The sequence below is a fragment of the Centruroides vittatus genome, unplaced genomic scaffold (assembly GCF_030686945.1).
Source record: "Centruroides vittatus isolate TY-2023 unplaced genomic scaffold, ASM3068694v2 contig_549, whole genome shotgun sequence".
NCBI lineage: Eukaryota > Metazoa > Arthropoda > Arachnida > Scorpiones > Buthidae > Centruroides > Centruroides vittatus.
This window is the reverse complement of record NW_027122325.1, coordinates 6482257-6554345: the sequence shown is the minus strand read 5'-3', so window position 1 is coordinate 6554345 and position 72089 is coordinate 6482257. Positions and strand designations below refer to the sequence as shown.

The following is a 72089-nucleotide window of genomic DNA, read 5'->3' as shown; positions in this document are numbered from 1 at the left end:
TTCAAATATTTAATTTAAAAATGATTTTTAAATTTATGTATTTATTTTTTTTACAGATTGGATAGCTCTTTTGAATTGTGTCAGAAGAGAAAAGCACAGATTCCAACAAACTGGATCAAAATGGATAAGAAAGATGATAATTTGAAGCCTCCTTCAAGATTTAAAGTAGCTAAAGTGGACTTTGATGTCGAGAATCAAGATCAGTCAGTAGCAGACGATCGTAACGTGAAGGGGACAGATCAGCTCACAATTCCAATTACTCCAATTCGTATGACACTTTCAATCTTAAAAGTTTAAGTCAATATATGAGAGAAGCTCATTTATCATTAGATCATTACAGAAATATCCTTTCTCTACATGCTCATATCAGCCGGCCCACTTTAGACGAATTACATTTGGGAGATGGCTCCATCTTCGGAGATCACAACTGGCAGAAGCCTGTGGAAAAGTTGCCAAAGCAAACTGAACAAATAACTAAAACAGCTGTTAAGTTCAGATGGATTCAGGGTGTATTGGTAAGATGCCTGCTAAGTATATGGGGTGTTATGTTCTTTCTAAGATTGTCTTGGGTTGTTGACCAAGCAGGCATCTTACAGGATGTGTAGTAGTTTTGCTTGCTACAGTTGTTACATCTCTTTCAATGTCAGCCATCTGTACAAATGGAGAAGTAAAAGGTACATATTATATGATTTCACGTAGTCTTGGTCCTGAGTTTGGTGGATCAATTGGCTTGATATTTGCATTAGCAAATGTAGTTGCTGTTGCTATGTGTGTAGTGGGATTTGCTGAAACTGTTACAGACATCATGTTAGAAAATAAAGCCCAAATTTTTGAAACAAAAATGAATGATATGCAAATATCATTGCTACTTACTGTCTGATAAATTTTTCCCGTTTTCATGCTTCATTTTCAAGATCTCCAGGATTCCATCCATTAAAATACGCCTGGGAAAGTTTTCAAACTTTTACATTGGCGCCATCTGGATTTCATAATACTATCTACATACACAAATAATATTTTATATTTAATATACTGTATTACAAAAATAAAACATTTAACTTATTAAATATTACACAATAATGATTAGAAAGTATTATCTATATTTTTTATGACGATAACTATGATGAATTTTATAATAATAATAGTAATAATAATTTCATTATTTTAATATATTTAAATTTAATTAATGGTAAATACCTAAACAATGAGAAATTAATTTATTTACTGAAATAATGCTTTTAAATAATGGAAAACATTTAATATTTTAAATTATTTTAATTTCTTAGCAGTGGCGTAGCGTGGGTGTCAGCCGCCCGGGGCAGACGAAAATTTCGCCCCCCTCATAAATAAAATACGGGGAATCCCTACAAGTCAGTACAGGCGGTGTTGTCAGTCGCTACAATGAGCAAGATGTCGTTATTATACATTCATTTAAAGAAAGCGGATTCCCCAGTTTCGTCACAGAATAAGTAATGAAAAATTTCGTGCTCATTTCAATCGGTCCGAATCAGTGCGATAAAAATATGAAATGAAATGGTTCAAATTTTTACAAGATATTATTATTATTTATTGTGAAAAAATGCCGCCCCCTAAAAGTGCTGCCCGGGGCGGGCCGTCCCTGCCGCCCCCACTACGCTTCGCCACTGTTTCTTCGATAGCTTCTACGTTATAGGAACGTCACAGGAAATAGAATGGCGTCACCTTACCTGTTGCAGGTGTTTCTGCGGTCACATGACCTGTCACGTGACCTCAGAAACGCGTTTTTGTTTACAATATTACATTTTGTAAATTAATTAATAGAATTGAATAAAAATGTGTAAAATTACAGAAAGCGGTGTATAACAAATATATAAGAGCATAAATTAGTACAAAAACTAACAAAATAATAATAAAATTTACAAAAGTGACTTCTATACATTGCATATACGATTAAAAGAAAAATTAATCAGAAATCATGAAAACTATAATGGAAATATGTAATGAACTAAATAAATTTGTGATATCACAAAAACTAGCAAAAAAATTAAAGAAACAGAGAAAAATGATCATTTACCTCAGTACTATCATGACCTTGAATAAACTAAGCCGTGGGTTTATTTAAAAAATCGAAAATGACAAATTTATTTAAAAATAAAATCCAATATATATATTACTATGTAAAATAAAAACAGAAGAAAATAATCGGGAAAACTGCATACGTCTAAGATGTATAGTTCAAATAAAAATTGTTGTTATTGCTTTCGTTCTCAGCCGGCAGAAAATTCTGCCGGGGTACCATAAAAGGGTTAACTTATTTGACCTTATCTGCTTTGGATGTGATGTTCAAGGAGAACACTCGAAAGATGTGTAAAGCTTGAAACAGAGTTAAAGCTTCCATGGAACCAGGCTCAACCCTAATTTAAGTTATTTTCATTGATACCAATCTATTGGGTATCAATTGCCAACATACCAATTCCAATTGATATTGGTATGACCATCTCATCTATCTTTTGGGATTTGGGCTAGACCGTGTGATAATTTTCTATTAGTGCTTTTTGTTTTCACAAGTGTATTCTTTTTATATACAGATATGTGCTAAGTAAACTTCAATCATCCCAACACATATTAAGATCAAAAATAAACTTTTTCATATGTAACAAACACCGTTTATCTACACTGAAATGTTATGGCAATATATCTTATAATTACTATATAGGAAGTTTTTCTGCCTCAAATTATTCGAATACCACACACAAATTTCATTAATTTTTTAAAATTTTCCAATACATGAAAAGCATCGAAATTATATATAATTTCGAGAGTAAAATAGAAACATTATTCCCTGTAATATAAGTACTGTATTTTTTTTTTAGTAAATATGATTTTGTATTGGTACTGATATAGTTTTATATAGTTATAATATATTATCTATATCAATTAAGAAAGATGATCTGATTGTTGCATTTAAACAATAACAATATATAATTAAAGGAGTTAAGAAATTTATTACGAATTTAATAATGGTGGCTAGAAATATTATTTCGAGTACATTGGTGAGAGCAAGTAATGGCAGTTTCTTAACGTTATGTATTTTGATTTTATATATATCAACTTCATCTGGAAGACATGATTTAAGTGAGCGTTCTGTTGTTCACACTATAGTTAAACATTTAGACTGCGATATAACGGAAAACAGGCTTCCTGACAATCAATTCAATATTGCCTTTTCGCCTGACAGGTTCTTGCAGGTTTATTCATTGATCAAGCGAGTCTATATTAAATTCGATTGTAAGTTTCGTAGAATCGATTTTTCGAACTATAACATTAATGATATATCGACATGGGCATTTTGCATCGGCGGAGAATGTAATAACGGTACGTGTAACTGTATGGAAAATATAGAAGGTGATCATTGTCAGAGATTTGTTGGCAAATGTTGGTTAATATTTTGTAAACTTATAAACTGCGACAGACATAATTATAAATTAGAATGCTCTTGCAATCACAAATATTATGGGTCAGAAACAAAGCTATATTGGTACGATGATGGAAGAGATACTCGATTTAAGCCGCCTCCAAAAGATTGGAAAGATATAGAATTTTCTTTTGAAATATTTTGGGCAAATGTTCTTACTATTTTAAAAGCGGCGGAAAAACGCTACACGGAAATAGAAAAGAAAATTTTTGATATTGAGTATGAATCATCAACAAAACAGGAAATGAAGACAAAGGAAGTAAATAGTAAAACCGGAGCAGTGACAAAAAATTTAAATCCTAAAATTGAAGCAAGCAAACATGATAATGTAGAGAAAGACTTTCCTGTCAAGCAGCCTTCTGAATACTACGAAGAAAAAACCGACCACGTTCCTAAACACCAGAAAAATGATTTTTATTATTTTAAAGATATTCCCAGAAAAAATGTAAATATTATTTCCTCAAAAAATTCCGCTAAAAGTATATCCAAGTTCAAAAATCAGATTTTTTTTTACTTTTATTTTTTAAAATATATATTATTCCATAACATTATGAAAGAAAATTTTATATAATATTAAAAATTCAAAATATTGAAAGTATTTGAAGTAATTATATACAAATACATTTTAACAGAAATAGTAATAACAATATAAAATGTAAATAATAAACAAGATTAATTAGATCATGCATTAAAATATATATATATATATATATTTAAGTAGAATAATTCTTTCTAGAGTTTGACTGTTCCATAGTCTTTTCCAGAATAAGAATAGAATCGAAGTACGGAACATAAGTCTACACATATTAAGGAAATTAGTTCCGTGTTCATTACAAAGTAAAACATAATATATATATAAAATATATTAGAAAATTATATTTTATGTTTAAACCGTTATAATCTATTTTACTTCGAAAATTCAAACATCACGTTTCGAAGAATTTTCGTTGCTTAGCTACGACGGCGATATGATACACATTCAAGATCCAGCACATCCACTCCATTCTTATTCTGGGAAATACTAAAGATGATTAACAGATGAAAAATGTCTGAAAATATGAAAGTTCGTTTATTTAATTACTGTATGTTTTAAAAATTATTTCTACCCTTTGGGCACTAACAAGGAGAGGCTCAAAAATATATTTCAAGGATATCTATAAACTTTCGCGCGGTTATTTTGCGGCACTGAAAAGTATCCGCTGCAATGCCTTAGGTTACACTTTCGTGCTTTATTCGAAAAAAAAATCGCGATTTTAGATCACAACGGACGCCAAAAACTGATAGTTTTTACGAAAATTAGGGCGGATCAAGCATGTGGTGAGTTCCAACAGCAACATATCTTTGAGGACCCTTGGTCTAAATACTAAGTAATGCTGCTAAATCATTTTATAACTCAGTAAAAATATCCAGCAATAAGTTGCGTAACTTTTCCCGGCAAAAAACTTAAAATTGTATTGATATGTAGAGCCATCTGTTATGATATTTTAATTTAAAAAACTTTTTATATTATTGATTATTAAAAAACGGCTAAAAGCTTAATTTTGAGGGTAGAGAAAAGTTTTATTAAAAAAAATTGTAAATGCTAATAACGAGTAAAATTAAGATCGACCCACTCGAGGCATGACACATGACTCCCACCCTCTCAGCCTTTAACCACCAAAATTTAATAGCACAAATGTCCCTTATATTCAACCTATGTGTGCTATTTTCGCGCAATTTCTGTAAAAATAAATAAATAAATAAATAAATCAAATGTTTCTGTTTCTGACTTGCAGAATATTTTTTCCTAGCTTATGTTTACTGTAGCCTCGAAATCTTAAAGTTAGTGGACGATTTTTGTTTCCTGTATATAATACTATAGAAGCTTGAGTAATGAGTCTAAATTGTAATCGATCAAAAATAACAGAGTAGACTCTGGTAGAGGGCTTATCAATATGTATACTGTTCACCAACTAACCCACACCTCTAAGGATGAGATGGTAAATTAGCATAAAATTATATTTGGTTTCTCGAATCAGTTTTTCGGAAAACACTATTATTTTGCTTGTTTGGTATGATAATATTGTTAATAATGTATTGTTGTTTGGTATGATAAGTGGTTAAAACACTGGTTCAGTCTGGTTTCAGTCCGTTTTTTAAAATAAAATTTATTTTTACAATTACAGCTTCCGGAACTTTTTTCACCACTCACATTCATTTATCCTATCCAAATACGTACCGAAACTTCTGTTCAAGAGTCTGTTTTCTGTTCAAATATACGAACAGTAAGCTTTATTTTCCTTTACAAATTGAAATAATTGAATATAAAAGAACATTATTATAATTTTAATGCATTACTGTAGTCTATAAACTGTAGATTGAGTCATTTTATCTCATTCAACTTCATCTTCAACATATACATGTAGATATTCAACAGATAAATAAGTCTATCGTTAATATAGAACACTATACCTATATAAAATAAAGTACAACTTAACGAACGTAAAGATACTAAATCTTGTTTAGTCTCATTGATAATACGAGAACTGACATTACGCGTTGTAAATAAAAAATGAGCTACATCATAAATTGTAAATATAAGTCATAAATTATATAAAAAGTGCAATACATAATTGTTAGATTTTTATAAACGTAATATAAAACAAATTCTACTGTTTAACATTCGTCTAGTTTATCGACGAATCAATTAATCCGACAATATTCCATATTCAAAAATTAATTTCATACAACTTTTTATACGAATTCAACAAGGCTGTATGATTTAGATCCAAATCCGAGTTAAAGTTTAATTAATAAAATTCACAAAAACCGATGAAATGCTTACAGTTATAACTTTATAATATAATAATTAGAAATTTGAAGGAAATAAATAATGTAATAAAACTTATAGACTTACACATTGTATTGAAAATTTCAGATTGATAAATTATTGTTCTAAAATAATATTACTAATAAACAAATGATACTAACAAGATAAAAATCCTATTGTGTGAACCATGTGTCTACTCGAAGTAATCAATACATAGACATAAAAGAAAGATTGGTCTTGTTTTTTCACTCGCAGCTTTTGATCGTATAAATAAATCACATTCATCAGAATTATTGAAATTCACATATTTATCTCTTAATGACACTTTATAATAGAATTAATTATAACGTAATTAAAATTAGTTTCTTCATAAAAAGTTAAAAATTTTATTAACTTATAATATGAACAGTTTATAAATTTAGGCATTTTTGGCATATTTTCACAAGACATATTTAGGCCTCATAAAATTATTTTTTTAAAAACTTTTATTTAAATTTTTATTTATATTTATTTTTTATATAGATTAGTAGTTTAAGCACGAGAATTATCAGTTTGAGTATCGTTTATTAATTAATTAATTCTAGACTAATATGAGAATATATAAAGAAATTAGTTTTTACGGAAAAGTCGCATTGCTCTAAATCCATTTTTTATTTTATTTTTTTGTTTTTTAAATTTTGAATCTTGGAAAAACATTTTTGCCGTTAAAAACTTTGATGGATTTTCACTTGGTTCCAAAAGATTAACTAAACTACCGATAACAGATTGAGTATCTTCCAGTTCAAAAGTGATGCCATGTTCTACAAAATCCGAACCAGCTAATTCCTCTTCTTTGGACATTCTTATTGGCACAAATTTATTTATTACCTAATTTATAAGAAAATTTTTAGTTACTATAATGCAGTTACTAACGTTTTAATGCATTTAGAAGAAAAATATTATAAATTCACTCTATAAAAACTATTAAAAAAATAAAAATAAACTCTAATTAAATTAGTTTTATTACTTTTCTATTATATATTTATATATACTAAATGAAAACTTAGTAATTAATATTACAAAATTAAGATTTAAAGTTATCACTTACAAAAAGTAACAGAAAAGTTGTTACTGCACTCCAAATTCCTATAACAACAATAGCAAGCACTTGAACTCCTAACAGTCGAAATCCTCCACCACGAAAAAGTCCAGACTGTCCTTGACTCAGTTTCAGTAACAAATCTTCTTCGACAAATAATCCAATAGAAATCATTCCCCAGATAGAACCAATAACATGGACACTGATTGCTCCAACAGGATCATCGATGCGGAAACGATCGAGAAGAGGCATACTAATATTCGTCATTAGAGAACTAATAGCTCCAATAATTAACGCTTCAAAAGGATGATAAATAGCACAGCCAGCTGAAATGTAAATAATGTTTGTAATATTATATGGGTGACTGATATTGCGATTTATAAATTAAAAAGAAAATTTTTGAATTTATAAATATTTGAAAAAATGTTACATTTGGAAAATGCTTACCTGTAATGGAAACAAGAGATGATAAAATCCCATTAATAATATTGATGATTACGAATTTTCGTTTTTTGAACGCATAGCTATAAAATGTTTTATAGAATTGTTTTATTTTATTTTAGTATTGAAATAAGTTTAACTGTAATTCTTTATAAACATATTTTACCTGAAGATAAGTGAAGTTATTCCACCGCCAATGGAAGAAATGATTGTTATTATCGCAGATCTTTGCAAAAGAAAAATATATCAGCTTAATTATGATTTTTAAATTTATGCGAGAAATTATAGTAACTAATTGATTATGTTAGCAATAATTCTAAAAAATGAATATATAATACGATTTTTGTCTGTAAATTATTAGCACACTCGGAATATATGTGTTAGAAAATATTGAACGTATTAAAATAATTTTATTTCTAGCAAATTTTAATTTTATCATCATAAAACAAAACAGTTCCTGACATTAAACTATATAAATCTAAAGTGGTTGTATAAATATTCAAACTTAAATCAAACTTATTCGATATCTTTATAAAATTTATAGCTTTTGTCGTATAGAGAATAACATAATCGAATGGTTTGCATTTCCAAATAATTTGATTGAAATTGAAAATAAAATTCTTAAAGTAGTTAATTTTGATACCTTTAAATATATAAAATTTACTTACCTTGCTGTATACTTCCACTTATTTCCTGAAATTCCAAAACTGCTTCCACAATTAAAACCCAGCCAACCCCACCTAATCAAATTAAAATAATATATTTAGCTCATAAATTAATTTTTTGAAGTCATTATCTAAAATATCACGTCGTTACCATAACATAAACATTCCAACAATAGCATTGGTAGGACAATTCATAGCCACTGTTTCATCTTCAACTTCGTATCTTCCTAATCGAGGCTTTAACATCAATGTAGCTACCAAACCCGATATTCCTCCTACTAAATGGACTGCCGAACATCCAGCAATATCTACAACTTTCATTTGACTGAGGAATCCTATACGGCTCCAGATCCAATGAGCCGGAAGACAAAAGATTACAATGTTAAAAAAACTAAATATACAATAAGAGGTAAGATTACATCTTTCCGCCATGGCTCCAGAACAAATAGTTGTTGCTGTTGTAGCGAAAGATAATTGAAAAAGAAATTCGGCAAATACGTAACCCATTTGGAATTCACTGGCTTCGACGAAATAAAATCCAACGCCAAACAAAGGATTAGCTCCCCTTTCTTCTCCAAAACTTAAACCGTAACCAAACATCCAGTATGCAATTCCTCCGAAGAGTACGTCTACAACGTTTTTCATCATAATGTTTACTTCGTTTTTTCTTGATACACATCCTGATTCTAAAAGTGAAAATCCTGAAAAAGAAAACTTAATTATTTAATATTAATAAAAGATCTAGTAAACAAGTTCCTCTCAAAATCGACTTGTATTAAAAAAATAACAATAATCTAAAACATAAACTTACTGATATTTTATATTATACTGTAAAAACATCAGTAAAGCCTTTAGCCTAAAGCCTTTAGCCCTATTTAGCCTTTATTTTTAAATTTTAAGACAGAAAATTAATAAAAATTTTCGAGACAATTATAATTATAAGAAGTTTTCAATATGTTTAGTATTCAAAAAAACTATTGTCATAGTATAAAGAAGTTCTAATAAGTTCTTATATAAAACTTATAGTTATTATATATCTTAAACTTTTCAAAAAATAAAAATTAAATGTATATATATATATATAACCTATATAGTAAAAACCTATCTATAACGAACACTTGAAAGTCCAAAAAGATTGAGGCGTTCATTAATAATGAAATAAAAGAAATAAAATAAAATAACATATATAAGATATTTAGTTAAAGAGGTATTATTTAAAAGTATTAATTATTTTTGTAGCAGAAATATATTCTAAGCGCTAAAAAATTAAATATTTTTATAAATGCTTAAATCGATATTTGTATTGTCATGTGTTTTTAGATACATTAAGCATTAGATACATTAAAATCTTGGTTTGTAAACATTCGAGTAAGAAAAAAAATTTTTTAAATGTGTAACAAAAAATCGAAATATTTTGAAATTCATACTATTATTTTCTATAAAAGATTATTTTTTTAAAATTAAAATTAAAGCCTGCATTTTAATTATGAGAATATTTTTATTAAATTATACTAACATAAAAACAAACGCCGATAAAATTAGTCCAGATTGATTAAATTACATGCTTAAAAGTATTTTAATTGATTAAATGCAATTTTTATTATAAATAAAACTGATAATTAATACTTATTCATTAAATCTTTATTCATTAATATTCATTTATCAATTAAATTCATTAATACTTATTCATTAATTAATACTCATTCATTACATTTTAATGAATAAGTATTAATTATTAATTAATAAAAATTTATTTAATTTGCATCTCTGGTATCATCAGAATTTTAATAGACTCAAATTTATAATACACGTTTTATTAAATACTATACACACAATTATTATGATTAACTTCAATTACAATTGGATTAAATTTTGACACTACAATAGATATCATTGGTACATTACTAGCTTATGGTCAATTTCAATAAATTCTCTTACGAGACTATTTAAACTACAATGAGCTAAGAATTCGAGAAAATATCAAGAATTTTTCTCACCTGATTGCATAGTAAGTATAATAAAAGAACTAGTCAGAATCCATGTAGCATCGTCCCATGATATTCTGCTCTTTCCTATGGAAGCAACTACTCCGTCGGTGCTGTCGGACATATTTATTTAGCATAGAAGATAATCAAAGATTCGTCGAGAAGAATGACAATTCAAATCGACCAGTTGTCATTTATTGGTTCATTCAATAGACAATTCTATAGTAGCCTAGAAAACATCTGGACGGTCCTTGAAGAAGACGAGTATTTAATCTACGATCTGATAATAAAATCGAAAAATCGCGTGATGTTAATCGGTTGAAACAATATTGACAGAAGCATGGTTTTGCCCATTTTGATTTTGTAGTTACTGTTGTTATTATTTTATAACGCATAGTTACTGTCGAAACGTGTCAAAAATTTTTATTATTTTAATTCATTCGTTTTTATATTAATTATTTATTTAATCAATTATTTCTAATTTGTATAATTTAATTATTATGATTTATTAAAACAAAAATAAACATTCTGTGATTCTTTTGACTAATTTGTTGTAATCTTTACACAATAATAAATTTTTATATGAGAAATTAAAATAAAAGGATAAATATTATTTAAATAATTTTTATTATATAAATCTATAATGTATTTACTATACACGATTAATTTGTTTTAAAACAATTATCCATATACAAAATCAGAACTTATTGCATATTTTTCATTTTATAAAATATTAATCTGTTTAAGAAATAATACAAGATACTCCTCTTCTATTTCCATTAAGTAAGAATCTATCTGAAGCTTTGGAAGAAGGTCTATCAATCCATGCTATATATTTTAACTTCAATTTTTTTGGTCCATTTGGAAGATACCGATCAATTAAATAAGTATCCCACTGCGATCGAGAAAGTCTGTGCTCAAAAGTTACTTCCTGGAACTGGCCTTTTAGTTTCAATTGATTTATTATTAATTCGTAATCGTAGCCATCGTGGCGAATGTCATGTTCCACAAAATCTGCACCAAGTATTTCTTCTCCAGGTTCCATTCTTATGGGGATAATTTTATTAATAATCTGAATAAAAAGGTTTTGATTATTCTAAATATTATTAATTAACTTATTTTTAGAATATAATACTGATTAAATAATAATCTAATAATTAAAATTTAATTACCAAAATTAAATTTAGAAGCAACTTGTATAATACGAACAAGGCACTCGAGAGCCTTGTTTGGAGCTTGCGGGCGAAGAAGGAAACTATTGACCCTTAGAGGATCTTTTTTTCCGGTTTTTTTTTTTTAACAAATGAAATACATATATTTTTGGATTTGAAATAAATAAAATATTTTATTTTTTGTTATTAAAACATGACATAATTTATAGGAATAGGATACATTATGAGCACGTAAGTTTTTCCAGGCTGCAGGGAAAAATCCCCAACTCTCTCTCTTTGACGGCCCTCAATACGAATATATTAGATTACCATTCATTTTTGTAATTTATTATTTCTAGCTATTTTTAATTGAAATACATCGATATTCTAGTTTAATATCTCACACATACTTACAGTCAAAAATATGTAGGTAGTACTCATACTCCATATAATAACACATAAACAAGTTAATAATTGAACTCCAAGCAAATAAAATCCTCCACCTTGGAAAAGTCCTTTTCGTCCATTTGATAACTTTAATATGGGATCATCTTCTATGAATAAACCTACTGCAGCCATACCCCAAATTCCACCAACTCCATGCACAGCGATTGCACTTACAGGATCGTCTATATTAAATTTTTCAAATATTGGAGTTGTGTAACAAGATAAAATTGCTCCAACTGCTCCTACTAATACTGAAGAAGCAGATCCCAAAAAAGCCGATCCAGCTAAAAATATAATGTTTTAATACATAAATAATTTATTATAAATTATTAATTTCTATTCAGAGATTTACAAAATAACTACCTGTTACTCCCACGAGAGCAGCAAGAATACCGTTCAAGATATCACTGACGTTATATTGCTTATTTTTCCAATATCTAAAAATATAATAAATATTCTACAAAAAGTTTAAATATGATAAAAAGAATGTGCCGTTTACCAAATACGCCATGGTTTTTTCGTTTCCAAACGAAATATAGATTAAGTTACTTACGTATAGAATATGGCAGCGATTCCTCCTCCTAATGATGCATTCATAGTATTAATAGCAGCTCTTAAATTAACAAAAAAAACATTTCATTTAAATTTATTTAAATGTTTTTTAATATTGCAAACATTAATCATTTTTTTACCTTCCTGCATAATGCCATTTATTATTTGAAATTCCAAAAGTACTTCCGCAGTTAAACATTAACCAACCCCACCTTAATTAGAAACGATGTATTTTATTTTTAATTTATATAAATAAGTATCGAATTGTTACTACTTACCATAAAGTGAAAGTTCCTACAACTGCGTTACCAGAATTTCCCATCGGTAAAGACGCTCCCATAGCTTCAATCTTTCGTAATCGGGGTTTTAAGAGTAAACACCCGACTAAAGCAGAAGCACCACCAACTAAATGCACTGCTGAAGAACCCGCAAAGTCTAATGCACCCAAATATTTTAAATACCCATGATCTCCCCAAATCCAACCAGCTGGTACGCAGTAGACAACGGTGTTGACAAAAGAAAATATACAATAAGCGTTGAAATTTGCTCTTTCGGCCATTGCACCCGATACTATAGTAGTAGCTGTGGTTGCAAAAGATAACTGGAAAATAAAAGTTGCAAAAATAATACCCATTTCATCTGGCGATGAATCTAGTAAAAAGTAGCCGATACCACAGAAAATCGTTGTGCCAGGTTCTTTACCATATTGCAAACCATAACCAAAAACCCAATAAGACAACCCTCCAAGAATAACGTCTACTGCATTTTTTGATAAAATATTCACTTCGTTCTTTTTTGAGACAGCTCCAGATTCCAATAAACCAAAACCTGTAAAAAATAAAGATTATTTAACATTTTTATAATAAATAAACGTTTATAATGCGATTAAACTGTAAAATCGTCCCGAATTTAAATTAAAAACTAAGCAAAATAAGAACATTATAAAATTCTATTGAAAAAATTAATAAAAATTATAAATAAAACTTTTATATACTTTTATTTTTGAAAATCAGAATATTAAAACAATTTATAATTAAAAATACGTCGAGAAGTATTAATTAATCTTATTTTAATATCTACAAAAAATTAATTTTTTTACGTTAATTTATATTAATTTTTACACGAAAAAAATTAATTATTTATAACTAAATTATAAATAAAACTTACACATACTTTTATTATTTTTGGTGTTATTTATTTTTAATATGTTATCTTATATTGACGTTAAAATTAATACAAGATCAAACTTACCAGTTTGCATTGTAAAAATAACAAATGCTGCTGTTAAAATCCAAGTTGCATCATCTGAAGTTACAGCCCCGACGTCTTCTGTGACATTACTGGACATCACTGTCAAGGTTTAACAGCTGAATTGAACACAGAGAAAATCATGCACGTGTAGTAGGAAATTTTTTTTGTTTTGTTAACTATGTTCGATAAAACACAGTAACCGACTGTACAGATTATGAATCGTACTATTGATTGTATAGTAAATATAATTTGAAAGGCTTTTAATTGAACACATCCACAAACATACACACATCTATATAAATAATATTAATCAATATAATCTGTATGTGCGTTTGTTTGTTTATTGTATATAAATTTATACATACGAATGAGATAGTATTTTGCAAATATTTATTAATTTTATTACTATTATTATTTATTAATTTTTTATAATTAAAATTCTACAAACTTTAAAATATTCTGCTTCAAAAACTTTTTAAATTATTAGTTAAAATCTAATATTTATAACTATTATTTACTTTTATAAACTTAAAAATGATAAAGACAATTAAAATTAAATAAACATTCTGAAATAATTTTATTTTTAAAGGAAATAAATAGTTATACAGTAATAAAATATATTATATAATATATATAATATATATTATATAATATTATATTATAATATATTAATCTAGAAAAATATATAAAGAGATATATTAACTGTTTTACATAATTCTAACAAAAGATAAACGTTGTTATTTAGCAGATTCTATGATAAAATAATTTACTATATCTTAGCCATATAAAACGTACTTTTTCCAAAAATTATATTATAAAAATGTATTCTGTTCTGATAAGGTTGAATATATCTAGAGAGATGAAGGCTTCCTATATTTATCATCACTGCTAGTACTTAATGATCTAAATGCATTACTTTTGAAATTGTAGTCATTAGACTAATCAAATTATACTACACACAATTATAAATTACTACACAAAATGTAAATAACTAAAATAATGCTTGTATATAAAAATCGATAACTATCAACCTAAGCGAAGCATTTGATATACTATATTTATTTCTTTTGATTTTCAATAATAAATGATCAAATTATTTGTTTCCATCTTTGTCGGCATGAACAAATTCTCAGATTAATAATTCATACCAAAGATAAAAGGTATATGTTAAGCTTACGTTAGAATTTCATATCTCTGCTCTGTCAGAAATGTTATTTTTCTTTAAATAATTTTCATTAAGCTACTCATATAATAAGTGAGAGTTAATTGAATCAGTTTCAGTAAATTCACTTATTGTTCAAAAAACTATAACAAAGAAACTTAAATTAAGTGTACTGTAAAAAGTATTATAAGTAGTGATTGAAAGTCTATAATTCTCAAACTCCTGAGTTTACAGGGAGAGATGATAGTGAAATTTCAAAATACGAGTACATTGTCAAACGATCCACTTCACTTTAATATAAGGGTGAAATGGATCGCGCGCTTTTTAATTATGACACTCGAACTAATTAAACACGAATACATCAAAACAAACTCACTATATTAAAATAGTTTAAAATAAAACATTTCAAAAACATTTTTTACAAGATGGGCATGAAGAAAAGGTTTTTTTAGTGCTCACAAAGTAGAAAGAGACAAAAATGTTAATAAGAGGCCTGGGCCAGTGGTAAGTAAGCGGTCTTGGAGTTTTAAACCAGAAGTTCTTCTGGACTGGTCCCTAAAAATTTCATGGTCCCTAAAAATTTCTTGGGGCTATTTAGTCTTTTGGAAGTCAAGATAATTTATCCCTATTGACTTACCTGGCCAGTTCCTATTACGCAATCGGAATAAGGTTCTTTACACCCAAAATAATATTATTTACACCTCAAATTACACCCATCACAAACAAGTATAAAGCCTAGTTCGTGATGGTTGTAATTTGAGACCAGCCGTATATAATCCACTTGTACTAAAGCCATAATATTAAACTAACTCTAAGTTCTAATGCATTTACAGTATAAATAAAACAAGTTAAAATAAAAGGAACATTATAACAGATGATAACAAATTAATAACAGAACAATAACAGAACTGTATTTTTATTTGTAATCATGATCGTAATATTTCAGTTTATTGCTGGTGCTGATAATAACTTACGAAGTATTCGCGTGTTATCGTAGCTCATGCAGACACAAAAAGTGTTTTCGACGGAACTGAAGCGATTTTCGCCAAATGCGTTCTTTCTTAACTTCTAGAAACTTCAACGAAGTAGTGACACAGAGATAAAACACAAAAATAAAAACTCTTAAAAATATGACGCTAAAAGCTCCGTTTCATTCCAACTTATAGTGCCATAAACAGCGGATGGCTGAACGATTAAAATAAGAGCCTACCGCTATGGGAATTTTATAGGTGATGATCCTTCTAAATATGTTGGGCCCCGTTCCTCATCACCCTGTTGCTCAATCGTGGACCATATCGAACCAGTAATGAACTTACAAAAACGTAGGTGTGTCTAAATATGGTATTAATCTAATGACTAAATGTCATTATTAAACAATAATTATTCTATTTAATAGTTTGAATGTTCTCAGTATAAAAATACGAAATGAATATTAAATTAGATACTTAATAAAATAATATAGAAAAAATTCGTTAGAGAAACGAAATTATATTCTGTAAAAATTTTTATGAGGTATTTTCTAATAGAAAAATGTTAATAAAGTCGGGGCAAACTTACTTGAAAGATAAACAGAAGTATTTATAAATAAACCGAATTTATCGCACCAAGATAATAATAATCCAATAAACATTATTCACTCGCTACAATTTATTGTTGATATCTCAGAAACAAATTAATTAATATTAACAATCTAAGGCATATACCATTTAAAAGCACATCTGTTGTTTGTTAGTAATCGATGCTTTTTCTCGTGAATTCGATCGAATCAATAAGAAATGAATAGATAAGTAGTTTTGGTGATAGCACTCCTCGTGTCTTCTACATTTTCACATATTCACCCATTCTATGAAAGAGACGATGAACTTTTACAATTACCAAGTTATAAAGAATATCCAAAAATAATAGTTTTTTATAATTTCATCTCACCAAAAGACTCACAACAACACCAGAAACATTTATTTTAACTCTCCGTTTTCATGCTGTTGTAAGTGATTTGGTGAGATGAAAATAAGAAATTGTTATTACTTTCCCAGCTGTTATATATAAAGTATGACAATCGGTCAAAAAATGACTCCTCCCCGGATTTTTACATTTTTGGATTTAGGACACCTTGAAACGCAGAGAAATGCAAAAGGTTGTGGGGTTTTTTTCTGTATGTATGAATCTTAGTGGCGTAGCTACATATTCAGCGCCCTGGAGAAAGTAGAATCGGTGCGCCCCTTGTTCCTCGGAAGAGGTCTCGCGAAATTTATTTTAAACATTTAATTTAAAAACATGTATCTAATTATTTCGATTTAAAACCTTACTTAATAACAATTTATTTTAGATTCGAGGCATTCCAACAAGATATTCAATTTAATAAATACAAATATAATAATAAACAAAATACAGTATAATTCTTTAAGTACGGAGTACCTAATAATATTTATTACATAGTATATAAACTGTATTGACAAAATGTATGCAAGTTTAGTTTTATAAAAAATACATAATAATACATAAAAAAACTTCAAGGTTGTTGTTTTCTCGCTCTTTCGTTTGGAAATCTGTTAATCACTTTTTCCAGACCACGATGACAAGCTATTGTTTTTTCAATTGATATAGTAGCCGGAGCTAAGACGGTGTTGTGACACGCTGCTTTTTAATTAAGTTTTGATTAATTTTAGTATTGAAAAACTTCGTTCTGCTGTCGCTGTCGTCGCCCGTAAAGTTAAAAAATGAGGCATGCTGCAATAATGTCGGAGAACCTATTTGAGGCTGCGATGTGAATTAAAAGTAATTCGGCAACTTCGCTTATAGAAGTAGTTTCTTTTACCTAAGTATAAAAACACATTTTAAATCGAAGCAGTGAGGTCCAAAACTAGGCGAAATGGGAGGTATATGCCGATTGTAAAAATTCTGATCCTTCCAGAATATTTTTAAATCAGATGATGCGACAAGATATGCAGGTGATAAGCACTTAAAAAGTGTACAAAATTGTCCAACAGATTCAAATCTAATTAGTTAATTGATTAATTATTAAATCCAAAAATTTTTTGATAAATGTTTTTAAAAGTTTTTATTTTGCCCTTTCTAATTTGGCTCCCCCATGATTTGCTGGAGCAATTTGCTCCAACTGCTCCACGGTAGCTACGCCTCTGATCTCAGTGTGGGGGGGGAACACGATTTTGTTCACCCTCTTTGAAACTTAATAACTCCTGTGCTTTTTGTCGAAAATTTCTGAAATTTTGCAATGAGGTTTGTGTGTTAGGGAAAATGATGCTATTAAATTTTGATGATTAGAGGTCGAAGGGTGGAGAGATAAAGAGGGTCGTGGTTCATATCTCGAGTAGAATCTGTCTTAATAAAATTTTACTCGTTATTAGCATTTATAATTTTGTTTTTATAAAACCTATCCCTACTCTCAGAAATAAGCTTTTTGCCATTTTATAACCATTTTATGTTATTGTACTGTAGTGTCTTGCCCCTGTATATCATACTTTTCCGTTAGCAATGGAGTCGTGCCGGTCATCTAACTCCTTTCAGGGGAAATTTTTGAATTGAAATAACATGACTTTCGGTTTGCGACGAAAGTTCATCTGGGGCTTCTGCTCCTAACCTTTCCATTTCTGGTCTCAGCTTTCATTTATTTCGTCGTTTCATTATTCTTTCATCGTTCTCGAGATTAAGGAAAGACATCAGGTAGACGACAGTGAAAATTTATTTATAGGTTTACAATTTTTTCAAACTGTAGCCCAAACATCTATAACTTATTAAAAATATTGGCAACGCTTCCAGAAACAACATGCGTCAGTTAAAGGTCATTTTCCGCCTTACATCTTTTAAAAACATATTTAAGATTTGCCATGACACAATCACGATTGAACGGACTGACTTTGCTATATATACACAGAGAGATTAATTATTTAATGTAACCAGGACTGAAGTAATTCAAGAGCTTTCTAAAAAGAAAAGAAAACTGTATTTCATTCTTTAAATAAATTTTTATAATCACCTAATATATTTTATTCAATTCGCATTAAAATTTTTTATCCGTTTAACTACACCTTCAAGATTAAATCCCGAGTGCGCACTGTTTTGAATAAAAATTTATACTAAATAAGTTCCAAACAATGACCATTTTTATGTTTTCGTCAGTGGCCGTTATTCAGAGGTTTGACTGTATTAATTTGACTTTCCACCTATTATAGGATAAATAATAAATCTACGTTTATATGTACTGTATATATATATTAGTATTAGCATTTTTTGACTTATAAACTTGATACCATGAATTTAATTAAAAGGAACAAAATTTGGATAGTTTGAATATTTAATATAACATTAATTGGGAGGCAATTTACAGTGACAGATAATTTTGTTTTCGAAATTTTGAATTATCTTTACAGTAGAATATTTAGATTTTGGAAGTCGGAAAATTGAAATAAATTATTTTTAAGATACAAAATAAATATAGCAAATTTGTTTAAAACGAAGTTTCGATAGAAGTTTGAAAATTGAAAATTTGATTTTCAAAATTCTAAACCTTACGTTAATAGAAGAATTAAATAAATTTCTAATGCAAAAAACTGTTTGATTTTATCTGCTTCGGTTTCCGAGAGTATTTGGAAAAGGGTTTTGTTTTTTTTTGTATACAAATAATACATGGAGGTGCCCAATAAGCAAAATAAGCCATCTGCTACTTCCATACAAGAGCATACAAAAGCATTTTCCTTATTTTCCATACAGAGACATTACACTTTTAATGCCATCTGCTAGAGATCGTGTGCATAACCAAAGAGGTTATAATCAGCTTTAATCTTAAATAAATATAATATTTATAATTTGCTCTTCATGATTTTGTACAGATTACTGACAAAAAGATAAACTTTTGCTTGAATTATTAATAAAAAGTCGAATTGTCAATACTATTTATTTATAACTTTATTCAAAGCATTATATATATAATGCTTTGAATAAAGTTTTTGATATTTAAAAATAAATTAGATATTATGATTATACAATCAATTTATTTCGATCTGAATTGATTAATCGTTACATTTAAACTATATTTACTAGGAAAATCTTTAAGACTATTCAAATATTTATCATCAGAAAAGTTTTTCTTTGATAACAGTTAAACATATTTAAAACGTTTTTCTTAAAATAATTACCATAAATTTTTAATACTATCTGATCAGTTATCAATTATTATTCCGCTATTATAATCAATATTTTGTAAAAATAATAAATCACACTTTCATCAAATATGTAATCCAAAGTAAAATGCTAATGCTTGCTTATGTTATCAATTGTTATTTGTTAATAAAACCTTATCAAATTTATTTAAATTTACTGAACAGTTATTTTTTATAATTCATATAAATGATTTAATTTTAAAAATTGATCCATCCAAGATAAATTGATCATAAACAATTCTAGATATAATATAACCCCAAATACTAAATAGAGAAAAATGGTCCCTATTATTAGTATTTAGCATTTATTTTTATGAGTATAAAACATTTTTCTAATCGAACAAAACATGACGACAAAGAATATTTTGGATATTTTATTTCAAAATTAAAAAATGTTTATATTAATCTGTAGGAATATATGAAAATCTAACGTAATTTTTAGTTTTGTTCTCATGCTTATCGTATTTACATAAATATATACAGTATATATATTTTACGTGTACGTACAGTACATTAATATATGACATTATTTTCTGTTGAGTGTATGTCAACATATTCTTATAAATTCAGCTCAAATATGTATCAAATAACGCAGCACGTTATAATGTTTAAATTTCTTAATGGTAAAATTGAATTCAGTTAATCAATACAACAAAAAAGCACAAGACTAAACAGAAAACAGTTTAAAATTATGAATTTTAACTGAAAATAAATTATGTATAGCAAAAATTTATTATTTAATACAAAATATCCAGCATTATAAACTCGAGGAGACAAAAAAAAAAAAAAAAAATAATAATAATAATAATTTATCAAAAGGTAGCTTTTCAAGATTGAGCATTTATTTAAACGACTTTTTAGTTTTATAAAACAAAAAGTAAAACTTGATTTTAGTCATTTAAAAGTAGTTTTAGTATTAAAACTAAAAATGAACAACGTTATTAAAGCAACGCTAATGTTTACTCATATTGGAATTAAACAATCTTAAATTACAGTGTATAAATAACAAAAACATTCTTATAGATATATATATATATAAATATATAAACATTCTTAAAGATTATTAAGTACATCAAAATTAATTGGACTGCAATTTTTAAATTGCAGACCAATACATTCCCACTTTCTGTTTGTTCTTCGTTAATCTATTTAACGGTGTTAGATAGATAAAAATGGAGACCGGATATGGAAAGCTTAGGGTCCGAAGGCGTCGATTTCCGGTACGATAACTATACACGAATTTCCGGTCTGAACCGGAATTCACATGATTTCAATTTAAAATTTTTTCGAGAACGGAGTTAGATGACCAACATGACTCGATTATTATCAGGAGAAGTATGATGTACAGGAACTAAACACCACTGAAATCTGGATAGATATGGATTTATTGTATAGAGACCAGAGACTCTAATTAACTATATGCAAATTTCCGGTCTGGACAGGAAGTCACGTGATTTTTTGAAGTTAAAACATGATGCTGTCCGGCAGTGTGACGATGTCACAATAAATATATATTTCTTTGATTAATAATAATCTTTTATTTTGTCTTTAATCTTATTTAATTATCTAAAATTTAGACTTTCTTATGAATAAATGATAAATGGTATTGGCAAACTAAATGAACACTAGATACGTTAAATAAATGAGAATGTTATAGTATAAATATAAACTAAAAAACGCACGTCACACAAAATTCTACGTATTTTAATTAGTAATATTAAGTTACTGCGAGTACAGAGTAATAATTTAGTTTATAAATACCGTTTTATATCGATAAGTGAAATTTAATTGTATTTCTTGTTGATTACATATTATGTCTCCATTCATCAATCTCATTTTTCGTATTCAAAAATCTTCGGATAAATTATAATCGGAAACATAAAATACTAAATTTTCACCTTTTGGTTTAATTTGTTTCGGTAAAAAAAAGTTTTTTTAAAAAAAAATGTTCAAAAATCTGCTGGACTTTGCTGCAATTGCTATATAAAAATATGCAAAAAAAAAACGTATTTAATACCTATGAATTTCAAGTTTGCCTTGAATTGTTCTGTAAATTTCAAGTATTATTTTCAAATTTAAAAATTTGTGGGGAAGCAATTAAATAAACTGATACAATATATGGTAATACACTACTAATCGAATCTGCAATATCTTAATCTATTAACAATGACCAAACAAGTTTAAATCAGAGTAAATATCATCCCTGGTACACCAATCAGCTCCTTATTCCATCTTCACAACCATACATATCTAAATCAATTAATTTAAATGTGAAAAGATTAATAGCACAAATACGCCTTAATAAATATTCTATTTACATCAACAAAAGCTATATTAATTTTGCAAATAATCAATATATTTGGTGCAATTCCGAAAAATTCTCACTTTACCATGTAATACAAGATTGTCAAGGCTTAACAAATGTGCGCGACTCACTTGATATCAAACGAACAATTCAATGTAAATCACTCCTTGAACTTAGAATAAATACCAACAACGACAATAAAAAAGTTTTATATAAACTATACAATTACTTTATCAAAATTACAGAAATATTAAAAAACCTAACTTAATAGTTTCATTGTTATTACTACTTTATAACTGTTAATCTGTATTAATAACTTTAAGGTTTTGATTGTTGTTATTTAACAAAAGTATACTTATAACTAATGTTATGATGATTATTATTTATATATGTAACCTGTTCAAAATCACTTCATCAAAATCACAGAAATAATCCAACTTAATAGTTTTATTGTTAATTACAACTTTATAACTGTGTTTTTATTTGTATTAATAAGTTTAAGGCTTTGACTGATGTTATCCAACAAAAGTATTCTTGTAATTAATGTTATAATGATTATTATTTATATATGTAAACTATTCACCCTTTTTTTGTAATTTTCCCCATTAAATGTAATACCCCCTTAACAGGGAAACTCTTCCTTTTTGTGAATAAACGTTTATTATTATTATAAACTGATACAATAACTATTTTAGAGCTATGTATTATTGAAACTTTAAAAACGGTTTATAATCTGTAAGAATGGAATATTTGTAAGTATACAGTAGGAATTTATGAATAAAAGTGAATTTCTTAATTTTGTAAGTTCATATTTAATTTAATATTTCACATCAATTATTCTAAAAATTAATTTATTTTTCATTTCAAAGTCAATAAATTAGTTAACATATTCGATTTGTCGCATTAATCTTAGTCAAATTTTAAATCATAATTATTTATCTAAGGTTTGATATTACAGTTTTTACACATTCCTGTATTTAAATAATAATTAACAAATAAAAAAATCCAACAACGAGTTGTTTAACTTTCCCGGCAAGATTTAAAACTGCGTGTGTGGCGCCATCTGTTATGATATTTTATTTTAAAAATTTTTTATATTTTTAACGAGCAATTATTTATTGTGATATCGTCATAATGCTGGGCTACAATTTTCAATTATATTTTTAATTTATTTGATTTAAAGTAGAATATATATTCTCCACCTCAAATTAGTAGTATCTTGTCCCTGTACTGTACATCATACTTTTCCTTTAACAATAAAGTCATGCCGATCATCTATTAACTGCTTTCCCGCGAGAGGCCACTTTCCCCACGACTCCAGCCATTCGGGGCGACCTAATTTACATAATTTTGCGGGGCCAGCCTTCCCTACGACGCCCCGCCCGTATTTCGGGAGACGCCTAATTTCCATAACCACGCGAAGGCCCGAGCCCCCCACGACCCGGCCCGCTTCCACAGGCGCTCGAACTACAGCCGAAAACTGCCCAAAACCGGCCGAAAGGTCAAAGGTCAAGCACCGCCGAAAACAAGGTGAAAACAGGCCTTCCGGGGCGCCTAATTGTATAATTCCGCCAGGGACACAGTCGCCAGAGAGGGCCCCCTCACCGGCCAAAGGTCAAAGGTCACAAACGACCGAAAAAGGCCCGAAAACGATTAGCCCTAACTTTACATTTACATAAAATTGCGTCGCTCCATCGTAGAGCGTGCATCGTAGGGGGCATCTGGGAGCATAGCATCATAGGGGGCACCATACATAAAAGGAAAACTTTTGAATTGAAATAACATAACTTCCGATGCAAAGCGGAAGTTTATATATATATTATATAAGTTTATATAAAAATGCTCGAGTATAGTTGTTAGCTTCTTGCCTCTAATAAATTAATTCAATAACTATATCAAATGAGCAGCTGATAGAGATATGAGGCTTATCAAACTGCAATGGAGCCAAGTAACCGAGATCATATCACGAAGATAAAGACTTTTATTTATAGAATGCATTTCGATCTTCACTAGACCCTCCTCAGCCACAATCATATAAATACAGATACCTACAACTATAAGTTATATACATATGTTAAGCTAAAAGACAATTGCACGTGTTTATTGCTTTCGAAAAATTTCTTTTATATTAATTTCGTTCCATACAATTTGTTTCAATGATTTCTTTTTAATCTAGAATGATTAAGAGTATGTTTTGATAATAATACTTTTGAACAGAATTATTTTATGTAGCATAAGAAAATACTGCAAGGATTTTAGTACCTTGCAGTATTTTCTAAAAGTTCCTTTAAATTGCCTTGTTGTTTCATAAGCAATTATTATGCTATGATGCTGTAATACTGTTATTACCATGTTACTTTATTATGTAACTTATTACCATCGTCATTGCGTTTGCTTTAATAAAGTTTCATTCGCTTTGTACGTAACTTTTTCTTTTTGTTAATTAATGTATCTAAATAAGTTTGATAATTATTTATTATCTGACAACAGACAATATTTTAATGGAAAAGGAATTTACTTATTAAATATTAGCAAATGTTAACAAAATTCTATTCACGTTAAATGGTTATAATTTAATTAACCACTACATAACTAAAATGAATGTTATAAATTTATTTATTTTGATATTTTACCTATATCAATGTATAATTTATGCATGTTTAAAAACCACCAATAATTTGACAAAATTAATTACATTCATTCACATCTTCGGAAATTGTAAATCAAGATATTATACAGCTAATATTTCGACGAGGTTTTTGGAAAATATCTTTAATTTTGTTAAAATTATAACATGGTTTAGAATTTGAAGACGTCCAGGCTTCCATTCTTTCTTGTGTTGAGAGATATTTTAAAATAAGATATTCGTCCCATTGAGTCCTTCCAGCACTATATTTCGGCAAACGTGATGGTTTCAATTTATGTTTTTCTAGTTCTTCCAGTATTTTTTCGTAATCATAAATATCATGTCTTATATCATGTTCTACAAAATCAGCTCCCAAAATTTCGTCTGCAAAGGTCAATCGGATAGGTACGATGAAATTGATACACTGTTGAAATAATAATAGTTTGTATTAATTAAATAGCTTATAATTTTTAATTGGTAAATTTTGTAATCATACCTTGAGAATGAGAAAAGTAGTAGTTATACTCCACGAAGCAATACATAAACACGCTAATAGTTGTATCCCTAATAAATAAAAACCTCCTCCTTTAAAAAGTCCTTTGTTTCCTGACGAAAAATGGAGTAGAGTATCAGCATCAATAAATAATCCAACAGCTATCATTGCCCATATTCCACCAACTGCGTGTACTGCTACAGCACTTACAGGATCATCTATCCTGAAACGGTCTAAAATCGGAGGTATTTCATTAATGATAAGAGCACCAATTCCTCCAACTATTACAGATTCCCAAGAGTGAAATAATGATGATCCAGCTAGAGAAAAATAAAATAAAATTACTTGCTATAACAATATTTTTATACCATATTAATAATAATAGTCTAATTTATACCTGTAACAGATACCAGTGCTCCTAGAATTGAATTTAAAATTTCGACAACAAGGAATAAGCGATTTTTATAATATCTGAAACAAAAATACCCAAAGTTAAGATGTAAATTCTATCGCACGGTGCAATTCTTTATTGAAAAGAAAGTCAATTTTGATCCTCTATTTTTCTAATGATTTATTTTAATCAAATATTCTTTCAATAACATTATTATCCTAGTTTATTCGCTTGAATTATCCTATTTCGATCTCAAATTAGATAATTCGATAGGTGTAGGTCAATAGTAATAAATGCATACTTCTAAATGTGATGCTCCATAAGAAGAGAATTAGGCCAAAGTTTGATATGAATGTGAAGTAACCAAAATAGATTTTTTTATTTTACTTAAGAATATGGGATATGCATACTGTAAATATTTTATTAATTCAAAAAATATTTTTTACAAATTTATTGTTACTTACGTCATTATTATTCCTACGACACCACCGCCCAAAGATGCATTAATAGTATTAATCGCAGCTCTGTTGAGTAGATAATATTGCTAAAACTTGAAATAAATTAAGCTTTATGATAAAATATATCTCTTACCTTCCTGCATAATGCCATTTATCATTTCTAATTCCAAACGTACTTCCACAATTAAATACTAACCAACCCCACCTAAAAATTTGTTTTAATAGAGAAAGAATATAATTTTTAAACAATGTAAAAATTATATTTTTATTTATGGAAGAAATAATACAATTTTTCCAAACATTTACCAAAGAGTAAAAGTTCCTACTATAGCGTTTGCTGGATTCCCCATGGGTATTGGATTCGTGCCATCTTTATATCTTCTGACTCGAGGTTTTAACAAAATGGCAGCTGTTAAAGCAGATGCTCCACCGGTTAAATGAACTGCACAAGATCCTGCAAAATCTATAACACCTAAATGTTTTAAAAATCCATGGTTTCCCCATATCCAACCTGCAGGAATGCAGTAAGTGATAGTGTTAACAAAAGAAAATATACAATATGCATTGAAATTTGCTCTTTCTGCCATGGCACCTGAAACGATAGTCGTAGCTGTTGTTGCAAAAGATAACTGGAAAATAAAAGTTGCAAAAACAATTCCCATTTCAGCAGGATCTGTATCTAAAAGAAAGTCTCCTATTCCACAGAAAAATGTTGTTCCTCGACCTTTACCATATTGTAAACCGTAGCCATATATCCAATAGGATAATGCTCCAAAAATTACATCTACTGCATTCTTTACTAAAATGTTTACTTCATTTTTTTCCGATATCGCTCCTGATTCTAGTAGTCCAAATCCTAAAAAAAGAAACAAAATGTTTTTATTAATTTATGTTTTTAATATGTTTTTTATATTTATATTTTATAAATGTTTTAACATTGAAATAAAACGCAAAACATTTTCGAGAAAATGTTCCCTTATGAACAATAAAAGAAAAGAAATTCTATCACCACTTTGTCACTTCCATGTGGATCTGGCCATGTTCAACGTAAACACACAAATACAGAAAAAAAAAAAAAAAAAAAAAAACAGTTTTTCTTGTGTCAGCAACTTGTAAAAAGTTTTTAAAAAGTTTCTTTTTAATCACAGATTTATTTTTTCTTATTTATATACAATATTGTCGAACCAAATTAGCTTCGTCATAACTAAAATAAATTTCTTATGGAAAATAAACGGTTCTTTAAGCCAATTTACTCAGCATTTTGTTGTCATAAAGAGCACGATAAAGCTAAAACTTAAAAATCTATTTTTATATATTAAACAAGTATCTAATTAAATAATTTGCCAAACATTTACCAAAAAGTAAAAGTTTCTACTGTAGCATTTGCTGGATCCCCCACAGGGAGGATCCAGCAAATGCTATAGTAGAAACTCGAAGTTTTAACAAAATAGCAGCTGTTAAAGCAGATGCTCCTACTTGTATCTGAATAATTAATAGCAATAAATCGTCTCAATATACAAAATTGTTAAAAAAATAAATAAAAAACTAAAACGATTTGGGAGATTGAGAGACTCAAAATAAAGTAGACTCCGCCGAAAAAACTTTGTTTTGTTCCTGAGATATATATATGTTTATAAAAGTTATATCGTCAGAAGTTAATTATTAATATAATAAATTAAAACAAATAGTAAACTACTTTAAATTTTATAATTTTATTAAATAACCTGATTTAATAAAAAAAAAATTTAAACAAATAATATTCCAGAAATTATTTACAGTATTATCAATGTTTAATAAATGTAAAAATAAACATGTTTTAAAATGAAATAATAAAGTTATAATCAATTTTCGACAACTATAAAAGAATAATAAAATGATGAATACAATAAAATTGCAAAAATTATTTAATTTATTACTGTTATAGAAATATAGAAAACATTAATATACACAAAAATGAAAAAGTAGTTATACAGTTTTCATTATAGAGAAAAACATGCAGATAATTAAAGTTATGATTACTAAATAACTTGGCTTTATTAAGTCACAATAACGAAGACATGTAATTGCAATTAAGGACAATTTCTTAAGTACTCAAATTGCCAGCCTTCAGTATTCACACATTTCAGTAGTCTAATTTTTACACTCAAGCACATTTTGGCACAGTTTTTATCATCAATTTTACAAAATAATCAGAAATAAGGAATGCTAAACAATAAAAGATATAAATTAAATAATAGTGAACCCAGCGCCAGACATCTGTATTCCTCAGATAAGCAACTGTATACCTACTTTTGCACCTCCTGTATAATAATAAATTTTTTTTCTTTTATGTAAATTATTAGAAAAATTAACGTAGAAATCATTTAAGATATTCACATATTGTGTTAAGTGTTGAACAAACATGATTAATTTTATATGAAATATTTCGGTATTTCGGAAAATTACTCACACATTAAGCTTTAAGTAGTTTACGTGAATTTTCTGCTGATGTTATCGGAAATAAAAAATTTCATTTCGAATATTGTATTAAAATATATATATTGTCCGATATATATTATATTCTACGCATATATCGGCAACTTGTAAACAAGAAAATTGTAAGCGATAATATATTATATAATATTATGATCATTACCCACCTGTCTGCATGGTAAAAATTACAAACGAAGATGTCAATATCCAAGTGGCATCATCTGCATCTAAAAGATTTAACTCGGTTGAATTATCGCTTGTTGTTTCATTAGACATCACAATAAAATCATAAACTAACGAAAATACGATGTTAGATAAGTAAGCGTATATACTCCTATGAAAACTTCAATTGCATGTTCATTATCGATTGAACTATATTTGGCTAAGCATTTATCGACTAACTATTGTATGTGGTTTCTGTAAGTAGATAATATCTCTTATAATAAATTTAAAAAATACATTAATAATATTTATTAGATATGTATGATATTACTTTCCCAGCTGTTATAATGTAACAGAGAGAAAGTATGGCAATCGGTCAAAAAAATGACCCCTCCCCAAGATTTTTACATTTTTGGACTTAGAAAATTTTGAAACGTCGAGAAATGCAAAACAATTGCAGGTTTTTACTGTATGTATGGATGTTAGTGTGTATGGGATACGATTTTATTCACCCAATTTGTAGCTTAATAATTCCTGTGCTTTTTGTCAAAAATTTTTGAAATTTTGCAAGAAAGTTTGTGTATTAGAGGAAATGATGCTATTAAATTTTGATGGTTAACGGTCAACAGGGTGGGGAGATAATGGATGTCGTGTGTATCTCCACTAAGATCAGCCTTAATGACGATTTTACTTGTTATTAGCATTTACAATTTTTTATACAACCCATCCCTACTATTAAAATTAAGTTTTTTGCCATTTTATAGTAATTAAAATATAAAAAGTTCTTTTTTAATAAAATATCGTAACAGATGGCGTTACCAAATGTTGCCAAGGAAAGTTAAGCAACTCGCTGATTTTTAAATAATTATTTTAAAATAGAAAAAAAACTATAGTTTAGTTGATTTTTTAAATTACATACCTGCTAAGTGCTTCTAATTATATGCCTTTCCTGTATTCATAAGATGCCAGAGCCTTCGTGTGGCTCTGGCATATTATGAATTCAAAGTAGGTCAATTATATACATTTCTGGAGGATGAAGAACAAGATTCCGACCACAGTTAACCATGGAAAGTCATAAGACCTAATCGTATTTGAAAATAAACAGCACGAAAAGATTAATTGGAAAATGATTAAGATTAAATAAATCAGGTGAAAGTTAAACAAATTTCAACGAAAATTTAGAACGTTACGTATTCATATGATATACTCGTATAATCATATAATATTTTGTTAATTATTTACAAATTAGTTGAAAGGCCCGATGCAGACATCGTAGCATACTAAATAGTTAGCTTGCATAGCAATCAATTCCCAAGTTTGCCGCTATGTTTTGCTGGCGCTCGATACACTGAGAGAGACTGCCCATTTTTTCAGTTTTATATAGTAGATTTGTATAGTGTATAGTGAAATACAAAGAAACCTCACCATAAATATTAGATAACCTTTCGGCGTCAGTAAATTACTGAATGTACGATTTTGTATTGCAAATAACATTGCTATTATCAAATCTTGTGTGTAGATGAGCGAATCAGTTCTTTTAAGTGAACAGAACTTTTATGAGTCATTCACATTAAAGCCTACACCACACTGGATCAGACAAGACAGTATTAGTCCAGACTGAATTAGTCAAGACGTTTTGTCTAAAGAAGGGGTGTCAAACTTGCGGGCCGCGGGCCGCATGAGGCCCCAATGTGATTTTTCGTGGCCCACGGCCACGATGCTCTGAAATTAAATAAAACAGCTTACAGATCAAGATTAAAATAGAATAAATTGCCGCATGTATAGATATAATTATACTCATTGACAAAAAAGTTATACACCCAGATTAAACTGTCCAACTACTGGACAAAACTTGGACATACAGCAATGTCTCCAGGTAGATATATAAATGATTACGATTGTGGTTCAATTGCACGCCATGTAATTCAACCAGAATGTCTTAAAATCGCTACCCCGGTATTCTTTAAAAAGAAAGAAATAAATTTGCAGAGGCCCGCTGTATTCACCGTTTTCAATTTACCTATTGTTTGGGGTTATCTAAGCAATAGACATGCCAGTACAAAGTAGTAAAAGTGGCCCCGAGCATCCAAGGATATCAGTTTTGAATCGGGAGATTTCATGTTTATTGATCAGCAATCTGCTATTTTTCAATGTAACATACTTCGCGTATATATTTTTCAGTTTTTGGAGGGAATAATCTAACGGTTTTAAACAAATTGATTAATTTGTTACCTTGATAACCCAAACGCACTAACCATTTACAATACATGATAAGCCAGTTTTTAACACCAATAATTTTAAAATTTTTACTGAAAATCAAACGTTTTTTGATACATCAATCACTTTAAAAACTGTAATTTTGGTTTTTAAGAAGCCGAAATTTACTTTTATAATCCATAAGGTTCATATATACTGACGTTAAATATTGATTTTACTTCGAAGTGACCATGTCCACAAACTCCTGATATTTGATTCTTCCTTGGTTATCGATTTCCACCTCGCGAAGCACCTCGTCCATTTCTTCATCAGTCAACTTCTCACCCAAATTAGTAAGAATATGGCGAAGTTCGTCAACTTTTATGTAGCCTGTGTTATCTCGATCGAAAATCTTGAAGGCATCTCTGATTTCTTGTTCGCTGATGGCTTCCCTCATCTGTTTGGCCATCAGTTCTAGAAAAAGTGGGAAATCGATTTGATCCCTTCCCGAATTTCGTAGATCCTGGATCATGGCCTTCAACTGAGCTTCAGTTGGATTTTGTCCAAGGGAACGCATCAGGGTACCAAGCTCCTTACTAGTTATGGTGCCATTCCCTTCCTTATCGAATAAGGAGAAAGCTTCTCTAAACTCTGAAATTTGCTCATCTGTTAACTGGTCCATTTTTCTTCCTTTTTTCTTTTTAATTTAATTTAAAATCCTTCGAAATGAATTCCCTGATTCTTTTATTTTAAACAATTCGAATTTAATTGCTCAATATGATTGTTTCGAACGTTAATTCTTAAATAATAAATAATTTAAAAAATTAATTTGTTTTTTTTAAATTTAGTGCATATTTTATAATTATTATTGCTTTTATAACTTCATATTCTGACACACATTATGTATCAGAATATGAAGTTATAAAGCCAAGTCACGGTATAGATGTCACGCTATGACATAGCATGAGATCTATACCGTGACATTGGAACTAAGAATCCAATATGGCGGCTGCATAGGGGACATTCGTATCCTGGGCCGTGTTCAGTAACGCAGAGTTCTTGCTAAGTCTAGTTATACTGCGATGTGTTGAACTCGTTTCTAACTTCTGCTTGACTCCTCCCACCGCTAGAATTCTAGCTAGTTCAGTCAGCTTCTTTTATCTATGCTAACTTCTACTAGGCAAGTAATTTTTTTTTTGTCTCGTAGGATTTGCAAGATGGCTGCTTGTGTTGGACTTATTATAACAATCACAATATTATTCTTTCATTCAAATTATTAACTCATTCTAAAATGACTTCGAAATATAAAATTATCGTACGTTAGTATAACAGATTCCGAATACATTTTAATTAGGGTTTCTCAAATGGTATCCCGGGTTAAAAAAAAATTCACTTTTTTTCTTATTTTGTCTTAAGGTCGAGGAAATTTTGCAAATAGAAAGTATCATTAACTCATAAACTGTCAGAATACATTTGTATTTATTAATTTTAAACCTACTTATTAGTTTTTTTTTTTTTTTTTTTAAATTTTTGCTTGTTATGGCACGTCACAAATGGTCAATAATCAATACGTAGCTTATTTGTGGCAGGACTCTGAAAATTCTTTACTTGTCAGAACCTGTAATATCTGGAATAATTGTGCTTATGCTGTCTTAATTTTTAACCATGCCCAGTAGCTTCAATAACTGCGTAACGCCAGGTTGTGCAAATTGAGCAAGGATTCAAACGAGTACGAAGTCTGCAAGTATGAACTTTTTCTTCATAAACCTGATTATTAAAGACAAACGAACTGCCGAATTATCGGGCTATAAGCTTGATGTTTCTATTAAAGCAGTCGAGGTAGACAAATCAAGAATACCAGAGAGCAAAAGAAGTACTACAATCTCGAAAACGAACTAGAAATCTTCCAGGCTACAGGTGAAAAAATATAACATCTGTCTTCTCTTAAATGCATTAAACACTATTCCACTCACATCAATTGAATCGGAAAGAGCATTCTCGGTAGCGGAACTTTTCATTACTAAAATAAGAATCAGATTGAGTGATCGGAGTATTGACCAACTTTGTTTTTTAAGATCTTATAAAAATTTACAATAATATTTTGTATTGTGTTTTATTTAAAAACGAAGATTACCTTTTAAGTTAGAAGTTTGATCCAAGTTCATTTTTTTTAAATTTTCAACGCAATTCAAAGCATTTTTTTGTTGTTGTTTTTGTTGTTGTTGTATGCAGTTTCCAGCAAAATTTAATAAATTTTTTCTATTTGTGAAAATTTCTACGTAATTCAAAGGTAATTTTTAATATATATTTTCAGTTCACTTTTATCCCGGAATCCTGGGATAAGCAAAAGACCGGGGAATGAGAAACCCTAATTTTAACGGAAGACAACGATCCATTTCGTTGATTACAATTAATAATTGCTTTCGTGAATTTTATCACGATCTGACGCAGCTTTCATTTGAATAATTGTATTGGTTACTTCATCCTTTTCGATCAGTTCGTTTGCGACAATTGTTGCGATCATAATTTTAACTTTGTCTACCATTTTGCCCAGTTGTCTAAGAATCATCTTTCGATGATGCTCAGAACATTCTTAGCTCCGCCCACTAAGCCGCTCAGAATTCTAACTTAGATCTTCTGCGTTACTGAACACGGCCCTGACCTTCTGCCTACCAAGGCCTTGTGCCTACCGGATGACTGAAACGCCGCCCTGTCAGGAGCAGTTGTCCCTAGAACGAAAACGAAGGTTGAGAACAATAGCGGCAACCCAACCGGTTTTATCTAGTAACCATAATACAAATACGACGCGTAGTGCCATCTATTGGCGATCGAAAATAAAATATCATCACCATAATTTTAGCAAAACGAGTATATAAAAATACAAATAATTGTCTCTAAAAGAATCAATGAAATTTAGTTTTAATGCATTGGTAATAAAAAAGTACACACTATGAGAATGCGGTATTATATTTTTTGAAATTATAAACGATCGACACCGGTGGTAAGAAATTCGTGTGGCGAAGGACCCCGAAGTTTTGGAAAACATCGATATCGCTTCCTCCATATCAAACAAGCGAAAGGGAAGGAAAGGAACATCGATATCGCTTCTTGGCCTCATTGGCTAAAGTCAAATCTTGTTTTGGTCTGTTGTCACTGTTTGGTGTTTAGTATCACCCAAGTCAGCGTTTTGCTTCTCAGCTTCTTTGGTTCTGTTATGACCAAGGAAGCCCCTTTTGGTAAGGTTTCCTTACTGAAAGAGGAAGTCCAGGTCCCTATAGTGACTTGGCTTTAACTAAAGTGAGAAAAGTTTTTTCTTTTTTGCACTGGAGAAACCTGCCTGCACATTCTAGTGTATTCGCGGGGAAATCCGGGCCAATATCCCCATGGTTGGCTCCATCTTTCTAGTAGGGTCTCCTTTTTTTCACCTTCCTTACCCATGGAGGGTATTTCTTCTGTCGCTTGGGCGGACTGTGAACCAATGGAGGTCGCAGGTCCAACCGAGAGTCCTTATAGGGTAGTTGAAGCTAGCTTAACTTCCTCCCAAATAAGTTGGGAAAAAAATAGCTAGTTCAGGTAAGCTAGCTAATGAGTTAAATCAGCCTGCTCCTGGTGCTCCAAAGCACATTGGCGCTTCTGTGCAGCCCACCTTTAAGGGAGTCAGATTGGTGGGTATGAAGTCTGCAAAGGCTTCTACCCCTTAATCTGGTCAAGCCAGACAGGTTGTGCCTGCCAGGCAGGAGCCTCAGCCCCTAAGGCCAGTTATAGTAATGTAGCTAATGGGACTGCTCCCATTACCTCTGTTTCCTCGTCTGCTTCTGGGCCCTCTTAGGGTGCGACTATGCAGACGCGAGCGAGCGAATTTTCGGAGAAAGCGAGAATAAGTGGCGAGAAGAGGTGATGACATTTCTCGCTCCTTTTTGTTTCTCGCTCTCGATTATACGACCACACAGCGCGCGAGCGAACTCGAGAAAGAGGCGTGGAGTTAATGAGTCACGTGTTCTCGTCGAACTTGCCGAGTAAAGCTATTGTTATATACAAATAAAACACAAAATGGTTCGACATCGACGCTTGTTACTAGCAAAAAAAAAGTTGTTATTATTAGGATTACTGCACGAAGAAATAAAAATAAAACGACGATATGGTGTTCATCCTCTATGGAAACAGCGAAAAGCTAAAGGACATTATAATAATTTGGTAAGAAAATAGAATTTGTATAATTTCATGTTTGTCTGTAGTTTGAATAATATTAAAACAAAAATCTTTTTATATATAGATGAAAGACAAGAGAAATAATCATTCCTCATTTTTTCGGAACTATTTACGGATGGCTCCGTCACAGTTCGATCAGTTATTACGGCTGACGGCTGATCGATTACAAAAATATAGTAATAATGAGTCGATTTCTCCTGGTGAACGTTTAGCGATTACATTAAGGTAAAATTCGAATATAATAGTTCAGATAAAAATTTAGAATTAAATAATTTATCAACTAATTAAATGCTTTTCTAGATTTTTGGCAACTGGAGACTCTTACAAGTCTTTAGCCTATGCATTTTATGTAGGATTCTCCACAATCCAAAAAATCATTCCAGAAACTTGCCAAGTTATTTGGGATACACTTAGAGAAAAATACATTCCCGTGAGTATTCATGTATGTCTGGTATATAACATAGAAAATATACACTACAATGCTATGTAAAATTTCATACATAATTGTAATTAAGTATTGTGATAATTCCATACTTTTGCACTGCATTTTATTTTAATATATATATAGTTATATTATGAAATATATCTGCTGTACTGTGTGCATTCCTTGCAGGAACCTACTGAACAGATATGGAGGAAGTCTGCTATAGAATTTGAAAAATTATGGCAATTCCCAAATTGCTGTGGAGCAGTTGATGGCAAGCATGTCAACATTCAGAGCTGCAAATATGCTATAATTTTACAATATATATATATATTGCATTAGTTTATTCTGAAATATATCTGCTGTACTGTGTGCATTCCTTGCAGGAACCTACTGAACAGATATGGAGGAAGTCTGCCATAGAATTTGAAAAATTATGGCAATTCCCAAATTGCTGTGGAGCAGTTGATGGCAAGCATGTCAACATTCAGCAGCCTGCAAATAGTGGCTCTCAATTTTACAATTATAAGGTGATTTTCAAAAAGAATGAATAACTTGCAATGCAATCTTTTAATCTTATTTTAAAACATTAGTTTCTCATAATGCATTTTATAACATATAGAGTAAACAGATAATGAATATATTTATCAGTTATTTATGATTTAGAGAAACAATTGCTGATGGATAAAGTTTTTAAAGACAATTGTAATGTACAAATGAAGATATTAATACTTTCAATCAAGGAATTGTGTTCTATTGACCTATCTATATACTATTTTAAAAGCTTGTTAAAAATTATGATAAAATTATTAATGCTCAACCATGTCAAGAAATCTGAAATAGATAAAATTCAAGAATTTTAATTTGTTTAAATTTCTTCCAGGGAACTAACTCCATTATATTGTTAGGCATTGCTGATGCACATTGCAGATTCTTGGCTGTTGATATTGGTGCATATGGCTCATTTTCTGATGGAGGAGTTCTGAAGGCGTCAGTACTAGGCAGAAAATTGAAAAATGGAACATTGGGGATACCAAGTTCAAGTATTCTGCCTAATTCAAATACTTTATCTCCACATGTGTTGATAGGAGATGAAGCATTTCAACTACGCCCAGATTTTATGAGACCGTATCCTGGTAGACAACTGTCCCCTTTGCAGAGTGTGTTTAATTATCGCTTAAGTCGAGCAAGGTATATTTATATTTTTTTTACATTAATAGTTATAATTCTAGATACAAATAATTAATGTATTTGTAGGCGTTGTATTGAATGTGCCTTTGGTATACTTGCCAACCGATGGAGAATTTTTCGAAGGCCCATTGCTTTAGCACCAGATAACGTAGATAAAGTAATAAAAGCAGCTGTTGTGCTGCACAATTTTATGATCACTGAGAATAATTTATCAGGTATCATTTGTTACAATAATTATTTTTATTTGTTATATTTTGTATTTATAGTATTAATGTGTCTTCTAGATGAAGCAGCATATTGCCCAGAAGGATACAGAGACTATTTAGATACTAATGGTGTATTTTGCGAAGGTTCATGGCGCACAGATGAATTGTGTGAGCAATGGAAACCATTTAAACAAAATGTATCACGCAATTTTTCAAAATTGGCAGGAGATATTAGAGATAAATTTGCCATATATTTTGTTTCAGAAGGAAATGTATCTTGGCAATGGAATAATATATATTGATTAAATAAACAAAAATTGTTTAAAAAGTAATGTTTATTAATAATTATTAATCTGACACATCATCAATAAAACTATTCACTATATCAATAACCGTCCTTTCGCACAATCTTCTTTTTTTTGATGGCACTTGCTTCATTAAGGTGTCAAGATATAGTGCGAAAGGACTCCCTTGACATTCATTCAATTCTCTGAAAAGAAATAAATTTTTAATGTTCTGAATTGTAATTTTTTATAAAATTTTGTCAAACAGATTTTGACAATTATTACATATAAAATTGTTCTGTACATAGAAAATATATTCTCACCTATTTACATTACTAATTTCTTTTAGTAACTGTTCTGGAAAGGATGTTTTCCTCTTCTTTGGATGAGGATGAGGATGAGGATGTGATGTGGACGGTGAAACTTCTTCTATATTCACATCACAACCCATAGCAATATTTTCTAAAATCTGAAGTATTTGTTGAGATTTAGAAATAGAACAATAAAAAATAATTTTAAAGATTACAAAAAGAATACATACTTCTGATGCAGTTGGTTCCATATTTTCATTTATTTCAGTTTCTGAAATATTTGATTGTGTTCTGGAAAATAAGTATAATAATACTATTGTATGAAATGTTCTACTTGTACCTTAGAAAACTACTAATAAAATAAAATTTATTTATCATTATTTTAAAATATTAATGTAAAGATTCTTACTCTCTAGCTTCTACCACATCAGCTAAAAACTGTAACTGTGAATAAAAGATCCATTTAGGCTTTTTGGCTTCTAAGCCACTTCCACTCCTTGGCAAGCTGTTGTGGATAGCCCGGAACTGATCACAGAGATTTTTCCATAACTTCTTGCATCTGGTTACTGCAAATATAAAAACTAATTTATTAACAACTACTGTATAATTTAACTCATAAATAATCAATCAGTTTTATATTTCGACATTAATTACAAGAGCTTTTAGTTATATTGCACGTGTCCTGAGACAAAGAAAAGCACGGTATATCCGACGACGCGATGTAACGAAGTAATAAAAATTCTGAGCATATATTAAACAGATTATACACGCTACGGAATCTTTATTCTCTATTTTTTATGTCAAGTGTTTCTGGTATAAAATAAGCTTATTTTATACCAGAACTTACATACTTATATACGCTACTAAACAGAAACTTACCGTCTAATTGAGTGTCTTCAGCTATCTGATTCCACTTTGCATATAAAACGTTTCGATTCCTGTGATCAGGAAGTCGTTTATCCCATATTTCTGGGTGTAAATAAACGTTATTTATCAATTTTTCTTTTATGGCTGGTCCGCCGTCTTGCTCACTGGAAGAAGCCATTTTGTACTCCTTTACGAAGGCGCATGCGCACCGTTCAGCGAGAACTGGCGAGACGCGAGAAATATCAAAACCTGTCAGATATGTGCGAGAACCAGAAATTCGCTCTCGCCAGCGAGATTTCTCGCTTCTCGCTTGTGCATGGTTCTCCTTTGCGAGAACTATATCGCTCGCAACCTCTCGCTCGCTACTAAATTCGCGTCTGCATAGTCGCACCCTCAGTGTCCCAGAAGCCTAGTTTCGCTAAGGTAGCAGCACGTTGGGCTCCTGCAGCCGCTGTCTGCTCACTCTAATAAATTCTTTAACACCGAGCAGTTGAATGTAGGTATTCCTGCTCAGCACAAGTGTGCCAAACCTGCTGTTCTCAATGGCAGGATGTTTAGGGTGCTTAGTGCCCATGTCTCTATACCAGAAAACTCTTCCGTTAATGAGATTCTGGACGGCCTTGAGCGCACCCTGGCGCCTGGGGAAGTCTCCTGGTTTGCACCTATGGGTAAAGACCAGTACTTCATTGGTTTTCGGTCGACTGAGAGTCGCCGCCTCCTTGTTACCTCAGGTTTTGTGGTCAAGGATGTCAGGGTTTTCCCTGTCCCTCTGGATGAGGACATTACAACTGTCTTCATCCGGTTTCTTCCCCCGGAGATGGACCTAAAGGCAGTTTGCCTGTTAATGGGCCAAATCTGGGCAGTGAAATGCATGTCGATGCTTAAAGTCCCGGGCCGCCCTCACATTGACACAGGTGCTGTTAAAATCTGTATTGAAGTTAAGAGACAGATCCCTAATATCATCTATTATGAGGGTGTGCCCCTGACCTTGGGCTATAGGGGCGTCGAGTGAATTTGCCGACGCTGTCTGGAGCCCGGTCACGAGCAGAGGGACTGCAAAGCAAACCTCTGCAAAAATTGTCACAGTAGGTATCGTGCTGCTAAGTCTTGCCCCAAACCTTGTTTGTTCGTATGACCACAGGAATCTGTGGCTTCCGACAACATCGAGATGGAGGTGTCTGTCGATGCCTGTCTCCGTTTCGCCTTCCCTTGACCTGCAGGAGGCCCAAGCTGCACCACCAGTTGTCGAGGAAATGGTCCCAGCTCGTGCGTGGAGACTGGCTTAAGGCTGTTTCACACTATGACCGACCGGTTCGACTCCAAGTCGTGTTGCTATGGCAACAGCAGTCAACCTACCGACTGGTCGTTCCAGTCAGACAGATTTAAAAAGTTAAATATTTGTAGTTGGGTCGGAGCAGTCGGTGAGCTACAGCCAATGAGAGCTTCGAAGCTATAACCAATCAGAGGTATAGCTTCCAATCTACTTCGAAGTTAGAAAATAGTGGAAGGTATGGATTTCTCCGAAGTTTTAATAAATGAAGTCAGAAAATATCCGTGGCTTTACGATATTCGGCGACTCGATTATAAAGATAACATAAAAAATATAATTCTTGGACGGAGATTTCCAAGAAACTAAACGGTGAAGGTAAGTGATTGACAATATCTAATAAGCTATCACATTATAAATGGTCAACACATATTTCAGATTGTAAATGTAAAATATTTTTCAGAATCATTAGTGAAGAAAAGGTGGCAGAATATTCGCGACCAATATAGACGAAAATGTAAGAGGAGAATCTTCCTAGTGGTTCTGGAGGTCGCAAGAGACAGCAATGGACATATTTTAATATGCTGTCGTTTCTGCGACCAGGCGTTGAACAAATAAAGTAAGTTATCTGATTATTTATACAATAATTATCTATCTATTCAATTTTTATAATAAAAAATACTTTATCAAATATTTTATTTATTAAGCACAATAAGTAATTTTGTCGAGGAAAAGGACTCTTCCCAAAATTACATAAATCTGGGAGAAGCAAACACAGGAAATAATTCAGGTTTGTTTTAAATATAGTCTCTTATTCGACAATATTAAGAAATTAATGTTTGATTCTACAGTTTTAGTAATTAAAAATTTAATAATCCCACAATAGATGATATCATACAGTATGGTAAAAATTAGTTTTATGAGATAAATGTATACATAGACAAATGATGTAAAATTAACTTTGACTCTAAGCTTAATTATTGCTTATAAGAAAGATATCAGATATTTTTTTATTATTTTTATAAAACTAGAATTTATCAATTATATATTAACTAATATTAAATTTTTTTCTGTGTATCTGCTAATTAAAACAGTAAAGCACATTTATTAATAGAATAGATAAATGTATATTGAAACATTTATATATGAAATAACATTCTTCATATCCTGACCATTTATGCAGAGAATAACTTGTTCACTGTTTTTTTTTTTTATTTATTTGGGAGGAAAAATTAATATAACAAAAATTTACAGAGTTTATTTGATTAGATAGCGTTACTCAGTATGACTTCTATAAGCATTTAAAACATAAATTGATATATTTTAACTATTTGCATAATACATGTTCACAGCATTTATCTTAAAATTTTTAAATGTATATTTTACTTTAAATTTTATAGAAGACTCAAATAAAGAATTTGAAAATGTACAGTTAAACACATTCGAAATGCCCTGCCCAGAAACCATATTAACCGTAGAAAACAATGACATAAATGACTGCTTAAAGGCTTGCAGTTCAACCTCAAGTTCAAGTGGCTCAAGTAAGTAAATATAATTTAATCTTATCATTTTTTACATTATAAGTTTTCTTTTTCTATAAATGATAATTTGTAATTTCAGCTGGATGTAACAAAAAGAAGAGAAAAAATGATTGGGAGAAAGAATTGTTTGACCTTCTTAAAACTACAAATACTCCCATAGTGGAAACTAAACATGATAGTGATTACTATTACTTCATGTCACTATCAGAACGTTTCCGCGAAATAAAATGTAAAAAAAAAAAGAATAATTTACGGAAAAAATTGAAGAAGCCTTTGCAGAAGCAGAGGAATCGGAATAAAAAAGTTTATTTTTATATGTAAATAAAATTTTATATTTTTACAGTTTTTTACTTGAATAATTTATTTACACAATTCTGGAGTTGATTCTCTTGTTACAACTTCAGTCTGCCAAGAAAGTTGACCTTGTTCACTCATAAAAAATGTCTTGATGTAATTCACGAACTTTTTTAGCGTCACTACCGCTATTTTTAAAATAGCTTGTAGTAGTGTCTGTCATTGCTTCATTTGTTTCGGTTTCTTTACGCCACTGACCTGGATTTATTACGCCATTAAATCCTTCGGAATCCACATAATTGCTCGTGCAATAAGCTCCTTCCTGGGACAGACATCTTATGTCACATGTCCTGAGATAATTATGTAGGCATACTGTTGTCTGTACAAATTTTACAACATTTTCAGGATTAGCATTTATAATATTTTTATATATGCGCCACCTGGCTGCTAATATCCCAAATGTATTTTCGATAATGCGTCTTGCACGAGACAAACGATAATTAAAGACTGCCCGTCCAAGTGGTAGATTCTTACCAGGGTAAGGACGTAATAAATTTGGAAGGAGAGGAAAGGCCTCATCCCCCACAAAACAATATGGAACCTTAATATCTGTCCCTGCCAATTTCTCATCTGCAGGAAGATCAATTTTTTTTGTTCGATTAATTTTCCAAATACAGAATTACTGAACACTCCTCCATCACTGCAGATTCCGGGTGCACCTATGTCAACAATCGTAAATTTGTATTCAGCATCACAAGCAGCCATTAAAATGATACTATTTGTACCCTTGTAATTATGATAGACGGTTCCAGAATGTTTTGGTTGCTGAATAACAACATGTTTACCGTCTATTGCTCCTAAACATTGGGGGAAGTTGCAATAGACATTAAACTTTTTGCTGATTTCAATAAAAGTTTTTTATCAGAAATCTGAAATAATAACATTGTTAAATTTGAAATGATATATTCTTTAAAAATTCATAAAAAGTATAATGTTTACCTTCAAATATTCACCAGAAAGCACAGTCCATATTGCATGGCATACTCGTTTTACTATGTTATGTGTTGTTGAAACACCAATGCGATAATTTAATGCACATATTTGTTGCTCTCCTCCATGTGCAAGAAATCTGTTTTGTTAACCGAGAAAAAATTGAATTAATAAAAAGTTACAAAAAGTAAACTACTATTTAAAATTAATATGCAGTTCAGTCAACCTGAAGAATTTATGATGATAATGTCCATAAGGAAAATCCGAAGATACTATTTTCCTTACAGGCAACATTATCTAGATTCTTAAAGATTAAGATTTTTCAGATTAACTGGTTAGTGCAATTGTAGTTATTTGCAATGTAATATAGAAAACTTGCACTAACCAGTATTATTTATAAGAGCTAATCAACCTGACTTTTATTTTTTAAGCATGTTAAATAAGAATTATAGAAATATATTACAATTTATTTTGCTAAAATAAATATAACATATACAAATACTTTGTTTTGGAATTATATAGATATTGAAACTTGATTGTAAAGCCTCCCAAATGATACAAACCTTAATGTCAGTGCGAGTTGTTCAGCAGGTGATATGCTTTTCCTATAGGTTGTGTTTTTACAAGTAATTAGTGGGCCAATTTTGCTCAACAATTCATCAAATCTAAAAATACAAATAAATATTATTGAGAGTCATTCATAAGTTCAATTTTCATCTGTTATGTAATTGTATGAAATGGCCGTTAGCTTTGCTTTCGATTGATCAATCGAAAGCTTTTGACTGTGTTGATCATGGTTTTCTTTGGCATGTTCTAAAAAAGTATGGCTTACCTGACGAGGTACTTTTGGCTATCAAAATTATGTATTTTAAGGCTCATTGCCACATCAGTATTAACGACCATCTCTCTGACCCCTTTTTGCTTGGAAAGGGAGTCAGACAGGGGTGTCCTCTCTCTATGTTTCTCTTCTCCCTAAGTATCAACACCCTCTTGAGCGAGATACAAAGGGACTTCAGTATCTCAGGTTACCCTATGCCTGGGTACTTTAAATCAGACTACCATAAGTTCGTGTCCCATGCGGATGACGTCACTTTTTTTGTGAAAGACAATTGGGCGATCTCCAGAATCTTTGGCCATTTTGACAGATACTGTCAGGCCTCTGGAGATGTCATCAACAAGGGAAAGTCTTCCTTTCTACCACTTGTTGTTCTGTCTCTCTGCCTGTCTGTTTCTCAGACATCCCTGTGAGCTGTAGGGTTAAGATTTTAGGTTTATATTTTCGCGCCGACTCGGCCAAACAAAATATAAAGGAGATTGAAGTTAAAGTAAGGGACAAAATCTCCATTTGGCCGGGAAGCTATCTCTACTTTCCAAGTAGGATAGCTGTCTACAAAAACATTGTTTGGCATTTGTGTCTATTATGCCTCTGTTTTTGGCCTGGACGCAGGCTTCAGGCATATTAATCAACTCCTTTTTTGTTTTGTCTGGGGCAACAAACCCGAATGGGTTAATAGGAATATTATGTATCATACCAGAGCAAATGGTGGATGGGCCATGTTTGAGCCCTCCCTCTTCTCTGCTGCTGCCCAAATTAGGCAGCTGGTCCTTGCCCTTAGTGCCCACGATCACCCGGTCAGTAAGCTTTATTGCTTCTTTCTCGGGTATCGCCTTAAGTTGCTCTTACCTGATTACAAGGTAAACCTTACGCCCAAAGTGCTGGATCCACCACCTTTTATGAAAGTATGGTGCACGCTCCTTCTCAGCCTTTCTCAGTCCGGTAATCTTCCTACTGTTAAAACTATGGCTTGCAAAATTTATCGCCACCTTAGGCCCGACACTCCTCTCTCTCTATCACTGTTAAACACTCAGGCTAATATTGATTGGGCCACAGTCTGGCGCTGATGTTTTGATGGGCTTATACCCGAACACTGTGTCAAACTCCAGTGGAGAGCTCTGCATAATGCACTCTCCACCAGGGTTAAACTCCGGTTTATCGGAGTTTACGTTCAGAGTGAAAGCTGTCCAATGTGCAACTCTTCGCCGGAAACGGCAGCACATCTTTTCTACTTCTGTAGGGTAGTGAGGAAAATTTGGGACTGGATTACCCCCCTTCTCGGACTACGCTTTCTGTCACGTGAGAACGTAGTTCTTCACATTCTGTTTAGTAAAGGCACCACCTCTCCCTACGTAATTAGTCTCCTTATTCATATGGCTAAGCAGAGCCGTAACTAGGGTATGGCTAACGTGGCTCCCGCCATAGGCGCCGATTTAATAAAGGCGCCAACGAGAAGGTTTCGGTATTATATGTATTCGAAATTAATAACACAAAAACACTTCTATAATTATATTTATATAGTATTTATTATCTGTAATTTCTACGAACATATATTTCAGAAATAAACCATCATTTTTATTTTTATTTAATAACAAAAATTAAAAAGGCGCCATTTTTATTCTTGGCCATAGGCGTCCATAATTCTAGTTACGGCACTGGTCTTATCTGCGGAAATATACGTTATATAAATGTCAGTCATTTAAATTGTAAATACAATATCTCCAATTGGTAATGAAATAGGAGCATAACGAGAACTAAATTATTGTAACATAAAACCCAAAAACACAATAAAGATAATTTGTGTATCGATTTTAATACTTAAGAAATAACATCAGGTTTGAAAAAATATCGATTCGTGGTATTTTAATATTAATTTTCACAGGGAAGAAGTTTTCTGAAAAAATTTTTAGTGGCCTTTACTATTGGCTTCACTTTCTGACAAGCCGCTTTCATAAATGTTTCTTTTAAAGATTTAGGTTTCTCGGTACAATCCACCCACGGGAGACTGCATTTTAACGTTTTCTGTACGCTACGAAATCTTCTAATTAACTTCGACCACAAAGACTCTACTTTCTTGCAATGAAAACTGATTCCTATCATCTTCCTGAATTTTGCTCTGCTATCTTTTTCAAAAACTATGGTCATACTTTTGGGCATTCCCCAAACATTTTTCCTAGTCTCCTCTGACTTACTTCGAAAGATGTTCCAAATCTTTGATACTGGATAACTTTCATGATCATCACCGTAAGATGTTTCGTGGGATTCTAAACAAATAAACCAATAGTACTTGCTATTTACGAATATAATTAAACCAATTTAATAATTATTTCAATTAACCTGATGGTAGAGATTTGAGGCTTATCAAACTGCAATGAAGCCTAAGTAATCGAGATCATATTGAGGAAAGACTTTTATTAATGGTTAGTGGAATGCATTTCGTTCTCAATGGACCCTCATCAGCAATAACTATATGAATTCATATACCTGCAAGATTTAACATAATAGTAACAGGCGACACGGTTACATTGTAACTGTTCGTACTTCCATCCGATTACTATTTCTACTCACAGTTCAATCAGACACTCCTCTTGTGACACTCTATTATCTCGTTAATTGAGATAATTATTAAGTTAATGTTTTACAACTATAATTAAACCAAATTAACGAAGTAAAATATAAAATTCACCTTTGAGAATTTCGAAAGTCATCCATCCAGAAAGTAAAATGGAAATAAAAACAGAAAGAAATTTCAACACTTCGATTAACGCCATTTTTTCGGAAAAATTCAATATCAAAAACAAACTTTTAACTAAAATATCAAACTTAAATTAAATGAAAAAAGAACAAGAAGAACGTTCGTAAAACATTAAACGTAACGGAAATAATTTAAATTAAAAAGAATGGGAAGAACGTTATAAATCAATAGAACATTCGTACAATTCATACATCGCAGTACAACGAGTTGCTTAACATTCCCGGCAACGTTTAAAAGTGCGTATGTGGCAACTTCTGTTACAATATTTTACTATTAAAAACTTTTTATTTTCTTAATTAATATAGAACGGCAAAAAGCTAAATTTTGATAGTAGTGATGAGTTTTATTTAAAAAAAAAAAAAAAATAAAAAAAAAAAAAAAAATTGTAAATGATAATAACGAGTAAAATCGTCATTAAACCTGACCCAACTGCAGATACAACACACGACTCCATTTTTCTATCCAACCCGTCGACTTTTATCCACCAAAATTTAATAACCTCAATTCTTCTAATAAAAAAACCTCCCTGCGAAATTTCAAAAATTTTCGACAAAAAGCACAGGAGTTATTAAGCTTTAAAGAGGGTGAACAAAATCGTGCTTCAGCCTCCCTACACATACATACGGAAAACACATTAACATCCACAGAAAAAACTAGACGTTTCAAGGTCACCGAGTCCAAAAATATAAAACTCTTAGGGGGTCATTTTTGACCGATTGCCATAATTTTCCTCTGTTATATATAATAGAGCCGTGATAATAAAAACAAAGATCATCAATATTTCGATCATAATCCAGGAGAGGTTTTGAAGTCCCCCTCCAGACCGATTCTTTATTTCCAAAATCTAAGTTAAAATTAAAATTATTATTAAAATAAAAATTGGAGAAGTGTTTATATAAAATTTAATATAAGGATTGTTTATGTGAAAATCACACGACGAAATTTACCGAGACACCAAATTTGAAATTTGACCCTGACGAGTGGTGCGGGTGATTTACTCTTGACTAATATTTGGTATTCTCCGTTTACCACTCCTTCACGGTAATTTGTGTCCAATCAAATGGGACAGATAGGGAATATCGAATGTGTGGAGCCGGCTTTAAACAAAGGAGTGTCGCGTATTCGACTCTTCGCCAAAATGCACGCGTTTTCTAAACACTTGGAAAACGAAAATTTCTCATATGTTTCACTTTATTTTCACAGTAGCTATTACCGAGTGCTAAACGAGACGAAAATAAAGTAAATTAATTAAAATATTTCTAAACCAATAAACGAAAAGCTATTAAAGTAAGCTTTTATTATTCTGTGTTTAAATCACGCGTACATCACAATCTTTAATTGTTTATTTTCAATTAAATTCGAGCCGGTCAAAGTGGCAGTTTATAATTCTGCGGATCCAAGATCAAATTCGAACTGGTGGGAAAAACTCCTGGAGTTTATCGTGGTAGTAATCTGCCTGGGTAAGTCGTGCCCCCTCCCATTGTGGGCCTGGCCGAACACACAATGGGCTTACAAAAACGATCTTCTTAGTGCCGACAAAAAGAAAGAATAAAAACTTTCTCATAGCGAATATTATCGATTATGCTCTTTTCACGGAACTCGAAATTAGTAAAATTAAATAAATTTCTCTACTTCTTAATAGCGTTTATTTAGGCTAATATTATTATTATTATTATTATTATTTTTTTGCTTTAAACAGAATAAACGTTATTAAGCCTTAAATTAAATTAATAACACAAAAACACTTCTATAATTATATTTATATAGTATTTATTATCTGTAATTTCTACGAACATATATTTCAGAAATAAACCATCATTTTTATTTTTATTTAATAACAAAAATTAAAAAGGCGCCATTTTTATTCTTGGCCATAGGCGTCCATAATTCTAGTTACGGCACTGTGGCTAAGCACGAGTTGTGGCTTGCCAGATGTTTGACAACAAGTCCACCACCCACCGCCTTTTTCGTATCAAAATCCGGGAGGCTCTAGCGCTCAAGCTCCTCGGACTTCCAGTCTTTGCCAAGGGCAAACTTTTTATCTTCCTGGGATACCCCCAACCGGATCCTATGGGTCTGGAAGGATGGTAGACAATCTCTCAATGATATTTCATCTTTGTCTTAAGTGCACAATAGTAATAAGCTAGTGGTAGGCTAATTTAAGTTTTTTTGTCTAGGTTGTAGGGAAGTGGACTTCTCTCTTTAGCCAGTTGGGCTGCCACTTCCCTTTCGTTCATTTCTGCCTTACTGCATCCCTATGCCTTTTCCCATGGGGATGTGGTGTCAGCTTTCTTTAGTTGGTTCTCCCACCATGTTTCACTTATCCAATGATTCCCCTGGCACCTGTTCAGTGGGATAGGATACTGTTAACTTCTGTCTTGTGGCTGTTGATTCCCTTACTGTATTGGTATGTGTGATGAGGCAATATCCACTGTATCTTCTGTTAGTTTCTTTATCCTCGCAATACAGGGAACGGCCTTATTCACTAAGGTGGGGGCCCTGTGCGGCGAGGAGGTACTGTTTCGAGGATTAATCAGTTATTGCGGATGCGGATGGCGGCCTTTCGTCATTTCGCAGGGGATTATTTTCCCCCGTATAACATATATGAGACTCAGTATCTATTCGGCGTTTTTTGGTCTTGGTCATGGGGCCGGGGAGTGGTCACTGGTGGCACTATACCTTTGTCTTGGCTGGTTGAGATACCATCTCCCAGTCCTGACTTTCTGTCCTGCTCTGGTCGGTTGAGACCCACTCCCGGCCTTAGCAGCGTTTTTGGTGCTTTGGTTAACTCCTATACCAACCCTACTGCCAATCCAGCAAGTGCTGGAGGCGTTCTGTCCCCGCTCGAACCGGGAGTTTTCGTTTGACTTCAGTCATTCCCATCTCTGACAGGTGCTTGCACTTGCTAGTGCAGTGGCGCTGCATTGGACACTGTATCCCAATGTAGCGTCAGGGGGAGGATATCCCTTTTTCGGATCGGAACTCGGCTCCTAATCTTTCGCACCCCCTAAAATTCATAATACAGTATTTTCACTGATCTTTGTTTTATTACAGATTCTGCTGAGATTAGCCCAGTGTTGCACCTGCCTATTGGAATACTATTGTGTTTTCACAGACGATTTTACTGGTTTTATTGCCTATTGGTTTTTAAGGTCTCTACAGCCCTTTGGTGAGTTTGTGTTTTAGTTTCTACTGACTTTTAACTAACTGTTCAACCAGCTTGGCTGGTTGTTTGCCGCCGAAGACAGTGGAGCTGCACTGTTGGCGAGCACCTCCCATGCTTCCCAGGAGGTTCTAGGTGGGGGAGGAGATGTTTTCCCCACCCACGATGAGTCGTCCATTCCCAGTCGAGGTCCTCGTGTAGCTTCGGCTAGCCAGGATTCGTCATTTGGTGTTCCGATGGAGGAGACAGAATTGGAAGTGGAGGAATCTAGTAGTTATTTGGAAAAATTAGTGATAAATTCAGTGAGATTAACTTATCAGGAACGTGTGGATACAATGGAACTGATACAGGCGATAGAGGAAAAATTGGGAAGATTAGGAAGTGATGTACAAGTGTGACCGGAGGGGCGGGGTCTCTTTGACCCCTCGTCAGCATACGTCCCGAGGATGGGTCATCCTCATCGAGGAAGCAAGTTCGTGGGAAATAAGTTTTTATGGGTTTCCAACTGATCTTGTGATAGAAATGGTGGAGAAAAAAAATTCGGAGTTTTGATGGAACACCTTCGTCCTTTCGCCCGTCACACAAGTGTGTTATCATCCCAAACGTCAAATTGAAGTTTGATTGTCATCTGTGGAAGAGAAAGAACGTTTAGTTGGACAATGTGTGCAGGTAGGAGATCAAACCTTAATGATGGAAAGCTTAGAAGCGGAATTTTTGACTGTAACAGTTAGATTAGTGCCTAGTGAGATCGATGACCTGATGTTAAAAAAGGTAATGAATAATTACGGAAAAGTTGTAAATGTTTTTAGAATCTGTTTCCCGAATACTAATGTTAGAACAGGAACATATCGTGTGTCGATAATTACGAGACAACGGATCCCGAGTTTTATCGAGATTTTCGGGAAAAGGGTACAACTTGTACCCGTACAAGTGCTGTATATGGGTCTTAAGAAAGAATGTTTTCAGTGTGGCGATATCGACCATGAAATACGCGAAGTCCTATTAAATTGTGTCATCGATGTAAAAGTAGAAATCATTTAATTCGCGAATGTCCTGTCTGCTATAATTGTAAAAGAGAACATGGGAGAAATGAGAAATGCCCCCAACCTACTTATTTGGATATTTTAAAGAGAGGACCTAGGAAAAGTAGTTTAGAACGAAAGAGAGAGAAGTATAGAAAGGCGAAGGAAGGAAAGAACAGAATCTATTAGTGAGAATAGAAATAGTGAGATTGAAGAGATAGACAGTATGGTCAAGATGAAAATAAGATTGATAGTGTAAATGAGAATAGAGAGTGTGAAGAAGTGGAAATAGGTAATGAAAAAATAGAATGTGTAGGAGTTCAGGGAAAGAAAGGGACTAAGGAACGGAATAGACACGAACAACACTACAAAGAAATAGGAGAAAAATTAGTTAAGCAGTTGAGATCAGGGACAGTGATAGAACAGGAGAAAGATTTTAAAGCGGAAAGAAAATGGAAGCGTAAGAATAGTAGAGAAAGGGTTCAGCAAGAAACAACGAAAAAACATATTGTAGAGGAAAGTTCGCAGTTAGGACCAGTTAAAATACAGATTAGGTCATTGGAACAACAGGCAAATTTATCAACAAAGGGAATTTTGGTATTAAATAAAAGGCTCGCAGAATTTGCAGAATAATCGGGAATGCAGAGATCGCTATCAGCTGGAAACTTATATAATATAGATTATCGAATGACACAGATAAATAAAGATAATGGCTGAAAAACTATTACAGATTATATCCATTAATATTCGCGGCTTTAGAGATATTAAAAAGCAAATTTTTGTGCTCAATACGGTACTTACTTAGAATATAGATGTGCTAGCTGTACAAGACACAAATATACGTGATTTTTATGATTTGAGGGCGCTGAGAAAACTTTTTGTAGAATTTAATATTTACGTATCTTTTGCCAATAGTCATAGTACTGGGGTACTGTTATTAATTAGAAAGTGGATTAAAATAGAAGATTTTAGAACGGATACTGAAGGAAGGATAGTGGCAGTAGACTTTCAGATTGGTAATCGACCCTATCGTATTATTGCAATTTATGCATCGCCTCGCGTGTCCGAAAGGATCAAGAATTTTAGATTTTTGCGGATGCTTTTAGCTGTAATTAGGGATACCTTGGTTTTAGGGAATTTTAATAATGTTTAAATTTAGATAACAACTTTAGATAAAAATCGGATGTTACATCGGATAGCTCGCGTCGAGTTTTAAATAGTATTATACAAGATTTTAACTTAGTAGATATTTATCGAAACACAAACCCGTGCCATTCAGGATATACTTGGTCGGAGAATGGCGTGAAGGAAAGATTGGATCACATTTATGACTCAGGGTCTAGGGGAGATAAATGCTATTTATAGTATGCAATTGATTAGCAATGGTATGTTGATTAGTGATCAGTGGTGTAGCGTGGGAGTCAGCCGCCCGGGGCGGTGGAAAATTTCGCCGCCCCCTTATTTAGGTATCTCAATTTAAAAGACTAAAATATACAGTAATTCTAAAAAACTTTTCAGCAAGAACAATCATCATTATTGTGTATTGCACAGGTTACAAATAAAAAAGTCATGTATACACGTTTTGCAATATAATAATCACATTTATTACAAAAATTTTTACAAGATATTATTATTATTTAATGTGAAATTTTGCCGCTCCCTAAAAATGCCGCCCGGGGCGGGCCGCCCGTGCCGCCCCCACTACGCTACGCCACTGTTAGTGATCATTAGATGGTTGGAAATAGTTTCAGAAAAAGGTATAAATAGGAAACGGAACATTAAAATAACAAGAGATATTTTGGGTATACTATAGATTACTCCCTATGGAATTTCGTGTGTTTGGGTATATATCTGAACTCAGGGGACTGAGACGAGTTCAACGATACTCTACTTTTGGGCCGGAGACGAAAAATAAAAAAGTTATCATACTTTTTTCCGGCGATCGCGCGATGATAGGGAGTCGCGTCGCTCTCCGCTAAGTCGGCCTCGCTATCGCGATCAGGAGTCCCGTTGCTTGCCGTTAAAATTGCCTTTAGTAGACGTTTTCCCCCTTTTTTACTTTGGTCAAGAACTACCGTGAATCGATTACTAGTTTAGCACATGGCGGCGTGTGGTGGCGCCCATACGTGAAGTCTGTCGGGCCGCCATGTTCGCTGCCATAAGTAACATTGTAAGGAACCAAGTCCGAGCGTTATTTTTATTTTACTTTTATTTTGCTTATTATTCTATTTTTGTTTGAGGCTTATGTTTTGTTAGGACGAAGGTTTCCTCACCATTCACCTTCAGTAATTAAAAAGAGAAGAAATAAAACCCAACTCACCGACGAAAGAAAAGCGCCATAGGACTCACGCACATTTTCGCTCCCCGAGCGGCAAAGAATAGGTCCGCACCGAGAAGAGGGGGGGAGAACCCACAAGCACGAAATAAAACTCGCTAAACCTTAAGTAATAACGTCCCGGAAAGAATTGTAAAAACAAATAATGTAAAAGGTTAGTGAGTAAACTGTCGGAAAAAGGGCTGCCAGACGATGAAAAACGTTATTGTTAGCATTTAAGTATGTAAATGAGGGGAGTGACCGCATTCAGAATTGTGACGTCACCTCACACTATAAATCCCGAGTCTCAAGTGAAGATGGAGAGGTGAATTCTGATAGCAACGAGCTTGGTGAGCTTCGCAGCAGTAATAGAGAGGTGTCCGATAGGATCTCGAATAGTTCCAAGGTGATTTGAAGTGATTCGAATTTGGATCGACAGTCTGAGAAAGTCTTGAGAGTTTGAGGAAATAGGTTCCGAGTATATTGAGGTGACGATTAGGATCTCTAGTTTATAAGAATTATTGTTATAAGTTAAGCTTTTTGGTTTTGTCGGATTCCCAAGGGGAATAGTTAAGTTAGATATAGATTTTAATTGAGAATTGTCGGGTTGAATTTCTTAGAATAAATTATTGTTTTGATTTTTACTAAATATTGTACATAGTTATTGCTAAACGACTAATTAAATCTTTGGTTTTTTTCTATTGACAAATATTGTCTTTATTTAATTCGGTGCACGCTTAAAGTCCAGGCCTGGCACGGTAACGCGAATCCGAGTAAAGTACCCGGTAGGTTAACGGTTGTTTCCGACACGGTAGAGTCGATAATCGTTGTAAACTAAAATAGTACTTTACAACATTAACCGAAATGGCGATCGCGCGATGATCGGAAGTCGCGTCGCTCTCTCCACTCTCGTATCGCGTGTTTAACGCTCCGGGAGATGACCGTAGTCCGACGTCACGGTTTGCAGACTTTACCGCAAGATGGCAATACTAGCAACTACGGTGCCGTCTGCATGAGAGCATTAAAAAAGTATGGTAAGTTAAAAAGTGTGATAACTTTTTTATTTTTCGTCTCCGGTCCAAAAATAGGGGACCGAGATGAGTTCAACGGTACCCTCAGTTCAAATATATACTCAAAGTCCTAAAATTCCATAGGGAGTAATCTATAGTACACCCGATATTTTAAGTGATGAATCTTTTCAACGTAATATTAATGAGTTATTAACTATCACGGATAGTGATTGGGATCAATGGTCTTTAATTAAAAAGAAAGGCCGCCATCTTGGAATACCTAGGTGCAAATTAACCTAATCGGTTGCGACTGGCGACGCTCCCGACGACGACTGTTGGAAGCGAGACGCGATGCCGACGATCCCGACGGCGGCTGTTGCGAGCGAGACGCGATCACGTGACCACCTCGGAAAAACGCCGACGCCTAACTAAAAAAAATGTACGTTGCATGTAAAAACTAGCACTACTACTATTACTAAGTATACAAAAAAAATACAGTAGAGCGTCGATAAGTGGAACGTCGGTAAGTGGAATGGCCGGAAAGTGGAACGATTTTCAGTCGGTCTGTGTCGTGCTGAATCGAATGTTTTTGATACTAAATTTACTTCTAAAGTATAATTTTTATGTTTTTATATTCTTTAATATATTTATTTTGTTTGTACAAAATGCAGAAATAATTTTTAACGATACGATAGCCTCGATGATTATTATAAAAATTTTCGTTAGGCTTAAAATCGACGAAAATTCAACACGATGCGACACGCAACGGAGAAAAATTCAACAGGAAGCGATAAGCAACGGAGAAAAATTTGAACATCGGACAGGTTAATGTATTTTTTCGTACAAAGTCGGAAACTGGAACAAATCATTAACTGGAAGGACCCCAGTCCCCAATTGGTTCCACTTATCGACGCTCTACTGTATATATATTTTACTCACCTGCACGAAGGCTGTCATTTTCGCTTCTTTTTTTTCGGTAAAAACAGTGCTTCCGGATTTGACGAATTTCGAAATTATCCAAATCAACGTCTCCTCGCTCCTGTCGTTGACCTTGCAAACAAAGCATGCGAGGTTATCCTCGCGACACACACGCTCCGCCGACTACCCATCTCGTGCCCTTCAGTTTGCGACCCTTTTCGTATTTACGTCTGGCTATCACGGTCTCTCGTCGATTTCCACGGTTCTGCCGGGTCTTCCTATTTTAAACGACGAAACATTCTCCACGGCTATCATCATTACTAGACGGAAGTAGTTTGCCCAATCGACAGACGTGCGAGCACTGATAGAGCACGCAAAGGCCGCGTTCTTTAGCGTGCATTCCAAGCACAGCAAGGAATGCCATACGAAGGAAAACACTTTCCCCCAAGAAATGCGTCCGCACTTACCCCTAAAGGTACCTTCGAAAGCGGAAGAGAGTTCTTTTTACAATAGGCGCATCTCATAGCCACGGAGTTCCTGTCGGCACGGTACACCAACTTCGACGCACGGGAACAAGCGGTACAAACGGCCTCGACGTGTTGCAAACCTAGTTTTACGGCCAATTTCACGTCGGACGGAATTCTCTCGTCCATCCCCAAATCGTTAAATTTGCTTCCAAGCAATTCAAAAAACATTACCGAATCAAACCTAGTCCAGAATTCTTCAGAAATTATCATACTTCGGTCGACATTATTATTATTCTCGGGTTTTTTTCTTTTTTTTCTTTCTTTCTAAATTTCCAAAAAAAAAACGAAATAAACAAAATGCAAAACGTCAGGAATAAACCTAGATACGAAAAGAGGAAAAAAAGGGGGCACGTACCGTAAAGAGAGCAGTAGGAAAATTCTAGAGAACCAAAAAACAAAAACGTCTCGCATACGCCACGACCTTGCGAAAAGAAACGAAAATTTGTATAATTTCACCGCAAGGAAAAAATCCACGACGAACGAAGCGATTTGCATAAAAAAATTGCCAGATTTCGAAAAGCGCCCTCTACAGTTTCCGGCACCGAGATTTCCGAACGGGTCGCGGATCACGTGATCGCGTATCGCTCGCGACAGTCGCCGTCGGGAGCGTCGCCAGTCGCAACCAAGGTCCTAGAATATATTCTAGGACCTTGAGTCGCAACAGGTAAGGCCGCCATCTTGGACTACCTAGGTGCAATTTAACCAAAAGGAAATTCATAGATATGTAGAATTAACTTGGAAAAGATTAAAAAAAACGTAATTTTAATAAGTTTAAAATGTTACAAAGACAACTAAGTAATGGTATTATAGAGAATAGATTAGATTATGTTAAACGGATACAAAAGGAAATGAGTAATGAACTGGATCTTAGAAATAGAGAGAGTTATATTCGATATAAAATGAATAAATATAAAATTAAACGTGAAGCAGAGAAAACTATTTTTAAAAAGAAATGGAAAGAAAAAGAAAAGTTAGAGATAGAGAAAATTGTAATAGATAACAGGAAAATTGTTTGGGAAAGTGAAATTATTAATGAATTTACTAATTATTATACTCATCTGTATAAGGATCCTGGTACTAATGATGATTTTTGGGAAGATTTTGCATAATATATTGTTCTTGTAAAAGATAGTAATAGTAGTATACTAAATAAAGAAATAACGATTAAGAGTGCGATCCAGGAACTTCATTCACGTAAGGCCCCAGGCTTAGATTGTATTTCGGCTGAGTTTTATAAATTTTTTAATGAACGTCTTGCATTTATACTTTTTAAATTATATAAGTATATTCAAATTTTAGTGACGACTTTTGTCGCGGTAAGATGTTTTTAATTAATGAGATGAAGGGTACGAGTTTTAGTATGGGAGATTTTAGACCTTTAACTCTTTTAAATGTTGATTATAAGCAGGGCCGGATTATCGAATAGGCAAAGTAGGCAAATGTCTAGGGCCCGTAATCCGGAGGGGCCCGGCTTCAGTGCAGAAGACTGCTCTGTTTCGAATTCGAAATTCGATAGGACAGAAAAGGCTGTATTTAACAATTCTTACTAAGCTCCGTTCGACTAGCCATTACCTAAAAAAAAAAAAAAAAGGTCAACAGCCACCCATGCGTCAGAAGTAATGTACGCCACGGGATCTCTCGCGCCATCTACAAATATTCCTACGGCCGCGTCTCGTGGTAGTACTGATGTATGGATGGTTATGATTTATTTTCTAAATCTACACCTATACGTCGCGACATCGCATATTCGATATAGCGTTCAAGTTGCTCGAGTGCGAATGTGAGGCTCTGGATAGGTCCGAACCTCACTGAAATTCGCGTTAAAATCATTTATTTTTAGGAAAAAGAATTCTTTTTTTAGAGGAAAAAAAATAGAAGTTAGAAATAGTTTTTCTTAAAGAAAACGACGCGAACTTTTAAACAATAGAACAATGGGGAAAGGTAGATCGTCTATCTCCGAGTGGGAATCGAATTAAACTTCGATTTTGACCTCTCCCGCGCCCCCGAAAGGTTTCGAATTGTCACCAGGTGACGAGAAGAGACCAATCGGAAAGCGGAATCGGAGGAAAACAGATAAAACCTGAGAATTCAAGGACGCGGGGGCTTCTTCTCCCGAAAGTTCCAAGTGACGGATCTATTGTTGTGTGTGTGTCTGGTGCCCATCTTCGTCTCCGTCTCCCGACCTCGGATCGACATCTTTCCATCAACGGAAGTCGACCGCATCGTCCTGGAGTCGCGGAGTCGTCGAGGGAACTGGCCATTCGCGACCTAGGGACACTCCTTCAAAATGAGACTATATCCGAAAGGAGAGGAAGACCCAGAGGCTGCTGCCGACCTTTTTTTTTTTTTTTTAGCTCTTTCCGCCCTGTGGGCACTAAGAGGGCCTCTTTTAGTAGGCCCATTATGGGTTCGGCCAGGCCCACAATGGGGCGACCGGGTGGTGAGGGACGGGGCCCGACATATCCAAACAGACCACCCCCGAAAAATTCCTGGGGATTATTCGACCCGTTCGGATTCGATCCCGGGTCCCCCAGAGCGGTAGGCTGCCACCTTGACCGCTCGGCCATCCGGCCGACCTAGAACTTCCAAGATCGCGGAAATCTTGTAAGCTTCTTTCGTGTCAAATAAACGGTTTCTTGTAACCGTAGAGTCTGTCTCAGTGCCGATCGCCCACATACGACCCTTCGGGACTGCTCGACCCTCTTGACATAGTCGGCACCCAGTCGGCAAACTCACACGAAGATATTACAATTCAATAGTGTTTTATAAAAGAGTTAAAAAGTTATGGGTGACACCACGATATCCGCACCGGGTGTCACCCATACTAGCTACGCTAATGTCACTTTATATAAGATTTGTTTAGATGCAACTTATTTAAATGGGGCCCCAATTTAAATTTTGTCTAGGGCCCGCTAGAGGCTTAATCCGGCGCTGATTATAAGGTATATAGCTATATTATTGCGCATAGATTAGAGGCGATGCTTAGAAACGTAATAACGAGTACTCAGCGCTGGTGTGAAACAGATGTATTCAAGATAACATAATGTTTTTAAAATTTATACAAGATTTGTACATTGAGAGGAAGGTTCCACTCTCCATCCTCTCAATTGATGTTCGGAAAGCGTTCGATACCGTAAATCGTAATATCTTGTGGAAAATTTTAGATCGCTATGCCCTCACTGATGACGAAATTAATCGTATTAAGTTACTCTACTATAAGCCTTGCACTGAGATAAATATTAATGGGAAGTCCTCAGATTTGGTGAATTGCGAAGCGGGTGTTCACAAGGGTGCTCGTCTTCGATGGCATTGTTCACTATTTATATAGATTTGATGTTAAAACGTATACAGGAGGATAGTCTGATAACCCCGATCTATATTCCAGGTCTTAGAGAGAAAGTCTGTTATGTCGCTCACGCAGACGATGTGAATTTCTTCGTAGTAGACAAACCTGCTTTAAACAGGATTTTTGAAGTGATTAACAGTTTGTAAATGTAAATTACATAATGTTTATGGTAATCTTGCTAGTGATATTGGGCAGGTGCAGACGGTGGACAATATTAAAATACTAGGAGTATGGTACGGCAAAGACAGTCAAAAATATAATTTGGATTTAATAGTAGAGAAAATTAAAGAGGCCATCGCTGAGTAGAGTATAAATTGGTTCTATCTTCCCGAAAGGGTTTTAATTGTTAATAAAATCATTATCGCGAAAATTTTATGCATTTTATATATTACTAATTTGAAATCAGAGGATATAAAGATTATTGAACGCTTGGCTTTTAATTATATTTGGCATAAAACTTATGAACCGGTTAAGAGAAAAAATTATGAAAAATGATTTTAATTTGGGGGGATGGGGAGTGAAGGATATAAAAGGACTCGAGTACTCGTTACAATTAAGTAATATGGTTAATAATTTAAAGAAACGTAATCATCCACTTACTTTTGTGATTGAACATATATTGGGGTCGATTAGTTGGAAATTTTCACTGATAAGAGGGACTCGACCTATATTAATAAATAATAATAAAAGCTATAAAAATTGGAGAAGATATTTACACTTAGCATTAGACAATAATGATTATATGTTAACTACCGATGATAAAATTAAACCGGTTTACTTTTACAAAATTATATATAAACAATGCTTAGATGTGAATATGTTACATAACACTTATGATTGGAATCAAATTTGGAATAATGTAAAGTCCCTTCCAGCGGAATGGCTAGAGGTCACTTGGCGCATTATTAAAGGAGTTGTAATGACTAAAGAATTTTTATATGTTCATTGTCGTATTTGCGATGATTAGTGCTCTCGATGTCATTGTACAGAGAGTATAATTCTAGTCTTCTATATGTGTCCTATTGCTATACAGGTATGGTCTTGGGTACAGAAAATCTGTAAAATGAGATTAAATTGGATAAATGTTGCTTACTATATCGACTTTGTAACTAGATATCGTACTCATTATATGGTAAATTGGTTGATTGGCCTGGTAAAAAAGATCCTGTGGAAAGCTCGATGTATGCTTACTTTCGAAGAGAAGAAGTGGAATGCTTCATTGATTGTACAAAAGATAGAAGATGGGATTGTAAAAATTTGTATTGATAGGGAATGTATGTTGGAGAGAGAATTTAATAGAAATTATACGGGGACAATTGAATTAATATGGAAAGAGATATTAACGGAATAATTGTTTTTTGTGATGATTGGTAATGTTTTATGTATTTGATAAATTTATATTTTTTTATGTTTTATTATTTTGATGTTTTTATAATGTAATTATTACTTTGCTCCTGTTGTCATTCCCTATTCTTTAGAATTGGTTTTAAATGGTTGTTGTACGATAGAACAGTATTGCGGTTGTTTGATGATGTAAGATAAGTGCATGTAATAGTAATCAACAAATGTTTTTCTGTGGCTAAAATCACCATGCGATTTACATTTCGTATTTATTATTTTTGCCTAAAAGTTAAGAAAATATTTGCATTCCTTAATTCTGAAGAAAACAACCATAAAAGAGGGCTTTTGGCCAAAAAGGAAAGTATAAGCAACAATGTTAAATTTTGTCCCAAACCTTAGTGACACCTTAAGAATACTGTCGATCATACCAATAACTGTAGCTAGTGGGGGAAAAGAGTTTCTCTAAATAAAAATTAATTAAAAACTTTTTACGTTTCGCTACCACGCAAAATAATCTTAATAGTTTAGCCATTTTGGCGATTGGCATGAAACTGCCGATCAAGAAAACTTAAAAGAGTTAATAAAAAAGTTTGCAGAACTAAAAGTGAGAAAAAAGTTTCTTTTGATTTTAGTATAGTTGATGTACTTTAGTTTTTATAGGATATACGTTTTTTGTTTGATTGTACAATAATACATTTTTATAATATCATTAAAAATGCATCTAGTTAACAATTTGTAGCTAGGTACTGGTATATTTTAATTTTTACTTTTTTGTATTACTTGATTGTTAATTTTATATTACATGTTTCTCTCTAAATAAATTTAAGGGGCGGCAATTTGTCTTTTTGTCCGAGGTGGCATAAATGCTTCAGCGGGCGCTGCGTTTAGGGCGCGGGAAAGGTCGGCTAGAGATGGTCTACCCAATACCATCTTTTAGACTCTGATCGCGTTTAATCGATGACTATGACACCCACGTTCCTTCTAATATTTTTCTAGTTTTGTTTTACTTTCTAAACTGCGTCTTAAGTTTTAAATATGTCCCTTTTTAAACTTTTTTTTTAATCTAAAATTTTGTTTTTCCCGTTATTCTTTATGAGCGTCGACGTCAAAGTCCGGTGTCGTCGACTCCACACTTATATGACGTGTTTCCTTTACCGTCGACCTTAACAAATTTTACATTTTTCTCTTTTTAGTGCTATTTCCGGGCCTCACATGAAGTGGTTAGCTGCTGGTGCAGTCGAAATGGTTCGCTTGCAGGCAAAGTTCGTGTTAAACGTGGTGTCTGCCACCAAGTGAAATGAGCTGATGGATGAAGTAAAAACTATTTTCGTCATTCCAAAGTTGTACCTGTACTGTAGTGTGCTAATGGCCCAATGGCATAAAGGTTGAAAAAAAAAAATCCTACTCGGATGTAATATACAGTGTATACCCGTGTTCCTCGCACCAAGCTGCTTTGTTTATTTAGCTTCGGTTGTCCTATCCTAAAACCTTCCGGTTATAGGGGAAAACAGAATGGTTTTAGGCTAAAACTTTTTTCGGTGAAACTTGTGGCGCGATGGGTAATAGCATCAGATTTACTCTAAATATATGACTACCCTAAACGTTACTCTGAGATGTTAAAATTATTCTAGAAACAACAGCACTGGTTGTGTGCATGCTCTGGCTGTTACATGCAGTATTGCCGCCTTTTCAAAATTACTGACCCGGGCATTTTAAAATTAGGATATTTACAAATAAAAAAATTAGGTTTTTTATTGTGAGAAGAAAATAAATATTTTTTTAAAAAATTAGAAGATAAACATGTACGTATTATATTATTAAAGTAATATTGATACAATAATCACATGTGGTATATCCAAAAATAATTAGTAACAGTCCGAAGTCGATATTAATTGCAAAAATAATACATTAAAGTAAGAATAATAAGTAATAACACATACCAACATTAATAATGTTAAGTTACAAAAAATACATTGTATCTGATACAATATATAATATAAATAGAAGGCGGATTCAATGTCATTTTACAGCCAAAACCAGTTTTAAACCAGTTAGGGACTTGTGTTGGAACAAACCTAATATTTGACAGAGATATTTGCAAGTTAGAATTTTAAAATAAGTACATTTTCTGTCACTCTTAGCCTAAGGATAAGTTTGGGTGGAGGTGTTAGTCTTTAATGGTTAAAATAAAATATTTAAAATAAATTTATTAAAATATTTGCATTTTATCATCATTCACAATTTATACGAAAACTGGACAAATTAATAATTAATCCAAACCATGAATTTAAAAACTGGCTTGTCCGGGTAAAATCCGGCCTGGTGGAAACACTAGTTGCATGCCAGCCAGAGCAAGTGCACAAGTAGTGATCCAAGCAAAATTGAAGTTGACAGTGGAACGTTACTGGTGTTGGTACAAGAAAGACCATTTATTTATAATTTTCGTCTGAAGGCTCCAGCTCGAAAATGATAGTGCACACTTTGAAAGTGATGATCGATAATGCAAGAAATGCATATGTAATATAATTTCATTGTACTGCAGGCCCCACAAAAGTATTAATAATAAAATAAGGAATGCAGAATTTTTAACAAAGAAAGTTTTTCTCATATTTCGTCCTTCAGTTTTCAAATTTTTGATCAGGTTTTATCATTTTACTCCATTAAACAATTAGCAAATTAGTAACAACTGAGTACTAGCTTTTTGTTTCAGACACATTGCCTAATCTGGTGTGATGCATAACTGTCAAATGCTTTAGACCAGGTGTGTCAAACTTATTTAAACAACGGGCCTTTAATACGACTGAAGATTCACGCGGGCCACATCACATTTACAAATTTTCTTAAAATTATAATTTGAAGTGAGAATGCATGAATATAAATAGGGCAATTAAAACACATTATGTAGTTCAGTGAATTCAACTCAACAATATATATTGCTATAGTATTGCTTTTATTTAAAAATTTATTTTATTTAATGTACTGTACATATTTATAAAACTAAAATTAATTGTTTCACCGGAAACTTGCCAGCGTTTACTTCCTCCTAATAGGGGAAAAAAGTGAAATCTACTCCGCACGCGGCGCTAGTATCGACGAGGTTGTAAACAGACTAAGCGATACGTTGTCGGTTGTAAAGTATCATTTGTTTTTTCTTTAAACGAAAATCTAATAAATATTTTAAGTTTCAAAAATGCCAAGTACGTGGTGCTGTGTACCACATTGTTCTAATATTGGTGGTCACAAGTTTCCAAAAAATCCAGCATTGCGAAAGAAATGGATTCACGCCGTTAAAAGAGCAAATTGGAAACCAACTTCATCCAGTCTCGTGTGTAAAAATCACTTCACACCTGATCAGTATAAGGAGATTAATATCTTTGGTAATCACATTATTTAAAGAATTATAATAACTGTACAATATTTTTTTCAAGCTATTAGCAATTAAGAAGCTTCAAACACCTCGCTTGAAAAATACTTGATGTTTACATCAAAAGTCTCTGTTTAGTTTTAATATCTAGGCGTGATAAGTTCTAACAGTAGAGGCTAGTTTTGAGCACTTACATAGCATTAATGCTAAGTTAACAAAGGATAAAAAATATATATAGTAGCATGAGATTTAAATGTTAATTCTTTATGCTGAATGAAAAATAAATAGATTTATTTTACTTTATTAGGAAACATCCCAGCAAAGAGACAACTGAAAGCTGATGCTGTACCAAATGTATTTTTTTGGTCTAAAAAAGATGCACCTTCGGTTGCGAGCAGACGAGCAAGAAGAGAAAACCGTGAATGCAAAGTTCAAGATAATCATGATGCATGCTATATAATGGATACTGGTACATTAGAAATAGGAGAAGTAATAATAGATGAGGAGGAGGAAAAGGCTACTTGTCCTATTGAAAATAATGTGACAAGCACTATGGTCTGTGTAACTACACAGACCCATACTTTTGAAAGTCCCAATATCAGTTGAAAGATTTGAGTTTGACAACAATGCTATACATTACTATACTGGGTTAGAGAACTACAATTCTTTCAATTTTGTACTACAAAGTTTGGGACCAGCAGCATACAGCTTAAAATATTACAAGTTTCAGGTTGTAACACTTGTAGTGCCAAACCAGTTGTTCTTGATTGAATACAGCAAATTTTGAGTTGAGTAGGATGTTTAGTGTATCTGAAGAAACAGTACGAAACGTTTTCATTACTTGGATCAATTTCACGTATTTACAATGGCGAGAGTTGGATATATGGAGTGAAAGATCTCTTGTTGATATATACATGCCTAGAGATTTTAAAATGAAATTTCCAAATACTAGAGTTACCATTGATTCTCTAGAACGCAAAATAAGCAAACCAAAAAATCCTGTTGCACAGCAGGCTACATGGTCATTATATAAAAATGACAACACATTAAAAGCAGTTGTAGGTTGCACACTAGGTGGTCTAGTAAGTTTTGTTTCAGAAGCGTATGGTGGTTCTGCAAGTGATCGACAGATTGCAGAAAGGTCTTCACTGTGTAAAATAACAGAGGCAAAAGACTGTGTAATGGCTGATAGAGGTTTTAACATTCAGGACTTGCTAATTACTAAAGATGTTGTGGTAAATACACCCACTTTTATGAGAGGAAAAGCACAGCTGAGCAGCAGTTTGTTATCTCGAGACAGAAAAATATCTAGTAAAAAAATACATATTGAACGTATTATAGGAATGGCTCATACATATAAGATTTTGAGGCAACACATGCATCCGACAGTAACCAAACTTGGCAGTGAAATTATATTTATATGTTTTATGTTATGCAATTTTAGACCATGCATTGTTGGCAGAGATGCTTAATTTGTTTCACTGTTAGTCTAGCTCTCTAATTCTGTATATAATTTTTTTTCATTCTAGACCCTAGCCTAATTTAAGTTTTCCATTTATAGTATTTTTAAATTTTTGTCTGCTTATAAATTCTAAGATTAAGAATGTATACTAGCATACACAGTAAGGTCTTCATTATGGAACTTCAATTCAAAGTAATATAGTGGTTTTAAAATTTGTACTATAGTTGAATAAGTGTTTGTAAATTTGTAAGCTAATAAAAAAATTTTAATCTTTAAAACAAAATCTCTTTTTATTATTTAAAAAATTCACCATCTAGAAAAATATTACATAAACTCAGATTGTAAAATAAAAATAACAATTAGCTCAATTATTTTATAAACTTAATGTTTATAGAACATCTTTTTTAAAAGAGCTGGCTTAAAATGCTCATGGAAAAACATAATTAGTGTTTCAGTCATGTCTGCAATGAATTTATCATCTCTTGGAATGATACAAACTTTGAAGTCACTTTTTGTGTAAATAAACAGGTGAGCAACTTGTCTATTTGTCACTGCTAATTGACCTTGGATTTGATAAAAATAATCATGATTCCATTTTAAAGTAATTTTGTCATCAGTACATTCCAAATATGGTACATTTTGCACATTCACAGGAAGTTTAAAACTGGAGTAAGGACATTTAACTTCTAATATTTTATCATCATCCACTAGCCCATCTGGACTTGCAGCTAAGAATGGGTATTTTGGATGAAGAAACATGCCATATTCTTTCACAGGAGTATTTTCAAAAGAAGAATATGCTTAAATTGCTTCTTTTTCATACCTTAAGCCATGAGAAATTGCCTTACTTTTTATTGGCCTACTTGCCAGTAACAAGTCACACAATTTTAGTCTGTCTGCTGATTTTAATTTACAAACTTTTCCAAAGTTTGAAGATGTCAAACGCGACAAACCTTCTTCCAAACTGCACTTTTTCGTTGTAATCGGGTCTCTTTTTCCAAATGTTCTATGTACTCCCTACTTGCTTCAGTTACATGTAAAGCTTTTAAAAACATTTCGGACATTGTGCTTTTGCAATAATCATGATCTGACTCTGAAGCCCTCATGTTTGCTGGTTGCCTTAATTTCAATATTGGTATTGTACAACCACTTTGCATGTTCATTGCCAAATTAATAACAAAGTTTGTATAATCAGAGATTGAACTGCCAGATGGTCTGGGGTCAAATTTCATGTCTTCCAATCGTTTCCTTTTCATTCCTTTCTTCTTAAATAAATGAAATGGAAGCTCACTAGCCTTAATTGGGGAACCTTTATGTTGGCAGGTAGGCTGATGGAATGTTTGCAGAACCTGTGTGCATGTTTTGTGACACTTATAATTGCCTGTTCTTCCATATTCTTCTATTGCCAATAGTGTTACACATACATGTTTGCAATATGCTTTAGGCCCTTTACCTGCCGTACATTCATATATTCATCTGTAATTACTAAATCTGTATAATATGTGTTCCCCTTGGTTAATTCAGATTTTAAATTACCTTTAAAATATGAAAAATTTTTTTCTTTTGTTCCTCTTATTATTAATAAGAATTCATTAAAATACATCTGCACAGCAGACAGTGGCATTCTTTGATCTGACATCTCCATGTAGGCATCAATTGTCTCTATAGTCAAAACTGGTATTTGTAAACTTGGAGAGAGATCCTTATATTCAGATGAATCAGGAAGTTTGAGTTCAGGAGAGCTATCACAGGATATAGAAAAATTATGAGTTTCCTGATTCCTCTCATATGCCAGTAACCTGAAAATTATTGTAAACAAGTTTAATAACTAGTTAACATATGATCACCAATATTTTATTTAGTTTTTTCTGTCTCATTGACAGGAAAGGCAAAAATTATTATATATTATATTCTTACCTTAATATATTACCTTAATAATAAAATAAACAGTATAAGGTAACTGAACAGTATTGACAAGCACCTAAATATGGCATATATATAGTGTATGCCAGATTTAGTAAAAGAAAATAGGCAAAAATTCACTTGTACAAAAAGTTTATTGGTGAAGAAATTAGTCTTATTGCATTAAATTATTGAAACAAGAAGATTTGTGACCAATAAAAAAGACATTTTGATTATATTTATTTTAAATACTCCAAATATTGTTTTCTCTTGGTAAAATATTAAGATATATATCTCTTATATTGTCTTAGAACTTCATAGAAAGTAGTTTTGTTTGTGTTGATTGTTGTTCTAAATTACAGTGATAACCTATTGGTACTGTTAATATTTCAGATACTGATATAAATTGGTTATAATATATCAGGCTCAGTACATGACCATATTCCAAAGGAAAAAAAATTTATTTTGAAGTTTTGACCTTATGTATTGGTTAGACAAATGTGAAAGGAATCAATGACAGCTTTACTGATCTTTAAATGTTTTTATCAACGAAAAATGTGCATTTTCTGAAATCTTATCCTTAAAACTTTCATTTACTGGTAAGTTACCTTAGCATGTAATAGTTATAAGGACTTGAAATTATAAATGTAATAATTAACGATAAAAATGTAGATGTAGATTATTTTAACTTACCTTTCTATTAAATCGGCTTTTCTACCAGCTAACTTCGCATTGTACTTTTTTAATTCTTCCTTTAATTGTACCGTTGTTAACCTTCCTAAAAAATATTTTCGTTCTTCCATTATTATAAAGTAAGCTATCCTTCGAACGGAACAGCTTGTTTACAACCGTATCGATATGCGCGACACCTATGTCACGTGATCACTTTTTTCCCCCTATAGTTTTCCAACATCTGGATTCAAAGACTGAGAACAATCAATCTTCATTATGACAGATAGATGTTTATCAGTGTTGGACGAGAGAGATGGCATAGAGACAAGACTATGAATGATTAAGACGACCGAATGTTAACATTAACAAAGAAAAGGTTTATTAGCCATCCGAGAGCAGCAGAAGAAGTGTACAAGCGTTTATATAATAGTCGTGAGTTATGCCACCCTTTTGACACCTGACCAGAGTACACATACTTTTTTAGTAAGTGTAGGGTGATAAGAATTCCACGAAACTTAACACAAACAATATTCGCTACAATCAGCAAATAATAGTTCTAAATATTAGATTTCAACTAATAATTTAAAAAAGTTTTAAAGCAGAATATTTTACAGTTTGTACAATTTTAATTGTCTGATACACATATCAGACACGACGAAGCGCAAGCTCCCATCGTCTTTTTGACTAATCGTGACTAAAACTATCTCAGACAAGATGACTGATCCAGTGTGTGGCGTCCCTTTCAATACGATGGAGACACCATCGTTTTACTCTGTTTCAGGCGGTTTTGTCTTGTCTCAACGTGACTAAGACTCTGTTGTGTGATTCAGTGTGATGCCGGCATAATGATTAGTTCATTGAATCTCGCTTTCGTTCACTAAATTATCAATGAGATGAAATTGCTAGATTTATACTGGCAGTTAATTACAACATTGAATAATATAATATAAAATTTTTACTATAAAAATTTGATTAGAATATATATATATATTTCCAAAAGAAAGTTGTTTACAGTTAATCCAGTTACAAACACAACTTATACATTTTTTTAATGAATATGCCCAATTTTTTATGAATATAATCAAGTACTTTATCACGATAAATGTTGCACACATTACAAATTTCAAATGTAAAAATTAAACTTCTAGAATCTGCATAAAACTTTAAAATATATAGTAGGCCTACTAAAATTTGTAAATTTAAGACACGTCCCTTAAAAATTGTCTCGTATTTCTAATAAATTTCAAAATATTTATTATATCAAATAAACTAAAATTTTAAATTTTTCCATTAAGAATAGTTTTTAGTAAATTATTTTACAAACAACAAATTGAAAAATCATTTGACTTCTAAACAGATAAAGATCGATTTATTGAAACGACAATATTTTCATAACTGGGACAATGGGTGGGGGGAGTAAAAATTTCAAGAAAAATGCAGACAATTCCTTATAATTACATTGAATATATATTAATATAAATTTCATTTCAACTATTTAATGAATTAAATTGATGGAAATTTAAGAACCAAGATATCTCCTGGCATTTTCCATTAATGTTTTCATAAAATTTTGAATCATAGATTGCCATGCTTCCATTCCCATTGCATTTCCTCCCATCATGTTTCCACTCCTCTGTCGTGCGTTGGGATTTCCACCACTTGGCATACCTCCTGCACCTGGGTCACCTCCTGCACCTGGCCCGCCTCCTCCTCCTCCTCCACCTGGCCCGCTTCCGCCTCCTCCTCCACCTCCTCCTAGTCCGGGTCCACCAAAAATGAACATACCACAGCGTTTAATCCTATAAATTTTTCTTCCCTCAACAGGAATGTCTGTAAATTGCATAATCAAAGTTAATTTATTATACTATAACTTAGAACATTTTAGAAACAAAACGTCATAAAAATATTTAACAGAAAAATTAACATAGATAAAATAGTTGACATTATAGAAGGTTTACAAATCGTATATAGCGATAATGGATTTCAAATCATCGCCAGAACAACGACTCCACTCAAAATAAACTAAGATCAAGATTAGCTAAATCTATTAACATTTTCAATATTTACGACTATAATATATGAATATACATTTTGATTGGAAATGAGATTTGAATTAAAATTTGTCGTTAACAAGTCTCTACCTAACTTATTAACCTATACTTAATCTATTTTCTAATGAGATTTCATCTAGAGAACAATTGATTTTAATCGTATATTAATAGAGTGACTTGCTTTATTAAATAAAACAATCTTCCAAGTATAATCATGATTATATATACTAAGATTTATATTTTAGATGCTTAGATTATTAATATTCAAAAATATTAAGAAATTAGTAATTTAGATTAATAAATGGAATTATGTGACTAAACTTTTTCTATTGCTTTCTATTAAACTTATGATATTACAATTTCATTATAAACGTAATTTAAACACATACCATTATCTCCAAAAACTGTAGTTAATACAGTTAAGCTTATCAGACTGTACAGAATTATTTGCCCCATTTTTCCTGCCGCATTACTGAATTTTGGCCTTAAATATTCGGTTTAATTTTCGTGATCACATATTTAATTTACACAGGTGAATGTTTTTACGATATTTTCTTCCTCGTTCTCTTTATAAACCGTCTTTTCAAGGAAATAAGCGTTGCCTAAATTCAAGGCTGTAATTTTGAAATCAGTACAATAAGATCATTTAAATTATACCGCGCGAATAGGAATTATAGAGATTTAACAAGAAAAATATCAACTTCTGAATAGTTTTATAAAAAAGGATTGTTTAACAACATTTTAATTGTAGATATAAAAATAATAATATTAAAATGTAATTTAAGTAATATTTTATATTTTTCGCCAGTAATAATTAATGTAATAATTTTTGTGAAGTTTTTATTTCGTTAATTCTAATATAGAAAGAATAAAGCAAACACAAATGCAGGATTTTTGTATTAAATAAATACAGTTTAATTGTAACTACATTCTAAAAATCCTAAAATTCCAAAAATTAAAACATTTACAATGCTTGATGTATCAGTAGACTTATAGTTTAATTTCTAATAAAAGTATATTTTGCGTAATATATAAAAGATAAATTGTTTTTGTCTGTAAAAAAAGAATTATACGTTAATAAATTGGAACAAATTTATGTTAAAAAATATTCAGTTATTAATTTAAAACAAGAGACGAATGGGAAAAGAGTATATAAGCCGAATGCATTAGTATAGTGTTTATTCATTAAATTAATGTTAAATTCTTATAAATTAAATTTTAATAAATAAACGAAGGGATATTTTATTGATAAATAACATTGAATCGAAAATTTTGTGAATGATTTGAAAAGCAAAAATTCATAGCAAGAAAAATATAAAGACCTTGGAGAAACTATTAGGCCGGATTTCAACTTTCATGTAATGTTTCTCAAATAACCAATCACGTATACTGTAATATACAATGGAGTTTTATTGGTTATTTTAAGAAAATTTTGATATTCTATGCGTATATCATGTGCAAATGTAAATCCAGCTGCCAGACTAGAAACTCGATTTGCAAACAATATCACGAACCTGAAATAGTTCATGGAGATCGCTATAATATTTTTATTTTTACGGATACATTTCAAATGAATAAATAATATACAAGAAAAAATTACATTATTATAATTTAAAATATATTATTAAGTTTATTGCTAAAATAAATAAGCATTATTTGAATTATTATATAGAGCAGCGTTTTCTCAGATAACCCTACAGCACCAATACATAATATATATGCAAATGTTTATAAATACATGCACAGTGCATTAAATTAAGTCACGATTACTATATTTTAAAACCCCAAATTGAGGACATGCCAATAAACTCAGAGCTTAGAGTTAAACATGAAGTACTGAAAGCATTTTTCTTCACTTTTCCGGTTGTTTTGTATAAGTTACATATCAAAGAAAAGTATGGGAATCGTGTCAAATTTGACCCTTCGAGTATTTTGCAAATCTTCACGTTTTGAGCCCTCGAATCCAAATAAAAAATAAAAAGAAACAGCAAAAATTCTGTGAATATGTATGTGTGTGTGGGAGGATATGTTGGCATCTATTTTGATTAATATCTCAGAATGGGATAAAGGTAAAGAAACGAAATTTGGCATAGTGGCTTGTATATGAGGGGTATTAATGCTATTAAATTTTGGTGGTAAAAGGTCGAGAGGGTAGGGAGATAGAGTGGGGGTCATGTATCTCGAGAAGGGTAGGACTTAATGAAGATTTTATTCGTTATTAACATTTACACGCTTTTATAAAACTTATCCTAATCTCAAAATTAAGCCTTTTGCCATTTTATAGTAATTAAAAATATAAAAATTTTTATAACAAAATTTGATAACAGATGACACCACACACAATTTTATTTTCGGTTAATAATATAAATGATTTTTTAAATAAAAATTCATAACAGCCGGGAAAATTACTCAACTCTCGTTGCTAAATTTTTTATCTTTCAATTTATTATAGCTTAAACAATTTTAAAACAATACAAAATTAAAATAATATTCCATTCTCAATAAATTAATATATACAGTGAAACCCTAGTTATTACTATTTCCATCA

At 32.1% G+C, this 72089-nt stretch overlaps 5 protein-coding genes and 1 pseudogene across 5 annotated transcripts; 2 read left to right on the top strand and 4 right to left on the bottom strand.

Annotated features, from left to right (window-relative positions):
• Positions 1–6872: 6872 nt before the first annotated feature.
• LOC136978623 (putative ammonium transporter 3) lies at positions 6873–10556 on the bottom strand. The gene is made up of 7 exons (XM_067274362.1): positions 10445–10556; positions 8599–9148; positions 8451–8522; positions 7949–8008; positions 7789–7865; positions 7351–7667; positions 6873–7130 (listed from the first exon to the last, which is right to left on the bottom strand). Exons 1-7 carry the CDS (start codon positions 10554–10556, stop codon positions 6873–6875), a joined length of 1446 nt encoding a protein of 481 aa, XP_067130463.1.
• Positions 10557–11106: 550 nt separating this feature from the next.
• On the bottom strand, positions 11107–13944 carry LOC136978664 (putative ammonium transporter 3). Its single transcript, XM_067274399.1, has 7 exons — positions 13834–13944; positions 12861–13410; positions 12723–12794; positions 12584–12643; positions 12394–12467; positions 11998–12314; positions 11107–11504 (listed from the first exon to the last, which is right to left on the bottom strand). The coding sequence occupies exons 1-7, from the start codon at positions 13928–13930 to the stop codon at positions 11175–11177; spliced, it is 1500 nt and encodes a 499-aa protein (XP_067130500.1). The 5' UTR covers positions 13931–13944; the 3' UTR covers positions 11107–11174.
• An 11256-nt stretch (positions 13945–25200) lies between these two features.
• On the bottom strand, positions 25201–31957 carry LOC136978622 (putative ammonium transporter 2). The gene is made up of 9 exons (XM_067274361.1): positions 31515–31957; positions 31312–31388; positions 29085–29210; positions 26752–27301; positions 26579–26650; positions 26452–26511; positions 25994–26067; positions 25600–25916; positions 25201–25527 (listed from the first exon to the last, which is right to left on the bottom strand). Exons 1-9 carry the CDS (start codon positions 31955–31957, stop codon positions 25201–25203), a joined length of 2046 nt encoding a protein of 681 aa, XP_067130462.1.
• A 3368-nt stretch (positions 31958–35325) lies between these two features.
• LOC136978621 (uncharacterized) lies at positions 35326–37637 on the top strand. Its single transcript, XM_067274360.1, has 7 exons — positions 35326–35469; positions 35549–35709; positions 35785–35914; positions 36295–36438; positions 36792–37099; positions 37166–37314; positions 37384–37637. The coding sequence occupies exons 1-7, from the start codon at positions 35326–35328 to the stop codon at positions 37605–37607; spliced, it is 1260 nt and encodes a 419-aa protein (XP_067130461.1). The 3' UTR covers positions 37608–37637.
• A 2814-nt stretch (positions 37638–40451) lies between these two features.
• On the top strand, positions 40452–41909 carry LOC136978663 (uncharacterized). The gene is made up of 4 exons (XM_067274398.1): positions 40452–40653; positions 40742–40824; positions 41435–41575; positions 41655–41909. Exons 1-4 carry the CDS (start codon positions 40616–40618, stop codon positions 41894–41896), a joined length of 504 nt encoding a protein of 167 aa, XP_067130499.1. The 5' UTR covers positions 40452–40615; the 3' UTR covers positions 41897–41909.
• Positions 41910–42002: 93 nt separating this feature from the next.
• On the bottom strand, positions 42003–42784 carry LOC136978620 (uncharacterized; annotated as a pseudogene).
• Between the last annotated feature and the right edge of the window lie 29305 nt (positions 42785–72089).

Coding starts and splice junctions, on each gene's coding strand:
- LOC136978623 (XM_067274362.1), bottom strand. CDS start 10,556: ATGTCCGACAGCACCGACGGAGTAGTTGCTTCCATAGGAAAGAGCAGA. Junction 9,149..10,444: donor TATACTTACTATGCAATCAG/GTGAGAAAAATT, acceptor TTTCTTTTTCAG/GATTTTCACTTTTAGAATCA. Junction 8,523..8,598: donor GTTGGAATGTTTATGTTATG/GTAACGACGTGA, acceptor TAATTTGATTAG/GTGGGGTTGGCTGGGTTTTA.
- LOC136978664 (XM_067274399.1), bottom strand. CDS start 13,930: ATGTCCAGTAATGTCACAGAAGACGTCGGGGCTGTAACTTCAGATGAT. Junction 12,795..12,860: donor GTAGGAACTTTCACTTTATG/GTAAGTAGTAAC, acceptor TTTCTAATTAAG/GTGGGGTTGGTTAATGTTTA. Junction 11,505..11,997: donor CTACCTACATATTTTTGACT/GTAAGTATGTGT, acceptor CTTTTTATTCAG/ATTATTAATAAAATTATCCC.
- LOC136978622 (XM_067274361.1), bottom strand. CDS start 31,957: ATGGACCAGTTAACAGATGAGCAAATTTCAGAGTTTAGAGAAGCTTTC. Junction 26,512..26,578: donor AAATGGCATTATGCAGGAAG/GTAAGAGATATA, acceptor TCTACTCAACAG/AGCTGCGATTAATACTATTA. Junction 25,917..25,993: donor AGCACTGGTATCTGTTACAG/GTATAAATTAGA, acceptor ATTTTTCTCTAG/CTGGATCATCATTATTTCAC.
- LOC136978621 (XM_067274360.1), top strand. CDS start 35,326: ATGGTTCGACATCGACGCTTGTTACTAGCAAAAAAAAAGTTGTTATTA. Junction 35,710..35,784: donor CGTTTAGCGATTACATTAAG/GTAAAATTCGAA, acceptor ATGCTTTTCTAG/ATTTTTGGCAACTGGAGACT. Junction 35,915..36,294: donor TTAGAGAAAAATACATTCCC/GTGAGTATTCAT, acceptor CATTCCTTGCAG/GAACCTACTGAACAGATATG.
- LOC136978663 (XM_067274398.1), top strand. CDS start 40,616: ATGCTGTCGTTTCTGCGACCAGGCGTTGAACAAATAAA. Junction 40,654..40,741: donor CCAGGCGTTGAACAAATAAA/GTAAGTTATCTG, acceptor TTATTTATTAAG/CACAATAAGTAATTTTGTCG. Junction 41,576..41,654: donor CTCAAGTTCAAGTGGCTCAA/GTAAGTAAATAT, acceptor TTGTAATTTCAG/CTGGATGTAACAAAAAGAAG.